Source organism: Gossypium hirsutum, chromosome D11, assembly GCF_007990345.1.
Source record: "Gossypium hirsutum isolate 1008001.06 chromosome D11, Gossypium_hirsutum_v2.1, whole genome shotgun sequence".
NCBI classification, from domain to species: Eukaryota; Viridiplantae; Streptophyta; class Magnoliopsida; order Malvales; family Malvaceae; genus Gossypium; species Gossypium hirsutum.
In genome coordinates, this window is record NC_053447.1 from 20,367,623 (window position 1) to 20,439,711 (window position 72,089).

A 72,089-nucleotide genomic window follows, 5' to 3' on the forward strand; every position below is an offset into this window, starting at 1 on the left:
AAGTCGATGAGACACTGGGTGTAATTTACTTCGATTTAGCCGATTAGACACTGGGTATCAAATTATTACTTCGAATTATCCGATGAGGCACTAGGTGCCAAACTGGTGTGTTTTGGTTAGATCCGTGTATTCTTTTGAGTCCGAGTTGTGTTAATAGGGGTAAATGAATAATAAAATTTTATAATTGATATTGAAACGGTATGGTATGAGAAATGGAAGTGAAATAGTGAATTGAAAATAGAATGTGAAATATGTTCTAAATATATGGAATATATGAGTTATATACTCATGAAATGACTATGGAATGAATATTGCAATTGTACAATGAAATATGAAATGAAATGTGAAAAGCTATTTATATAGCAAGTATGAGAATTGAGATATTTGTGAAACAAATGAAATATGATATGGTTGTTGTAATAATTAAATATTAATATGTGTTTATATTTCAATTGTATATTTATAATTTCTTATCTTTAAATATTCGAATTATAGAAATACCACTAAGTTTATACTCAGCGTACGGTTTTGTTCCCGTGTGCAGGTTAGGTACTTAACTTTTGATTGTTGATTCAGCATCTAACAACGATCCTGAACTCAAACATGGAGATGTTTATCCTTTGTGTCGGCATGTACCTAAGGTGTTTAAATAATAGTTATTTTATAGTTTGATTGTAAATGAGGTTATAAGTTTAATTTTGGTTGGTTTTATACATATAAATATGTGTTTGTTTTTGAACCTATATTATGGCATGGTAAATTGAATTAAATCTATCTAGGTGCATGTGAATTTAATTTTATGTTTAAGTGCTCATGAACTAGGCAAAATTTATTTGGATTTGATATGTTTATAATTTAGATTAAAATGATGCTTTGATGACTTGTTTTGATGATATGAAATGTTTGAAATTTTTGTCTATTTGATCTATAAACCCCAGTAATGCTCCATAACTCGGTTCCGGCGAGGGATACGGGTTGGGGGTGTTATATTTTTCTTTTCAGATATCCTACAAACATGCATAATTTCATCCATGCATCCAACTTCTTTGCATCTTTATCCAGAATGTGGGTCAAACAATTCCATACTATAAAGTGATTTAGAGTGGGTTTCTTTCCATGACACAGTTAATAAAGTGTTTTACAAGCATACTTGGTTGGCACATCATTCAGAATATAGTAAGTCATTTGTATCACATATCCCCAAAAGGAAGTAGGGAGTTGTGAATAGCTTAACATTGAACGAACCATGTTAAGTAAGGTTCAATTCCTTCTCTCAGCTACGTTATTCTGTTGTGGAGTGCCCGGCGCAGTCAACTGGGATAAAATCTCATTCTCTATGAGGTATCCTAAGAACTCGTCGGACAAGTATTCCCCACCTCAGTTAAACCGAAGATTCTTTATAAATAAACCAAATTACTTTTTCACTTTCACATGAAAATCTCAAAATTTATCAAATATTTCACTTTTGTGGTGCATTAGATACAAATATCCATATCGAGAATAGTGACCAATGAAAGTCACGTAATAATCGTACCCTCCTCAGGTACTGATGCTCATGGGACCACATACATCAGTGTACACAAGTTTTAAATGTTGGTCGACCCTTATACCTTTCGCATTAAAAAACCTCTTACTCATTTTACCTTCTAAGCAATATTCACATTATGGAAGACTAACTTCCTTAAGCATACTTAAGGAACCATCTTTCACAATTGTAGTGACTCTTTCTTGGTTAATATGACCAAGTCTTAAGTGCCATAGGTACCCCTCATTAGAGTGAGAAATTTTAAGCTTATTCACCATTTCAGTTTGAAACATTGAGTAGTTATTTGGTTTGATAAAATAGAGATTATTTTCCATCCATTCATTACAGATTAAAGAATGATTTCTGTGAATAGCAATTCATTTATTAAATGTCACGGAATAACCGTCATTAAATAAATATGCTACAGAAATTAAATTCCTCTTAAAACGAGGTACATAAAATACGTTCTTTAAAAAAATCTTTCTAAAATTATCAAAATGTAAAATAATTTCTCCCACTACTTCGGCTAAAACATAGCTCCTATCTTTGATCCCCAACGAGAGACTCCTATCATGCAAATTTCTCATTTCTTTGAACCCTTGTAAAGAAACACACACATGGTTAGTAGCTCCAAAATTAATAACTTAATTGTCAACTGATTCTTCCACTAAGCAAGCTTCAATCACAAAGTGTTTTATACCTTTGCCCTTTCAACTAGACAATCCAAATACTCCTTGCAGTTTGATCTGAAGTGCCCTTTCCGTTGAAAAAAATCTGGGTTGAAAACGGTTTTCTTGCAAAGCGAAAAATAAAAATTTTGAAAATTGGCCCGGTTTGTGATATTTATGGAAATAAATCTTAAACCGAAATTGTATCTGTGTTTTTGGATAAGCAGATTTTTTTATGTTTTCTGACTTTCAACCAAATGATCTTCTCCATTATTCTCGTACCACAAACTACTTCGAATGTGGACTCAAACCTATTGAATCAAAACATAGAATTAAAAAAAATTCCTTTTGGGGTGAAAAAGAAAATTATCTATTCTATAATAAGAATTGGTAAAATTGTTATTCTGGAAAATATATTTTTAAGTTGAGAATAAATTCTTTTTATTTTTTGGTAGAATAATGATCTCTCAAAAGTTGTCTCAATAGCTTTGTTGATGCCATCTATTTATAGGAAGAGAAGGTAGAACCCTTATAGAGTTATAAAAGTTTATTTCCACTAGAAAAACAATATCCTAGTTTATCAGGATATAAGGGGCGGCAACCTTAGTTAATGATACTAGGGTTTTGCAGTCCTAACTCCTTACATTAAGGGTTTTGGGCCCCTCTCATATTAGGTCCAATTACGAGTACTTCATGAGCCATTTTAACCTAATACATTGTAATATGATCCAACCCAATTTAGTTTTTCTATTTCTCAAAATAAACTTTAATATCTACACATTAAATTATTTTCTCACCCCAATTTTACCCCAGTAAAATTTTGACAATTTTACCCTCGGTAAAATTTCATGAAAATTCATTCAATATGTCACAACTCAATATTTTCACTATTACAGAATGATTTATTTTTATTTTTGGGCTTCAAAATAGTCCAAGAACATAAACTCATTCTTCCATCATTTTTTAAGTAAGTAATCTTATATAAGATTATAAGTTTCCATTTTCATTTCCATTTCCTTTTCTAGAAACTTACATTTATTTCCAAATGATTTTGAGAAAACCATAATTATTCTTGAATGTTTCTCATTTCTTTTTTTCTATTCATTTCGTTCATTTCTATTCAAACATGCAATTCATTTCTTGTTTCAACGGGCTAGCGGAGGAACCGATTAGACATATGTGGTTGAGGCTCAAATAATTTATAATTAAGTTTTGACTTTTTCTTATTAATTATAAACTCATTTAGTCACGAAGTCATTCCACTATAGTATCGTGATTAAGCTCTCCTCAACGACATACCATTACAAAAGCAACTACTTAGTGCTCCTCCAGCAACCTTGTCATAAGTGTATTACTCGCATAGGATATCCTTGATCTCTTTTTGATAATATATGGTATCCCAATATAATCCTATTTTATCTTATGGTAACCATTACATATTCTTGTCATGAAAAGTCAATCACTATCAAATATTGATCAAGTCATCCATCACAAAGACGAACGACCCATGGCCACGTTTACTTTTCATCAACCATGTAATGCCAATGAGAGGATATCATTTACCTATGTTTTGGGCTATGAATTTCATTATTTTGAATGACACTACATACTACAGAAGTCGTACACCCAATGCACTAGCTTTTGGTTTCTTATTTATTTGAACTCAGACTTTTACTTACATCAACATGTACAAGTCACGCATACATAGTTCATCATCCACTCACGATTTAGGTATGTTACACTATGAACATCACAAGTGAATAAATCCATAAACGGATTCAAGATCTATTTGGCTTGGGTCCTATCCGATGTATTGTCAGTCCAATCAGTCACATCTATGTTTCTATTTTTTGGGAGTCATCTACTCTGATGCCCAAGATAAGGCATGTAACATCCTAACCCGTCTCCATCGCCGAATTAGGGTTACAGAATATTACAATACAAATAGAAACATTTAACTTCAAATAGAAACAATTATTCAAAAATAATAATAACAAATAAAAACACATTTTATATAAATTAAAAGTACATTTATGGGCCTTAAATCGAGCCTACGGGGCCCTAAAATAGTTTGGAAACGTTTGGGGATTATTTTGAAACAAAATAGTAAATTTTGGAAAAAGTGTAAAATTTTGAAAATAGGGGTCATACGGCTGTGTGGCCAGGGCATGTGACATAGCCTAGGTAATGTGGCTTGGAAACATGGTCTTAGGATTTAGGGCCTTCAATTCAAAGTATGAGACACATAATCGTATCCCCGCCCGTGTTGTGGCATACATTCAGGCCGATGACATCGATAATTTTTTTTGTTTTAAACTTTTCTCATGTAAATCATTATTTAGTTTGTTAACTTTTAATTTATATTATATTAAATTTTCCATCCATAAGGTACTTATTCCAATTTTATCAAAAAAGTTTCTCTATTGTATTTTGCATCAATAATACTTATTTACAATCTACAAAATAAAATTTAAAAATTGTTTGTATTGTATTATATTTATTTTATATCAATAATATATACTTATTTACAATCTATAAAAAAAGTTAAAAAAAGGCTTGTATTGTATTCTATCGTATGTCTTCTTAATAATATACTTATTTACAACCTACGAAAAAAATAAAAAATTGTTTATATTATATTCTACCGTATTTTACATCAATAATATATACTTACTAACAATTTACCAAAAAATGAGAAGCAATGAAAAAATGAACAAATTGTCTGTTTGTTTGTTTTTTGTATGTTTTCCTTCCCACTTAATTTCAACCCTAACCTTAACAGGAAATCTCGTGATAAAATTTTAGAACATGAGAATCCCGGATGGACATGGGCTCCCACATAAATTTTTTAAACTTTTCCCCCGATTGCCTATATCAAAAGGGTTTTTGTTCCCCCTACTCTATCAATTCCTCATCCATTGTCCATTAGAAAAAAAATGTTTTTGTTTTAATTATTTTAAGGAGAAATTGTGATAGTTTAATGTATGTTTGAGTTCACGGATATGCGGAAGCGCTCGAAAACCCATACATTTCATTTCGCATGTGGGGAGTGCACCAGGACCTTAAAAGATGTCACATTGCAACTTGAGCTCCCATTTCACGGTGGTTATACGGCCATGAGTTGAAGTATAACTAGGGCTCCCAGTTAACGGTGGTTATGTGATTATGGGTTCAAGTTTCATTCCAACAGAAGAGGATGCTTTATAAACCCTATAAATAAGTTTGAGATCATAATCATAGAGAGAGAGAAAAGAGAGCTCACCAATATAATTAACTTAATCTTTTTCTCCATCAAAGTAGTATCCTCAACCTCATTGCTCAAAACATGTGTTAGAGGTGACCGCAAAACCACCGCCAACTGGGAGCCCTAGTTATATTTGAATATGTGACTATATAACCACCGTGAATTGGGAGCCTAAGTTGCAATACGACATCTTCTAAGGTGATGGTGCTCTCCCCACACGGGAAATGAAATGTGTAGATCTCCGAGCGCTCCCACATCACCATGAACTCAAACATACATTAAAACTATCACAATTTCTCCTTAGAACACAAACAAACCTTTCTCCCCAAATTTTCAACACCCAACAAAAAAAATAATTTTTGGAAGGATGAAAAAGCGTCCTGTTGAAAGCGTTTTCAGCTTGGGGCGTTTTCAGCCCTCTGGCTGCCACACCAGCTGAAAACGCCTTCTGCAGGATGCGTTTTTTGTTTCTCTCTCCAAAATTGGCTTAGTTCCCTAAATTTAGGAAAAACGGCCTAATTCGCACATTATCTTCTAAAATTGACATTTTTCTTTAATTTAAACTATTATTTGAGTAGAATTTTAAGCATATTAAGTATCACTTAATTAATATTACACCATGTTTGGTTGGGGGGAATCGAATAACATTCCCCCCTTATTCATTGAATGGTAAACCATTCTTTTGTTTGGTTGAAGGTAATACTTATTCTTTTGTTTCATTTGTTTTGTTTGGTGATATGGTTATTTCATACAACATTGAATAACAAAAAAAAAATTTCCAGATTAGTCCTTTAAAACTTGGACTTAGAAAATATAAAAATAAAATATTTGAAATATTTTAATATAATTTAATATAAAATATTTAATTTTAAAATATAATTCAAAATAAAATATTTTAAAATAATTTGATATAAAACTAAAAAATATTTTAATATAATTTAATATAACAATAATTATATTAAAAATGTTATTAAATTATATATTATTTTTATTAAATTATATTAAAATATGTTTAAAGTATTTATTTTTATTTTATTAAATTATTTTTAATAATAATCTTATTAAAATTTAATAACAATAACAATAACCATCTACCTAAAAAAATTCTGCAAGGTACTCTAGTCATTTTAGTTTTTTTCCTTATGCTATTACAACATCTATTCCATTCAATCAAATGTAAGAATATTATTACAGTTCTATTTCATTCCATTCAACCAAACAATTGAATTACTAATTATAGCTCTTTTTCATTACAGTTCTATTCAATTTCAGTAAACCAAACGTGTCGTTAGAGTTAATTACTTTAATTAGTTTTTATTTTGAATAATGTTACTTTACATTAATTACCTAAAGTAAACCTATATTGCATGTTTAACATGTAAAAAATACTTTAATTATTATTTGAAAATATTCTATTATAATATTTGAACTGATAACTTAATATATTTTAACTTTATTCAATAATTCAAGTAAGAAATATTATTTTATGCTAAATGCAACAGTTAGAGGTATAATATTTAAATTTTTTAATTAAATATTAAATACATAAAATCACATTAAAAGCTAATATATATAAAAACACAAATTTAAAGAAACTTTTAAATCAACGAGAATATATTTTTAATATATTACTAAGTTGAGATCTAAAAATAATTAGAATTTTTAATTATCATTTAAATGTTATGATAATTACAAATTTTATTGATATCTAAATATAAATATAAATATAATTCAATTTAAATTTATTGATTGATATTTAAATGTAAAGTAGTATTGATACTTACAAATTGTATTCGGATCTAAATATTATTATAATTTAATTTAGATATATTAATTCGCATTTAAAGCTAATTATAACCTAATTTAGGTACTAGACATAAAGTAGTATTGTAGCTCAATTAAAGATTGATTCACGTAAAATTAAGTTTTAATTTGAATAAAATTCTAAGTGAAAAAATTATCTGCTGTTGAATATTGGGCAAAATATCAAAAAAAGCCACTTTTTTTTTAAATTTACCGAAATGGGCCCGGTATTTTATTATTTACCGGAATGGACCCTTTTCCCCTAAAGCGCATCCACGTCAACGCGAAGTCAGGGGACGTGTCAGTAAATCGCGTCCACGTCAGCGCGCTTTGCTGACGTGCACAGAAATCGCGCTGACGTGGACGCGATTTGCTGACACGTTCCCAAAGCGCGCTGACGTGTACGCGATTTGTTGCCACGTAGCGCGCCCCTGGGGATGCTTTATGAGAGGAATTTGTGAAATCTCGCCCTTGTGGACGCGCTTTTGCTACAGTAGGTCCTGGAAAAAATAATTTCGAGTTGACGTTTCTGAGCACATAGTATAAAAAAACGCTTCAAGCAGGATGCTTTATGATAAGCATTTGTGAAATCGCACCCTCGTGTACGCGCTTTTGCTATAGTAGGTCCTGGAAAAAATAATTTCGAGTTGACGTTTCTGAGCAAATAGTATAAAAACGCTTCAAGCAGGATGCTTTATGAGAAGAATTTGTGAAATCGCGCCCTCGTGGACGCTCATTTGCTACAGTAGGTCTTGAAAAAATAATTTCGAGTTGACATTTCTGAGCAAATAGTATAAAAACGCTTCAAGCAGGATGCTTTATGAGAAGAATTTATGAAATCGCGCCCTCGTGGACGCGCTTTTGCTATAGTAGGTCCTGGAAAAAATAATTTCGAGTTGACGTTTCTGAGCAAATAGTATAAAAACGCTTCAAGCATGATACTTTATCAAAAGAATTTGTGAAATCGCGCCCACGTCGACGCGCTTTTTTTATAGTAGCATGTTTGGGCTGAGGCTATAAATGAGGCAAAAAATGTTCTCAGAATGCATAAGTTACAGCAGAAACAATTTAGAGAAGCTAAGAAGGTTAGAGTTTCAAATATGAGTGAACGTATTAGTGTTGTTATTTACTATGATGGTGAGGTTTGCCACACCGAGAATGGTGTTGTTTTTTTGTCAGAGAATACGGTGCGACTGGTTTTTAACCAGAACATAGATTTGACAGAACTTCGTAAAAGAATTAGGCGTAAAATTTTCGGAACGACGCTAATGAAAGTTCTGTCTATTACGTATCAATTTTGTTTTTCTATTGATCCGGTGACATATGACTCATTCGACATAAAAGGTGTTCATAGCTTGAAGGCAATGGTGCAGACTCATCTTGCTAGTGGAACACCTTATATTGAGTTATATGTACAATTTACATCGTTAAATGATGTACTTGCGATCGGTGTTCGAGATGTATACACGACCCCTGGCCGACACTCGGTTAACGGGTTACAAAACACGAAACAGCCCATGTTTGGTAGCGGTGTGGAATGACATCCCCTGCAAGACACTCTGTCGGTGGATGGGACATGTACGTCGGTGGCTCGATGTTTGATGCTAGAAACACGTACTGGGGAACGACATCAAGTTCTAGTGGTTGGCAATCTATATCAAATTGGGGACGTTATGAAATGCCCAGAAGAAGGGATGATGTACTCCCTACGACGTCCACCGGTAAGGGGACCTCGTGCGTTGCAGATAATTGTGGGTTAGAATATGACTCCAATGTGGATCCACCTTGAGAGCCCAGGTCCGATGGTGCAGAAGTTGGCTTATTTTCTGAACCGGAGCCTATACCAACAGAACCTGAAGATGCTGAAAGGAGTTTAGATGAAGAAGAAAATCCACGATTCAGAGCATACTTACCTCCAGCCCACATGCATAATGTCGATCTGTCTGCAGATGATGCATTGGAGTTTCCAGATATACCACACCGGTTGCGTGATCGTACATGTTCGGGGGCTAGATTTGGGTGAATTTGAAGTTGGTAATCAGTTTACCAATAAGGATAGTTTTATTGGTGCTTTGAAATAACATAGCATCAAAAACGGCGTTAACTACCACGTCGTTAAATCCAAATCTGATAAGTTTGAGGCGAAGTGTGCGGTGCAAAACAGCATATATTCATGGAAAACCTACGCCTCGATAAGGAAAAAGACAGGGTTATGGGAGATTAAAAAGTACAAAGGTCCATATACATATGCTGCAGGTACAGTATTGACGGTTTCTGAATAATACTGTTATTATGTAATGTTGCATTATTTAATGTGCTCCGTTTATAGGTGTTTCACAAGATCATCCCAAGATGGATTCAACTACGTTAGCTAGCTTGATACAACCCACGGTGAAGGCAGATTTTAGAACTTCAGTGTCGGTCTTAATTGCCAATATTCGTAGCCAAATAGGGTACACGCCCTCTTACCGCAAGGCTTGGATAGCTAAGCAGAAGACGTTGGAGAAGATGCATAGTGGGTGGGACGCTTCATATAATGAAATATGGTAGTGGTGTCAAGTGCGAGAGAGATACGTCCCAGGTGCCATCACAGACTTTGAAACGGAACATGCGTACTACAACGGCCGATTGTTACGTGGATGCCAAGTGTTCAAACGCCTGTTTTGGACCTTTAAGCGATGCCGAGACGCTTTTCCATACTACAAGCCATTGGTACAAATTGATGGTACCTTTATGTTTGGTAGGTATACTCATCGGCTATTGCTTGCAGTGGCACAGGATGGCGGTGGGAGAATTCTTCCAATTGCGTTTGCAATAACACTGGGGGAGTCCTCTGATGATTGAAATTTCTTTCTCTCTAGGTTAAGGAGGCATATGTGCCCTAACCTGATATCTGTGTTATTTCAGATCGGGGTACGGGTATACTAGCTGTATTTGATCGACAGGGAAGCTTGTGGCAGCGTACACACCATCGATATTGCCTAAGGCGTGTTGCTTCAAACTACTATAGGCAATATCCATCTAAGAGCGAACGTCGACAAGTGACCAACATGGGTATTTAGTCTCTATCTGTGTTATTTCGTTTTTCAATTTAAATTAGTTGTAAATGAAGAAGTGGTATGTAATATTCGCTATGAACTTATTTTGGCAGGGTATGAAATAAATAAAGACCATTTTCACGAGATGTTGGCAATTTTACGTTCAATTAACGGAGAAGGGACGGATTACCTTTGTAACATACGTTTCGAACAGTGGGCACAAGCATACGACGGCGGCCTACGATATTGTCATATGACTTCAAACTTGGCCGAATGTATAAATTCTGTTCTAAAAAGAACGCGTCATCTACTGATAACATCGGTTGTGCGAGAGACATATTTTTGTTTGGCAGCGCTATTTCCAAAGCGAGCAACGAGTTATGCAGGCCAGATGCAGGGAGGTCATGTATGGTGCAGTAAGGTAGTACAAGAAATTAACAAGGCCAATGCGCGAGCAAACACCATGCATACAGTGTGTCACGATCGAGACAACTTATGGTTTTGCGTGACAGAGTTTGACAAACCGCACCAATGTGTTGTTGGAGGGGCAATATCGTGTACACTTGCGAAACAGGACTTGCGACTGTGGGATGTTTGATGCACTTCGTTATCCATGCGCTCATGTTATTGCAGCTTGTCAGAATCTCCGTCTGGATCTGATGAGCTATGTGGACGAAGTGTATAAATTAGAAAACATGTACGACGTTTGGAGACACGTTTTCCCACCGGTCCCAGATGAACGTTAGTTGCCGCCCGTATCTCTTGCTCCTTTTAAGCTGTTACCGGATAGAGAATTACATCTCAAACCAAAGGGTTGACCTTACTTGACTAGAATACGTAATAATATGGATATTCGAGAAACAGCCAGTCAACAGAAGTTGTGCGGATGATGTAGGAATCCAGGTCATACAAGTCGATCATGCCCTAATCGCAATAGTTGAATGTAATTGTAAACAAATTATATTTTTTTCAATTATTAATTGATAATTGTATTAATTGTTAGTAAAATTATCAAATTATATCAAATTATTAATTGTTAGTACCAGTCAAGGGTTAGGGTTAGGGTTTTTAAGTTAAGGGTTAGGGTTTAGGGTTTAGTGTTAGGGGTTTTAGGTTATGGGGTTTTTAAGTTAAGTTAAGGGTTTAGGGTTTTTAAGTTAAGGGTTTAGGGGTTCTAAGTTAAGGGTTTAGGGTTTGTCAATTAAATTATGCATTTAATTATATTTTATAAATTTTTAATAAATTAGTTTAGGGTTTTTAAGTAATAACTCAAAAAAATTTCTATTTTATTACATCAAATAATATAAAAAATATTCAAAATTTTTGTACAAATATATTAAAATACAAATCAATCTTTGTGCCCGCTGGATTCAGTGCCACATGGTGGCCGTCGACGGTTATGCTCTAGATTCCTCTTTTGTCCAGCTTTCAACGACGGTTGTGGTTCCTCCAGCAGGGATTTTGGTTCCTCCGGTAGGGCATCTGGTTGTCGGAGTTGGGACGATGAGCCACCTTGATAGAATAGTAAATGTGGACGTGTTTGCATCACCAACGGCGACGGCGTTTGAAACCCATACGGTGGTGAGGATTGGTAAAAAGAAGAGCTCCCCAACGGCAACTCTTGCGATCCTTCGTGCCCCGCTGACCTATATATCGGTGGTCCACTCGACGTAATAGAAAATGGAGCTGAACCGGGCCATTGGCTCTAACCTACCATAGGACTCGGAAAAGGAAACATATAAGGGTTAAGATACATAAAAGGGCAAGGAAACGCACCTGGCATCATCTGAAAAGGCTGTGCTGTGGGTATTATCGGTTGAACTGTTGGGTTAGGTGACTATTTTGGTGCTCTCGTTAGGCCTGGTGATTGAATGGCCGCTGATGATGGGCCGGGTGAATGTTTGGGCCTCGTTGATGGGCCAACATCATCGTCCTTTCGTCTTGGATTTAAAGGCCAGCGTCTTTCCTTTTGGACACGTAATTACCGCTGCCTCTCCTCTACCGATAGTAAATACGGCTTGCCATGGATCCTAAACCATGACATGTATTTCGGCACGCACACTAACTCTGGAACGATGATCGGTTCCATAGTAAGTATATACTCATATTGATCTTCCCACATTTCGATGTAGTGGGACCAGAATCTCGGCCAATCCATATGCAGTTGCCGTAGGTCAATTTTGTGGTGATCATCAAACACCTCAGGTGCCACGAGAATCGGTTGTCTACATCTAAATTGCCGTAACACTCTGTCTGACTGGTGCATCTCTACGGTCGCGTAGCTGATCAACGCGACTTTCGGTGCCAAGTGTTTGGATTTTCGAAGAACTCATCCGAAATTACAGCCCGAATTGCCAGACCCTCGTATGGTGTCCATTGAAACTATATGAACATGATAGAAATATTAGTTATATACATAATACTAAATACTAAATACCAATCGACTAGCGAATGATGGAAATATCAATTTTATTTAATACTTACATGTGCTTCCGACTGTTGGTCTAATAGAAGCCGTATATCTTCAAGAGAGGTGGGTAATCGAGCATGACTTGCCGGATGGTTCCACCTAATTAAATAAATTTTTAGCGTACTATTATTTTTAAAAATCTACATAATAATTGTAAAATCTAATATAAAATTTACCTCATTATGAGTGAGAATGTATATGGGTGGTCCACTCGAGGACGTAGAAATGGAAAGCAAAATTGTGCCCATGACTGCAGTAGTGACAGGCAACCTCTGATTTTTGTTTTACTCGGTCGCGTCGCCCCGCACATCTTCCGATATAATGTTGCCAAGACGGCAGACCCCCAACTCAATTCACCAGCTGCTTTAAAATCAACGAGTTTCAGCAGCCATCTTAGATGTACGCGGCTCCGTGACAAGTCCGGCATCAGATAACCTCAAATTATCTGAAGAATGTATGCCTGAGCATATCGGATTCTTTCTACTTCGGTTGAATCATCATCCGGATCCGGGAATGTGTCTCGTAACTAGCCCATCTTGATCCGACCTCCGTCCATTTTCTCCGGAATAGCACCCAAAAGCTCGTAGCACACTGCTCCCCAATTGCTAGATTGGACAGACCCGGTGACTGGTTCCCCGTCCACCGATAATCTCAATTGTAGACTGACATCTTCCAAAGTAATAGTGCACTCTCCACATGGAAGATGGAATTTGTGCGTCTTGGGTCTCTACCTTTCGATCAACGCACTGATAAGTTTCGGGTCCAACTTGCATCCCTGGCCTACCGTCGTCACGTGCCAAAAACCCACTTCCCGCAGGTAGTTCTCTACCAACGGTGATGGAGGAGCATGCATATTCCGGATATAGCATTCTAATATCCGATCTACAGACGTTTATAACAAATAATAAATTAATAATTATCTAAAATGCATAAATAAAAAAATCTTAAATAATATTTAAAAATTAAATTTAACACTACCATTTTCATTTGTTCGACGGATATGTGCTGCTTATCAAGACGAGTCAATTCTCTAACCATTGCTAAAATCGTACAAATTTTTACGATTTAAAAAAATTTAAAAAAAATAATTTTTTTTTTAAAATTATTTAAAAATAAGGATTTAAGAGGAAATTGAGAGCAAATTGAGATTAAACATAGATTTGAGAGAAATTTGGAAGGAATTTGAGAGCAAATTGAGAGGAAATTGAGAAAATAGTTGAGAGAGGATTAGTTTGTGAAAAAAAATAAAGGGTGGGGGTATTTATAGATTTCTTTTTTGACCGTTGGGGGGGCAACGGTCAAAAAAATGGCCGTTGCACTGTTACGCGCGGGGAAATCGCGTCCCTAGGGGCGCGCTATGTGGCATAAGCGCGCTAACGTGGACACAAATCGCTCTTACGTAGACGCGATTTGTTGCCACGTCAGCAAAGCGCGCTGACGTGGACACGATTTTCAGACACGTCCCCTGACTTCACGCTGACGTGGACGCGCTTTAGGGGAAAATGGCCCATTCCGATAAATAATAAAATACCGGGCCCAGTTCGGTAAATTTTAAAAATAAATAGGCTTTTAATGATAAATTGCCCTTGAATATTAGAGTTATATTTCAATTAAAATTTAAGTTTAGCTCTACAGATAGCATCCCGTAGTTAAGTATATTGAATTAAATAGTACCTAAGAAAAAATTGTTGGTAAAAAAATGGAGATAATTAGCAATAATAAGTTAGAAGTATCCTAAAAAGAATGGAGCATTAAATCAATGGTTTTTTGAGGAGGTAATATCGAATCATATTCTAACAATAATGACATAAGATAGAGATGAGAGATTATTTTAGTTGATTACGAGGTAATATAATAGTATGACTATTTTTTTATTATTTCAATTTAATATTATAGCTTTTAATTTTAGTTCCAAGTTTTTATATTAATTTTAATAGTATTATGTATGCATATTATTTTATCTAACTATTTAATATTTTATTATCGATTGTTTATCATTTTTTTTCATAACTTTTGAAATATTTTATTCTCTCAATCATTTATTAAAATTAATAGACTTTTATTATAAGTTATACCAATCATCATTTAATTAGTAAAATATTTTTAAAATTATAAAACCATATTATTTAATGAATTAAAAAAATAAATACATAAAATCACATGCAACTTAAGTGATATTGAAATTAGCTTAGAAAAATATACTAATTTTTCTCTTTCTAAAAAGTGATCCCATTATGTCAAATGAAGGTTTTACTGTGTATGTGACACGTGTTGCACTTTATAACTTTTTAAAAAAAAATGACGTGCCAACTTCTTGTGAAACTACCATGTAAGGAGACGATTTCTTAAATAGTTGACACGTGACAATCTAACTCATTTAAAAAAAAGGTATAAAGTGTGTCACGTGTCACACACACAATAAATCTACCATCTGACATGGCAAGATCACTCTTTGAAAAGAGAAAATCCACAATATTTTTATATAATTTAAAAATCACCATATTTTTTTGAATAATTTTTAAAATACAATATGTCTATAAAGTATAAATAATATGTTCTATAATTATTTAGGGTAAATTATATAAAATGTTACTCAACTATTAGCTTGTTTTTGTTTTGGTTACCCAACTATAAAGTACAAATAGCATGTTTTGTAAATATTTTAGTCACTAGTGTTATCAAAATTTAATATTTTGGTCATTCATCCTTTAAATCACTAATGGAATGTTAATGTGGCATTTTTTATTGACATAATAACAAATTTACCCCTCCAATGATTACATATTCTATCAATTTAGTCCTAAATCTAAAAAAATCAACAAATTTAACTCACAACGTTACACATTTTGTCAATTAATCTTGATTCTTAAAAATTCAAAAAATAAATATTAAAAAATTAAAATAAAAAATATTTAAAAGTTTATTTTTCGATAAAAAATGCATACAAAATTATAAATAAATGAATACTATTTTTTTAACATGATATTTATTTATTAAAATAATAGTTTTATAAATAAAATAATTTTCTTAAAAAACCATAAACAAGTCTTAAAACCAAATTTAAGCTTTTTGAATTTTTAGTTTTATTTTATAAATAAAAATTTATATATTATACACCTAACATTGTTCCTTAGTCCTCACCAATTTGTCAAGTGTTGAGCACCTCCTTCGCCCATAATTAACAACACTAATAATCCTTACTTTGAATTTCTCAATTTTCATATCTTGTGTCGTTGTGCCATTGAACTAGAAATTAGTTGTAAAGCTGCCAGCATGGCCTTCCACCTACTGTGTCTCCAAGACCTCATCCTCACCTATATATTCCCAATCATACTTGCCCTCAAGCACAACCTCATACGCAACAAACTTGCCTTGGACAACAACCTAAAACTTCTATTCTTACCCTTTTTAACCTCAGACTATAGTTTTTAACTCAACCTAAACATGATCTTGAAAATAGAGAGGAAAAAGTTAGATCTACTCAAGTCCTTTTTATGGTTTCTTTTTTTTCCTTAAATTTTTTTATTTACAAAAACTATAATTTTAATAAATAAATTTCACATTAGAAAATAAAAAATAGATATTCATTTATTTATAAATGTTTGTATAAATTTTTTTATGTTTTTTTATAAATTCTTATGTATGTTTATTGAAAAATAAACTTTTAAATAATTTTTATTTTATTATTATATTATAAAATTTTAGGAATAAATATTAAATTGATACAATGTGTAAAGATGAGAGTTAAATTTGTTGAATTTTTTAGAATTATGACCGGATTGATAGAATCTATAAATATTGGATGATTAGATTTGTTAGTATGCCAATAAAAAAGATTGCACCAACATTTCATTAGTGTTTTAACAAACGAGTGATCAACATATTAAATTTAGATAGCATTAGTGATAAAATAGAAAATTTTAAACTTTAGTGACCAAAGAAAAATACGCTAATTATTGAGTTATTATTTATATAGTTTATCCAATTATTTATAAAAATAGCACGATTTTAGTAATGAAGCATACCATCAAAGATAAAAGCACGCCTTGTGATAATTTTTTTTTATTGAGATAATGTCACATTTGGCGCTTGTACTTTTATAAAATGTTTAATATGATATTTATGATTTGAAAATATATAATATGGTACTTGAACTATCAATATGCGTTTTATTATGGTACATGTACTTACATAAAATGTTTAGTGTGATACCTATACTTTGAAAATGTCCAATGTGGTACTTGTGTCACGGACTTAGAGTTTTCCCACACATCCGTGCGGCCTTAGGCAGTTTCTTGGCTTAAAAACGCCTAAGTCAGCCTAACTTGCACCGATAAAGGATTCAACAGAATTCCCTTAAAGTTTCCACAAAGAACAGCAGAAGAACGAATTAAGAACGATCTTTGAAAGATGAACAAAAGCAAGAACGCTTGAGAGAAAAGTTTGAGTAAATGCTCTCAATTCTTATTCACAAAGAATAATGAAACAATTACAGGAGTGAGTACAAATGAGGGGGAGGCTCTCTATTTATAGTTAAGCTCCCCCAAAACCGACGGTCAAGATACAATTACATCGACGGATGAGATTTAACCATACCCCTTAATTTTAGGGATTTACAAGATAAGCCTTATCAAATCTAATCTAATCTTTACAAGATAAGATTCCCACTATCTTCTAAGATCAGTTACCATATTTGCCTAAGTTGCCATCTCTTTATTATCGGGCCAACCAGGCTTCAATCTGACAGACTTGTCCAATATCTCTTTGAATCGGGCCAGTTCTCGTAGGCCAAATGATCCCCATCTGAGCAACAGACCTCCATTAGATGCATTTGGTGCGCTGGTCACGGGCTTTGAACTGCGGCCCGTGACACTTGAACTATCAATATGTGTTTTATTATGATACATGTTGTTAACACTATTAGTGAATTGCTAAACCAACCAATGAAAATTCAACACGTAATTTTTTTCAAAAAAAATAAAAAAAAAACAAAAAAATAAAAAAAAAACTAAACGTATTATTAACAAAAAAAAAAGGAAGTAAATCATGTAGTTTGGTTTGGCACGCATGACCAAAGCTGAGTTGAGGCTATGGGGGGTATTTTGGTACAATGACTAGTTCAAGGTCCAGTTCCTTCCCGGCGGTCATTGATGATCACAAATTGGTTAGTTTAAAAGAAGCAAATCCCATAGCAGCTACCTAACTCAAAATCCCCCCTAAATACTTCAAACCTTATTTTCTACATCAGTCATTATTATTTAACCAAACTCGGTCTAGGTATGGACCAAAATTTCGGTAGAATTAACAGCGATGGCGTCTAAAGATCGTCCCCCCATGTACTTGTAGTGTACATGTTATTAGATGGCGCCTCATGTGGAATGAATGGACCAAGGTTCGACTTCGCCCACAAAAACTATCATTTTCACCAACTCAAAATACATTAAGCAACAGTGCAGTTAATTACTTGGACCAGCTCGTACTATAAATCCTGTTCACATTTAACTTGGGGTTTAACTAGACTGCACTGTTTTTGTTTTCCCAAAGCCCCCACCAAGTTATATATATATATCAAAGTAAACCTCAGCCACAATAAGTGAAAAGTGTGAGTAAATGGGGAGGTCTCCTTGTTGTGAGAAAGGTCACACATACAAAGGATCATGGACTAGAGAAGAAGATGAGCGTTTGATAGCTTACATCCAAGCTCATGGAGAGGGTTGTTGGAGATCCCTTCCGAAAGCTGCTGGCCTTCTCCGTTGTGGTAAGAGTTGCCGGCTTCGATGGATTAACTATCTCCGCCCTGATGTTAAGCGAGGTAATTTTACCGACGAAGAAGATGAACTCATCATCAAGTTACATAGCCTTCTTGGTAACAAGTATGTCTCGCAAAAAAAAAATTATTTTCTTCTGTCATGCCTTAGCTAGCTAGTGTACCATCTCTGTTAAAGTTCTATCTTTTTGTTTCTGCTGTAAAGGTGGTCAATCATAGCAGGGAGACTACCTGGGAGAACAGATAATGAGATCAAGAATCATTGGAATACCCACATAAAGAGGAAGCTAGTGAGCAGAGGTATTGACCCTTTGACACATCGACCGGTCAATGAACAAGCTGCAATTCACACCATATATACAGTCTCATCAACAGCAGTTCTAAGAGAAGATGGGAGACAAAAGAACCAAGAATTGAATCTTGAGTTGCAGATAAGTCCACCATCGTTACATTCACACCCACCGCAGGTATTGCAGAAAAGAAACAGAAAAGTCATTTGCTTCTACTGTAGCTTGGGGATTCGAAACAGCAAGGAGTGCACTTGTGAGGGTAGTAGTCATAGTAGAAGTATACAACATGTGAGCTTTTGCACTTGGCGAAAGGCGTTTCAAAGTGAGAATTGAAGTAGATGAATTTGGTTATGATAACACAGCCGAAAATGGGTTTATTGTATACTTACAGTCTGGTTGTTCGATGGTGAAACACCACAGATTTTATGATAGTTCAACGAAAAGTTATTATATACATATTCTTAAGGATTATAGACTGTTTCTTGGTATAGATTAATGAACAACCTACCGTTATGGAAGTAGTTAACAATGAGGCAAAGGTGTGGTAACCTATCTCAGTCATGCATTAAAGAAAAGAGAGAGAGAGAGCCAGAGAAGCCAGCTTCAATATTCATTGCTAGTTAGTTTTGCTATCAACATACACAGTTCTACCTACCAAACAGCAATTATTGTACCAGCTGCTGATTGCATGCCAAAAGAAAAAACAAAACCGGCTTTTGTAAAAGCTTGTCTATGCTACTTTGTTTGTCTCTCTTATCCAACACTTTCCGTAAAATGTTGACAAAGTAGCCTAACTAGGGTGTTTACCTTTATTAGCTGTTATATGTCCTTCAAAAGACGGGTAATTCAAAGGAAAACAAACGGATGCTGCTACATGTCCATATGTAACGCTAACTAAGGGCTGGGGAAAAAGTTGGCTCCACTGGTTAATAGTCCATGGACCACGATCATCTGTTTTCTTTTAACCAGAACGGGTCAAGAAAACTACCTAATCTTCACGACATATTGATCAGACGAGGAGATCAATGATGAAATAAGACACAAATGAACTTCATTGCATTTTGCCCCACAAGACGATTGATTAATGATGACGGTGGTGATGGTGTCATGACTCCATTTGTATCGTAGAGACCACAATTTTCAAGCATGAAAAGTGTTATGATGGAGCATAAAGAGAAGAAACAATAAAGTAGACCTTTTGGAAGACAATTTGTGAACTCAGAGTTAAGAAATAATAAGTCAGAGTACACAGACACACTTCGTGTATCAAACAAACGAAATAATTTCCTATAATTAACATCTTTGGAATGCCCTAAGTTGCATTAAGCATCTAGTAGAATACGAAGCCTAGTTACATAGAAATTGAAACTTTCATAAAATAAAACGATGCTTCAAGTAAATATCAGAATCGCTCCCAATTCACCTCATTTATCAACTTTATCAGCCTTCTTATCAAGTCTTGCGGTACCTGAGCTTGATGACTCGCCCATTGAATCAGGAGAAGCAGCAGCTTGGGATGAAACTCTCTTAAGAGAAGTTGGGAGCCCTGATATTTCCTAAACAAGGGGAAAAAAAACTATTGTCAATTATCTTGGCAGAAATTTAGCCCTTGATATTGAACCCTTAATTCATCATAAGCATGACAAGCGAGTTCATAATAATAAGCATGGTATGACACGCAGCCATTCTATAATACCATTGCAAATGAACATAATAGAATCGAAAACTGATATCACTTTAACCCTTTTTTCCAACCTACCTTCATCAAATGCAACCTCATGTCACAAGGACGAACTTGGTTTCCTATGCATGCCATTGCAAATTTCGAATATTGAAATAGAACATCAGCAGCAGCTTGTTTCTTTTCTTCAGTCTGGCATACATAAGAAATAGAATTAGGTAGGTCAAAACAGCTTTCTCTTAAGGAGATTTTAAACAAACAAAAATAAAAAACCCGTCAAATCCGACCATTTAGCATAAGTTACTACATAAGAGATCAGAAGCAACTGAAATTATTCCAACATGTAACAAGAAAACATGAAGGAAACCAACAAAATTGCACACTGATTTGTGTTTTCAAATGAATCATCAGGACTAGAATAAGGTATAATCCAGGTTTTATATATCTATAGATGTATTCCTATCTGTTTCACAACTCTGGTCTAGTTGATAGATCATAATAACACTAGGGGTGAGCATTCGATCGGGTCGAGTCAAATTGAGTCAAAAAATTTCGAGTTAGTTGAATTGACAAATCCTATTTTAGCAACCGAACTCAACTTAAAATTTTTTGAATAAAATCGAATCGAGTCAACAAATTTCGAGTCAAGCCGAGTCGAGTTAACGAATCATATTATTTATACTTAATGTTGCGTTTACATTGACCAATTATTTAACTATTAGACGACGTATAAGATTATTTAACTGCATAAACAATATAATGATTTTCCTTTTAACTTAATGGGTAAACATTTATCAAATCGACATAGTTTTGCCTTTTAACTTAATGCTTTTTACTTTTAACATTAAAAAAGATAAATATCGACGAAGTTTCGCCTTTTCTTATTCATATTTTCAGATAACTCGAATTTTTATTCGAGTTAATCAGAAAAAATTGATTTTTTATTCGAGTTAGTCCAAATAACTTGATTAACTCGAATAACTCGAACTATTTAATAATTCAAATTTTGAATTTTTTATTGAGTTTTCCAAATCGAATCGGATTTTACTCACCCATACATAAAGCTGTATTTCGAACACCGTATCCTAGTGAACCACTAAGACTTAAGTAGATGCAGCTATGCTTCTCAAATTAAAGTTATGGAAAGTTGGAAACAAACCCACCAAAAGCAACTTCATAAATCAAACATACTACAATTCCACCAGGGAAAAGAAAATGAAATGAATTTGAAATGCTAAAAATTCCATGATCCACAAAAATATTGAAAAATATGTTACTCCGCAAACTCCTAATTTACTCTGGGCCCCAATCAGAAAAACATCACAGCATAAAGAATTGGTAGTGAATTTTCACCTTCAAAACCAGGAAAACAAATGTCCAGAAGAAGCAATCAAATTAAATACATGGTAACTAATTTCCCATAGATTCAAACGTTGTATAGAGATATATTTACAGGAAAATTTGCAAATTAAACGAAGTTATAAGAAGGAAGAATTGTTACCCAGTTCGACTGACAACAAAACGGGATTCAGAAATCAAAACAGGGAGAAGAAAGGGGATCAGAATCTCGTCATATTAAATGGATACTGAAGTAAAATTTTCTTCAAACCTAGAAGATTTATTAAGGATTAAGGTTTGGTGGTGTGAAAGGAAGAGACTGAACCAAGTAATGACTTTTATTATAATTTATTAAATTAAACGGAAAAAAAACAAAAGGATTTAAACATGTAAAGTACCTCGTAATCTTCTTTCATGCTTCGACCTTGCTTTGCATTTGACTTCTCCGTAGTTTCGATTTGTCCTCGTGCTAAGATCTCGCTTTGCAGGTTTTGTTTTAAACTAACTTTCAGCTCAGTGAAATACTCTATTTATAAATAAATAATTAAATTAGCAATCGGGCCTATTAGCTCAGTTGGTTAGAGCGTCGTGCTAATAACGCGAAGGTCGCAGGTTCGAGACCTGCATGGGCCATACTATTGTTAGGTTTTCCGTTGTTTTCACCTTTTGATAATTGTGGACCATGAAACCCTATGAACCCCAGGATTATTTTGGCCCAAACCGGAGCTGAAGCTTATAGGTTTTTTTTGTATATAATAAAAAAGAAAATTTTACCTTTTATTAATTAATTATGTTTTTATTTTTAAAATTATTTTAATTATATTTTAATTTAATAATAATTAAACAGAGATGTAAAATAACTTAATATTATATTTAAAATGTTAACCGGAGCTGAAGCCCAACTGAAGCTCTTGGGTTTTTTACATTTTATTTAAATAAAAAGAAAAAGATTACCTTTTATTAATCAATTATGTTTTTAATTTTTAAAATTATTTTAATTTAATAATAATTAAATATAGATTTAAAATAAATTATTTATTATATTTATAATGCTAAAATTTTCTTACAAATTGAGTTCATAATAATTCGCTTATAAAGTTGTATGATTGGATGAGTATATCGGAAAAAAATTGACATAAAATACTAATTGTGTCAATAATTGAAATAAGATTTAATTTTCTATTTTTTAAATATATTGATTAAATCTCAAAATAGAGACTATCGAAATATTATGACCTTTTATTTTTAACAAACCTTATTTATTAATCAATTTTCTTAATATTAAATATTTCAAATAATGATAACTAATTGATTTTAAGTGCCTGTATAACTAAATTAAATATCTAATTTGTACTTGAATTCAAATGTATTTTATTTTTATAGCAATTAGTTTTTCATCATTATAATTGAAAATTCAAAAATACGAACATAAATGCATAAAATACACTATTAACAATTAAATAACAGTAAAGTTGTTGTTTTTAATTACTAGGTAAATAGATCTTAGGGAGGCTGTACGTTTCCTAATCAAAACTCAAGAAGTACGTGGGCAATCTTCAACTTATAACTGTAAAAAACTTAGATAAATTTTTTTTTTGGATATTTTAAAAATTCACAAGGTAAAAGAAAATAATTATAAAAAAAGAATGATGAGATTAAAAATAAATAATATAAAATGTGGACATTGTTAAATTTGTAAATAATATAAAACATAAAAACAATATAAATATAAAAATATGGACATTAAATAAAATAATATTTTAAAGCTCAAGTTTATTTTACTTCACAATGAAATAATATATATTACACGGAATAAGATTATGAAGAGAAAACCTCCTCTTTTAATTTTAAGTAAAATTTGAGTTGCTCAAATCCCCTTTTCTAATCATTTATAAATTTGAAATTCTCCATTATTTTTGCTAAATTCTTTTTAACATTAAAGTGTTCGGATAAAAAAATTAAAATTTTGAAGATTTTTAAAATTTTTAAAATTTTAAGTTCCTCATTTCAAAATACTAGTAATTATAATTACATTTTTATAAAATTTGATAAAATAATTACAATAGAAAAATAATAATATTAAAAATAAAAAATTGTAAGGTGGAAGTAATAGATTTGAAAAAATGAACAAATATCTAACATCAAATCAATTATATATCTTGAATGAGTTCAGGAATTTATTAGTTTTTTTAATAAAAAAAAACTAATAATTGCATAAGGAAGAAAATATAATAAATACTGATCTCCTAATAAAAATCAAGGAATTTCAGAATGAGACTCTACCCTAAACTTAAAACAGGGGAACAGAATCATACTGCATAATTTTGGCATCTGAACTGTGTTGACTATTTTGCTTTCATTTTAGCAACAAAACACCTTTAGAAATAGCTTTAACCTCTAGGAAGTATCCCACTTCATGTCTGAAATTAACAAACGAAAATGAGACAGTACCAACGGTAAATAATGAAGCTCCAATGGGTGAATGAAAGTTTGAGGCCGAGTACATCAACTGTCAACTAAAAGAACCCAGACAACAACCCTTTAAAAGAACAAAGGAGAGATAAGTTAAAAGAAGCTCAAACAGATGATGTTTTATTTTTCCTTTGGAGGGGCTTTCTTTGCAGCCTCAGCCGCTTCCTTCTCTGCTTCAATCTCAGCTGCAATGGCATCAATTTCAGCTTCTTCAAGCTGCCGCAGACCATGCTCCTTCGTCATCACAGCAACTTCAATATTCTTTCCCCCACTCTCAACAACCTCCATGCAAGAGACACGCATAAATACAAGCAAATCATTATTTGACATAAAACATGCACTTTCAACATGTTAGTAAGCCTTAAAATCAACAGCATGTGTCATGTTGAAAGGAGAGTTAGCAAAAAGTATACTTTAACCAACTTGGACAACTACATCTCTGAAGCTGTTGTTCAATAATATGGCAACATGTGTATAAATACAACATATAAATCTCTACTGCCATCAAGCATGCTTCCAAGTAGCAATGCAGGCACAAATAATACTTAAAACTTGTTTTTTTCTTAAATGCTAAATAAAACACTAAGTAAATGATTTAGGCATTAACAACCAAGTAGAGAGTCTTTTGCTCCAGTTCTAATTTTGATTTAGGCATTTTCCATTTTTTAGTCGCACAGCTTGATAAGCCATGTTATTTCTACAAGGCTTACAATCCATGCATGATCTTAGAAGACATGATGCATAAGGTACGAAGGGGAATGGCTTCAAGTTAAAGATAGATTCAATTCAAATTTCCATGGCTTAAACAGCTGACAAGCAAGAAGCAGCACAATTCATGTCATCATTCATTAAAAGTAGCCAATGAAACTGACCTCAAGCAAAGCACGAATTGCAAGCTTAATGGTTTCTTGTCCAGAGGTTTCCTTATAGTTCTTCTCTAGGAACTCTCTGATTGAGTTAGAGTTTCTACCAGTGGCATTAGCTTTCCAGGCTGAAAATGTCCCTGATGGATCCGTCTGATATAGTGACGGTACACCGGAGTATGGATCAAAGCCCACAATCAGAGTTGAGAGACCAAACGGCCTAACACCTCCACTTTGAGTGTACTTCTGCTGAAGACCCGCAATGTATCGAGTAATATACTCAACAGTAACTGGATCTTCAACAGTCAGCCTGTGGCTTTGACATTCAATCCGAGCCCTATTTATGAGGACTCGAGCATCGGCTTTGAGGCCAGCACATGCCAGTGCAATGTGATTATCCAAGTTCACAATCTTCTTAACCGATCTACACAAATAGAAGCAGTAAAAGGGTAAAAAAAAAACAGCCCATTTTGAGGAAATTGAAAAAGTAAAGGTTTTCCCTAGTATACAAGTTTTTACCATAAAATTCCTAAAGTTTTTATTTTCGATATCATCAAGATTAACCTTTCGGTTTCCCTACTTGAGCCATAAGATCAAGTATTTTGACATGATAGAGATAAGCTTAAGTTAAATTATGATGTATCCCTTTATTCCTAAATCCAAATCAATAAAACCCTAAACCCTAAATTTATTTTGAATTAGAAGTAATTAGAGAGTCGATATTTAAGAGGGAAAAAATGGAAATATGTAGGTGGAGGAAAGTATAGCAAAGGCAAACCTGGAGTCCTGGAGCTTGGCGGTAGATTTTTTCTCGACGCCGAGGACGACGATGTCAGTGCCGCGGACACCAACGGCGGCGTTACCTTTACGGACGGCTTCGAGGGCATATTCAACTTGGAACAAATGGCCGTCCGGCGAGAACACTGTGATCGCTCTATCGTACCTCGCCATTTTCTTCTATTCCTTGGATTTGCTTTTGTTATTCAGGACTTGGCTGTATAGCCTGGTACTTTTTACTTGAGCGACAAGAAGATCTAAAAAGAAAAAGGGACACTTACGTAATTTTCTTTGGAAAAAAATTATAATAGCATTTCTTTTAATATTTATTTTCTTTTCCTACAAGAAACGAATTTGTAGAAATTAAAAGGATTTAAGTTTTGAGTTATTTATCAATTTAGCCCTTATTTTTTTACCTAAATTTGGCGCTTAATTTAAAAAAAAAAGAGTCAAATAGCTTCTTCTTCTTTTTTAACAAAAATGATTATTAAAACCATAATTTTCAACGATGTTAGTTTGGCAACTCGCATGGCAGTTTATATGCACATCATGCTAACATAATATTATTTGTCTTATATTTCATGTCAACAAATAATTCACAGGTTGCGGTGTTTAAAAATTTAACATTTTAGTTAGTATTCTCATTAAAAAAAATTCATTTCGACTCTTTTTCAAAATGTTGATGGCCAAATTTGATTTTTTTTAAAAGGTTGAGGGTCAAATTGAGCTAAAAAAAGAATAAATGCCAAATTGACAAAAATATAAACGTTAAAAACTTTTTTTTGGTACAAAAAGAATGAAACAAGAAAACTAAATTCGAATTACCCCCTCTCCGCAAGCGTTGCTATGGAGTAAGGGTTTAAGACTTGTCAGCGACGTCTCAAGACGAACCAAACCTCTCTTAATTGTAATAACCTGTTTTTGAGTCTGATCGGAACAGTGGTCTCGGGACCACTTAACCGAGTAAAAATATTTATTATATTATTTTAATAAGTTCTACAGCATGATGGAATTATAGTATAAAAATTTCGTTAAGAAATTTTACCGTTTAAATACTTAATTTGATAAAAAGGACTTAATCGCGTAAATTGTAAAAGTAGCACGCTATAAGTTAAGAGTAATTATTTGCTGATAAGTTGAATGAGTCCTTATTATGTTATTGGACCAATGATAGTGGTGCTGGTCATAAATGACCTTAAAACATGTGAATTATGCTTTTATTTCATTAAGGTTAATTTGGTAAAATGGTTATTAACATTGATTTAAAGTAAAAACAAAACAGAAAGTGGCAGTCATTTTTCCTTCTGCACGATTTTAAAGTTTAGAAAGCCAAAGTCATGGCTTTTACATTCGGCCAAGCTTAGATTTTCAATTAGGGTATGGTTTTTATTCCGTTTTTAATAATTTTTACGTTTTTGAGATCGTTGTTTTGTATTCTAGCTAGTCCGTACCTCAATTTCTGAAAATTTTGATGATTTTGAAATATGCCATTGTTGAATACTAGTATATTTTGAAGTATTATGCTAGATTATTGATGGGTATTGAAATATATACAAGTTTTATAAAGTAAATTTTGACAAAATGAGCTTTAGGGATTTAAAAAAATAGAAATATTATGTTAGAAATGTGAAATAAATGAAAATATGGGCTGATTAGAAGATATATATTATTCGGCTAAGAATACGTATAAAGAAATTTCGTATATTTTGTGTATTTGTGAATTAGGAACTAAAGTGTCAAAATGTGAAAAATATGAAGGCTATTTTGTAAAAATGCCAAAATATATTTATATGGATTGAATTGATTGATTTGGTGAATAAATGAGTTAAATTTGAATTTATATAGATCAAAGATAAACAAATACTGGAACTTGATCGGGGGAAACAAAAGTTAGACGGGTAGACGAAAGTATTCGAGCAAATACGAGGTAAGTTCGTGTAGCTAGAATTGAATTATTAAATATTTGTAATTGTCCAAAAATGAATGTATGTAAGTTGAATGAATGATATACTTGAATTTTAAATTACCGGTATACTATTATATTACTGTTTACATGAATGCAAATGAAATGTTACAAATACTATATATGTTATATAGATTTGGCATGATAGGCATTGAATATGAAATTTTGAGTATTTAAATGTATGTACTTAATAATATTAGATATATATATACATATGAATTGAGAAATTGAGTTATTGATTTTTCATTGCTTAATTGATGAAATTGGATAATACTGAGCCCGTTTGAACTTTAGAAAATTGTCGGATACGAGTGATTTGTCACTAGGATTATCGTTTGGTCGAGCTCCTGCATTTGTTGCGGACTCACCACAGCTCGTATGAGCTTACCGTTTCAGCTCTACGAAGCTTACCGTTTCAGCTCAATAGAGCTTACCGTTTATCAGCTCGGAATGAGCTTACCGATCATGGCTCGAAAGAGCGAAAATGACAACGAATTGACGAATTTCTGATAAATACACTTATAGTGTATCACCCGTGTATCCCTCGATGTTCTAATAGGTTCAACAGGCATAATTAATGTTACTGATTATATGAATAAGCTATGTAATTACATGGATGAATTACCGTTGATATGTATAAGTTACGGATAAATTTCTGTTATTACCGATGAATTGCAGGTTATACGAATAGGAAAGAATTGATACAAATGTTATATGATTTACATGATTTAAAAGTTACATGAAATACATGATTTACATGGATTGTTGTTTTATGAATATATGAATTATAGGGACGACATGATATATTTGGCTATATGACTAACTCTTGGATGGTGATGTGAATAAACTTTGTGGACAAATGAATTGATTTTAATTGTTTTAATGCTTAGATATTAAATTGGAAAATTTTAATTCTATATTATACGGCTTACTAAGCTTAGTGCTTACTTAATTCATTTTCTTATGTTCTATATATTCGAAAGCTAGCTCGATTTTGGACAAGGTCGGAGATTGGCTATCACACTATCAAAACGATTTTTGGTACTTTTGGACCTCATGCAATTAATGTAAATATGGCATGTATAGTTAGTTTTTGGTATGAATTTTTGGGTTTGATCAAGCTATGTGATATGGCTTGAGTTGGAAATGTTTAGTTTAGAATGGAAACATTATGTGTTATGTTCATTTTGGGTGCACTTTGATAAAGGGTATTTTGGTATAATTGAGTATATAAATGCATTGGTTGAAATTTGAAATTTGCAGGGAAGGTTCAATAGTTATAAAGGGGTTATATTCAAATTAAAAAAAAATGAAAATGAAAATGAAGTCAATTAGTAAGAATTTATATGAATTTATGATTATATATGTTTGTTATTTATTAAATTTTTTTTTGTAAATTATCCAAGATATATGATAATGCCTTGTAACCCGATTTCGGCGACGATTTGAGGTTATAGGGTGTTACATTAATGTTTTGAGCTAAATTCGCCAAGTGGTCCTCGCAACTATTTCCTTCACAATGAATGTGTGTAACCTCAGTCACTCATTCTTCATTTATCAAGTTACAACTATCTTTAATCAAAGTACCTAAATGATGACTGTTCTCAAAAGGTCATCAAGGAACTATACCACCAGTAGCGCATCTAACTCCACCACAAGCCGACGAATCCCCAAGGATTTTGTGAGACAAAGACCAACTCGAACCCCCATAACTCTGCCTGTAGGTTGTCTGTTATTTTAATATTCACCATAAATCTTCCAATCCTGTGAGCTTCGCTATCTCGTATAAGACCCCCAGCTGAAGCTAAGCATGAGCAAGATTTTACAGCCCTATATGTGTTGAGTATGTAACTTCCTTGATGCATTTTTGTCCATTTCATCCAATGTAGTCCTCGAACTAACCTTGGCGTAACAACACTCATGGCAGCAAATATGTCCATAGCAAACTTCTGAGCATATTGCAACACTCGCAAACCTGTTGGATTTTTCCCTTGGAAGACAAAATTATTCTACTTTTCCAAAATCCCCATATAATAGGAATAAATAAAACACCTAAGGTGAATTAAACTTTACTTGGCACTTAGTTGTTTCATTGTAGCCAAACATGAAATGAAACAAAGAAGAAATCAGTCTGCCAAGTAGTGACCTAAAGATCCATCCAAGGTTCCTTTGTTGGCAACCATATTTTTAAACACACGAATTTGATTAGTATTAAGGCGATTCAAATTAGCCAACCAAATAAAGAAACAAAGTCATTTTGGACATTGTAACCTCCAAATCCATGCAAAATTAACATTAGCAACTAGAGTAGAAGATGTCGAAACTAGCATGTGATAGGCATAACCTACTGAGAATTGACCATCACTGTCAAGACCCCAACAACAAACATTAGGTTGAATTTCAATAGTAGAAATCGGTAAAGGAACAATAACAATATTTAATAAAGATGGCGAATCAAGGTCATTTTCAACCACGGACAAATCTCATTGTCTATTACTAACAATATACTCCAAGAACTTGTTCGTTCGATGTTCCCACTCATTATTTTGATATTGTCGCGACAAAGGAGCATCGTCTACCCACCAATCACTCCAAAAATGAACCTGTTGACCATCTCCTATTCTCTATTTGTAGCCAGATTTGATAATGGGTCGCATCTTAAAAACCCCACGCCAAGTAGAAAAAGCATTTGACATTTGTTCCACCTTTATAAAGGATGCATCATTCACATATTTATTCCTAAAAACATTACACCACAAGGAATTCTTCTTGTTAAAGAGATTCCAACTAGCCTTTAATAACATGGCTAGATTATTCTATCGAGCTTGTCGCAACCTTAAACCACCTTTCTCCTTTAAGCAACAAACTTGCAACCAACTCACCAAGTGATTCCGTAAGGTTTCGACAGAACCTCGTAATAAAAAAAATTATTTGTACAATCTAATTGATTACACACTAAGATAGGTAGGAGAGCCGATTGCATTATATATAATGGAATAACACTCGTTGTAAATTGTATAAATATTCTCCTTCCAACAGGTGAAAATTTTTTACCTTTCCAATCTTCGAGCTTTTTCATTACCCGATCAATAATGTAAAAGTACATCTCCTTGGAGGCTCTTTTATGAATAAGGGCACCCCTAGATATTTGCCTAAGTCATCGGTTAGACGAATGCCGCATATTTGACTTAAATGGGAAGTGATTGTTGCATGGATATCAGGCAAGATAAAGAGCTTAGACTTCTCCAAATTAACAATTAGACCCGACACTAAGCTAAACTCTTGAAGACAATCTTTTACCACTAGCACCTGTGTCTCTTTTGCCTTTGCAAAAAGTAGCAAGTTGTCGGCAAAGAAAACATTGGACAAAGTCAATCCTTGCCTAAAAATTTTGAAAGGTTGTCCAAGAACAATTGACTTCTCATTTCAATATCATATGGGACAACTTTTCTATTGCAAGGATAAATAAATATGACGAAAGAGGGTTTCCTTTATGCAAACCCCTCATAAGTTGAAATTCATCCAATCATTAACCATTACAAATAGATGATATTTTACTCGAGCATACACAAAACATTATGAGTTCTACAATACCCCTAAGCACTCGGAAATCCACCAAAGTCTCTTGTAAAAAACAACCTAACTCACACTATCATATACTTTGTGTAAATCAATTTTGAATATCATAGCCCCCTGTTGTCTTTGCAAACACATCATCGAATGAACCACTTCTTAAGTAATCAAGATATTATCCAGAGTACTTCGTCCTGCCAAAAAACTTTTCTGGAAGGTTCCAATAACACGTTTCAAAATAGGACGTATTCTGTTAACCAATACTTTAGAAAGCACCTTATAAGAACTGTTAAACAGACTGATAGGGAAAAACAGATTCATGTTATCAGCATCAATAACCTTAAGGATAAGGACAAGAAATACCTTCAAAATTTTTTCATCGAACTTACTTGTAGAAAAGGCCTCCCGCACAAATTGAAAGAGAATATCTTTAATTGTATCTCATGATGCTATAAAAAAATAGTTGGATGCCATTCGGTCCCGGGGCTTTAAGGGCTTTCATAAAAAAACAACATTGATTTAACTTCCTTCATACTAACTTTTGCGGTCAAATTCTTACACTCTTCGACAGTAAATTAGGAACAATACAAGGAATAATTATCATGCAAAAGACTCACCCTCATGCCCCTAAAGAGGTACTTAAAGAAATCCACAATGTGCTCATGGATGGTCTTAGAATTGGACACCCATTGTCCCTTAATCAAAAGACCTCTTGTTCTACTTCGATTTCGACAAATAATGGTAGAAAAATGGAAGAACTCAATATTTCTTTCGCAATGAACTATCCAATCAAGCCTAGATTTTTGGAACTATAATAAATTTTCTTGAATTAACACTTGCTGATATTCCTTATTCAGTTCTTTTTCTAACTCTTGAAGAGCCAGAAAAAACAAATAAAGTGAAGAGTTTTGAATACCATTCAACCGTTTAATTAAGGTCTTCTTCCTTCGAAAAATATTCCTAAAATTAGTCTCTTTCTATTCTTTAATCATCCTCATAGCACCCTTAACATCTTCTATCATCGAACCAGCATCTTCTCGCCACCATTGATAAAAAAAACTATCAGGAGTTTATCATGAGTTAACCATGCAACTTCAAATCTAGAAAGATGTTTATCTTTTGGTGGGATGCCCCTTACATCAGTATTGAGAAGTATTGGATGATGGTCAAAAAATAACCGAGAAAGATTAAAAACATATAACTCATGAAAGCATTGAGCTAGAACAATATTAATAAGAACCCTATCAAGACGTTCTTGTAAAATAATTTGTTGAAAATGGCCACCCATGCTGTTGTTATATTCTTGGTTAAGTGCATGCAGCTTGTAAACATGCTACAACATGTTGCTTGCTGCAACAACAAGGTTGTTTAGTTACTTTGTTAAGTTACTTAGTTGAAAATGAACTAAGTTGGTATTGTTTTGATGTTTTTAGGTGCTGATTGACATAATCAGCTTGTGTGCAAGTTAATTTTTACTTGTTTCAAAGTATAATTAGTGGTAGTAGGTAGTATTTGGTGATCTATTTTGATTATAAATGTATTGTTTTCTTATTGAATGAGTAAGCAAAAATGAGATATCAGCCATAAGTTCCATTGCTACTAGATTGTGAGCAAGTAAAAATATATCATGCATCTTGCTTCCTTGTTCTATGTCCTAATGACCCTAACAAATGGTATCATGAGCCCAAGTCTTTGAGGGCTTGTTTTTGCTTCTGTTGCTTGTTAAGAAAGACAAAAAGCTGTTAAAGCCTGTCATCTTCGAGGGCTGCTTGTAAAAAAGACAACAACAACTCACCTTGTGAGACTCCCAAACAAGCTTGGGATAAGCTGAAGGAGAAGTTGATGGAGTATGTGCATGAAGACACTCCACAGTAGGAGGGAGTATGTGCAAGAAGAAACAGGACTGTAATGAACAAAAAAACAATGCAAGATGTGTTTGAAGGTAAGTTGCCAACCAAGGCTGTGAAGGAGGAGAAAACCCCATTTGATGAACAAATTTTTGGCACAAAAGACTGGGATAGTCAAGTGTGTAAGTCAGATTTGGTTTAGAATGAAGCCAAGGTTGAAAATAAATTGCTTTAGCAGAGTTAGATTGAAACAAAGCATCTAAGGATTGCCAAGTTCAAAAAACTTGGTGAATGATTGGTATTTGCAGCATGGAGTCTAAGGAGGAGTGTTGAAAATGGCCAACCATGCTGCTTTTATTTTTTTGGTTAAGTGCATGCAGCTTGTAAACATGCTATAGCACGTATGCTTACTGTAACAGCAAGGTTCTTTAGTTACTTTGTTAAGTTACCTAGTTGAAAATGAACTAAGTTGGTATTGTTTTGATGTTTTTAGGTGTTGATTGACATAATCAGCTTGTGTGCAAGTTAAGTTTTACTTGTTTTAAAGTATGATTAGTGGTAGTAGATAGTATTTGGTGATGTATTTTGATTATAAATGTATTGTTTTCTTATTGAATGAGTAAGCAAAAATGAGCTATCAGCCATAAGATCCATTGCTACACATTTGTGAGTAAGTAAATTTTTTTTCTTGTATCTTGCTACCTTGTCTTGTGTCCTATTTTTCTTCTTTTGTTCTTACAAAGCCCCAACATAATTCTCCTATGCAACTTACGAACCCACGTAAACTTTGAATCAGAAAAGTCAGCATCTAAAAGGTTACATTCACTCCACTGATCCCTAAATTGCAGCATGCGCTTAAAACAATCACCTAGCCCTCCACAGCGTTCATCTAAGGAAGTAAAATAGTTAAAATCACCTGAAACCACCTAATGAGAGGAACAAGTGGCTTGCAAAGGAACGTAAATGTTCCCAAAAGAAATTTTTTGCCTCAAAAGAAGGTTGTAGATAAGCAAATGATGAAACCACACATTATAACCCTCCTTAACCTCGCAACGAATAACCTATTCCATAGAGTTCTTGACCACTAAATCCAATCTATTTTTATGCTAAAGAATAATTAATCCACCACGAAAAACCAATCTTGGTACCTCGAAGAAGCCATTGAAACCCAACTTCCTTGCTAAACGCGATCCCGATCTTGAACTATCTTTCGTCTCAAGTAAAGAAAGAACATTCAATGTTTCACGGAACACCAAATCTTTATAATTATGTAAAAAGGGACTGTTACCCACCCCTCTACAACTCCAGGTTATAGATATCATTAAACAATAAAATTTGAAGAATCATTCACCCATAGAACGAGCCCCCCCTTTCTGCGCTAACAAAGCTAATTGACCATCTTGTATTTCTGCTTGTTTAAATTTTACCATGGTCGAGTCTGGTAGATCACTTGTATGTTCAACCATTATCTCCGTTGACACTCCTAATGTAGTCGACTGTAAAACCAAAGCCTGGCCAACATCTGCTTCCATTGGGTCTTTTCTGACCTCGGTTCCGCCTTTGAAGATTTACCAATTAATTTTTAAATTAATTTTTTAATTTTTTTTTGAATTTTTATAAAAAAACATATATTTTTTTAAATCTTTAAAGTTATATAAATTGAATTTTTTATTTAAATTTTCCTAAAGTTTAACTCTCTTTTTTCAAATTTTTTTATAATTTTTATATGTTTTTGAAGTTTTAGAATTTGTTAGAAGTTAATATATTTAGTTTTTGAATTTGTTAGAAGTTAATATATTTTAAATTTGGTTTAATATATCAAAAAGCTCATACAAAATAATTTAATAATTAATTGAGTATTCAATCGAAAACAACACTCAATTGAGTGCTTAATCGAATATAAGCAATCAATTAAGCTCTCGAATGCCAAATTTTCATGTAAGCCCTTGATATTCATTAACTTCGTCAAGTGGCACGCCGAAGTTTTTTCACATGGCAAAAATGGATAATTTCCTTTAAAATTGCCTAAAAAAACATAAAAGATATATTAAAAAATTTTCTTTTAAATTTTCTACAATTATAAAAATTTATATTTTTCAAAAAAAATAAAAATAGAATTTCTAAAAGTTATAAAAAAATTTACAAAAATATAAAAAATTTAAAAAAAATAGAAAATAGAATTTTAAAAAATTATAATAATTAAAAATATAAAAAAATTAAGCTTAATATATCAAAAAGCTTCTATAAAAAAATCAATAATCAATTGAGCTCTCAATTGAAAACAACACTTAATTGAACTCTTAATTGAATATAAACAATTAATTAGCCCTCGAAAAACCAATTTTCAGGTGAACCTCTAACATCTGTTAACTTCACCATGTGGCACACTATGGCTGTGCCATGTGGCAAAATTTGGTAATTTCCCTTAAAATTTTTAAAAACATAAAATTTAAAAAATATATATAATTATTAAAATAAATTAGAATTTTGGAAAATTAAAATAAAGAGATTTTTTAAAAATTATAAAAAATATAAAAATACTAGAAAATTATTAAAAATGACAAATATAGAATTTTAGAAAATTATAAAAAATTATAAAAAATTATATGAAATATAACAAATTATATTTTTTATGGATTTATGTTTTAGATTAATCAACTTTTCAATATCATCAATATCAATATGAGCATCAACGTCATGTTACACAGTGTCGTCACTAGGGAACCTAAACCTTTTCACTTCAATAAATTATTTATACGGCACATTAGTGAACTATGCAAACTCTTTTACATAATTTTTAATAATTTTATAATTTTTATATTTTTTTTACAATTTATAATTTTTTTTTGTAATTTATAATTTTTTTCAATTTTTATATTGAAAAAGTCTTTGATTTGTACGCGTTCAAAATAATTTCTTTCAATCTTCTGTTGGAATAGAAGTTGGGACAAAATAAATTTTTAACAAGGTAAAACAAATAGTAAGGAAAGGGGGGAATCAAACACCGATATTTGTTAAGGCAGTTTACATCAATAATCTTACAAATGATCTTATAATTTTATTCAACAATCCAACTGAATACCTATTGGCTAAAGCTTAAAGCGCAACTTATTCTTACAATAATTGATATTTGTAACTCCAACAATGGCTCAGATTGTTACAAATAACTTTCCTAAATACATTAGTTTACAATCAATATAAACTCTCTAAACAATACTTAAAAGAATGTAGCAACAAGAAAACTTAACAAAGCAGTCAAAAAGACACTTCAAAATTAAAAGAACTCTGCTTTACTAGCACGATTTTCTCTACTTTACTAGCATGACTAGGGTTTTGTTTTGAGATTTATTTTTGTGTTTCTTGACAGCGACGGTAGTTTTCGACAGGCTCATCGTTGGTTTTTTTGGGGTTTTTGTCTGATATGGAACATGAGTTGGCAGATTTATCGTTGGATGATAGGGAGGAAGAGGGTTTGGGGGTACCCACGGAGGTTGGTTTACAATCGATGGTGTCTGAATTTAGCGTTGTCGGCTATTTTCTGACAGCAAGTATAGTTCACTTTTCGGCTATGAAGAGCACCATCGTGAATGTTTGGCATCTTGTTAAAGGCGTTCAGATTTCGGATCTAGGAGACAAACATTTTTTGTTTAAGTTCTTTCATAGGATAGATCTGGAACGAGTGATTAATGGGGCTCACTGGACTTTTAATAACCATTTGTTGGTGTTTCATAGGCTAGAGATGAGGGAGGACTCGGTGAAGGTTCCTTTGTTATATGTGAGTTTTTGGGTTCAGGTGTATGATCTACCTATGGGATTATTCTTAGAAGTTATGGCGTGATAGTTTAGAAATTTTATGAGTAATTTTTTGGAGTATGATTCGAAGAGTTTAAGTCGAGGGATGCGTAATTATCTTAGACTTAGGGTCTAATTGGATGTCAGGAGACCAATGAAAATGAAGAAGAAAATTATATTCGCGTCAAGTAGCCACACTTATGTTTACTTTAGGTATGAAAAATTGACTTTGTTCTGTTTCTTTTGCGCTCATTTGGGGCATAATGATTCTTTCTGTCAACTCTGTATGTCAAGAAAGGAGGAGTCTGTTGAGCTGGGGTGGGATTTATCAGTTTGAGCGCAATTGAGAAGAGCTGCAGCAATGAGTAGTGTATGGTTGGTGGAAAATAGTGATAAGAGGGGGCTGATCCTAGTGGAGGGAAAATGGATTTTGTTTTACGAGTCTGGGATAAATGGTCGATGGGATACTGGAATTAAGAGGGATCCTATGTTGGGGATTAATTTGGAACGGTCAGGGGGAAATATTCTAAGGGTTGATGGTTGTGGGGATTAGTTGCGGGAGCATTTGGACATGGAGCATGATAGGGGAGGAGATACCTGTTGAGAATGTTGGTGGCAAGAAGAGACTTCGGAATGAGATGGGGGATTATAACACTAGGGGATGGAGAATTCAATAATAGTTCACGAGTAACGACCAGTGGGGAGAGCCCATTTTATATCGGCGATTGCCAAGAGGCAAGACGACCAGACACAATGAAAATACTAAGCTGGAATATCCTTGGTTTGGGGCAACTGCAGACTGTTAGACGTCTTAAGAACAAATTGAGGCAAGTTTAGCCCCAACTTCAGTACGAGAAGGATGGAACAGATACGACGAAAATGCGGGTTCATAAATGGTATTGATATGGATGCGATAGGAACGAATGGGGGTTTATCTTTGGGTTGGGTGGAAGGCTTGATTATTATACTACGAATTTTTTCTAGTTCTTATATTGATGTGGAGGTAGAGGAGGAAGCGGGAGAGGCAAAATGGAGGTTTACGAGATTTTATGGTTCCCTAGTGGAACAAAACTGAAAGGAGTCGTGGAGGTTGTTGGGACATTTGAAACAAGAGTCAAGTTTGTTGTGGTTGATGTTGGGGGATTTTAATGAGGTCTGTTATTCCTTTGAAGAACAAGGTGGACGACTTAGGGAGGAGTGACAAATGATTGTTTTTAGGGAGGTTCTGGATGATTGTGCTTCAAACGATCTTGGTTTCTCAAGTCAGTGATTCACATGAGAGAGAGGGCGCCTACAAGATAATAATATAAGTGATTGGATAGAAGGGTAGCTGATCTTGTTTGGTGGGAGCGTTTTTCAGAGATTTCTGTTAGCCACCTACATCATAGTTTTTCAGATCATTGCCTGGTGCTTGTGGATACAAGACGCGATAGGAGGGTTGAGTCTGGGTTGAGGAATGAGGTTTTTCGATTCAATGCCAATTGGGTTTTGGAGAAAGGTTTTGAAGATAATCTTAAAAGATGGTGGAGTTTGACTGATAGAGAGATTCTGGAAAAGCTTGAGGAGTTAGGAATAGAATTGAACAATTGAGCTAAAAAGGTGAAAGTTGACAGACATAGGCGAATGAAGGATTTGAGTAGTAGACTCAATGAATTGTATACTGAAGATCATTATGATGTGGTATTAGTTGAGATTACTGATGTGAAGTTAGCCTTAAACTTGGAAGCCGATATAGAAGAGTTATTTTGGGAGTAAAGAGTTAGGGCGAACTGGATTCAGTTAGGGGATCGCAATACTTCTTTTTTCCATAGTTTTGCTTCGAGTCAAAAGAAGATAAAGAAGATTAAAGGTTTAGAGAATGGGAATAGGGGATGGTAAGTAGCCATGATGAGATGATAAGGTTTGCTACGAATTATTTTAAGGATTTATTTTCCACTAGGCCTGTAGATGATTGTGAGCGTTTGCTTTCGGGTATTCATGTGTGTGTTTCGGTGGTTTAAAATGAGGAGTTAATGGCTGAGTTTAAAACAGATGAAGTGGTTGAGGCGGTTAGAACTATGGCTCCCTTGAAGGGATCAGGAAAGGACGGTTTCCCTACATTTTTATCAAAAATTCTAGTACGTGGTAGGGGCCAATGTTGAGGATTTTTGCCTGGCAGTATTGAATGGTCAACGTGATGTTGAAGAAATTAATGGTAGGAGCATTGTTTTTATTCCGAAGACAACATCACCAAAGAATATGGGACAATTTAAGCCCATTAGCATGTGTAATGTTATTTATAAAGTGGTTTCAAAAGTAATTATGAACAGATTTAGAAGGGTTATGAATGATTGTATTGATGAAACGCCATGGGCCTTTATGTCTGTAAGGCAAATTAGATAATATTTCGTAGCTTATGAGATTCTACATTCGATTAAGAAGAAGAAGAAGAAGAAGAGGGGATCGACATGATCTTTTGCTTTAAAACTGGGTATGAGTAAAGCCTATGATAGGGTCGAATGGAACTTTTTGGAAAAACTAATGAGTGCAATGGGTTTTTGTAATGTGTATATCTTTTTGATTATGACATGCGTTTCAAAGTGTGTCGTATTCGGTGGTGGCGAATGGGGTTCAAGGAGGGCATTTTTGACCTTCTAGAGGATAAAGGCAAGGGGACCCCCTTAGCCTTTACCTGTTAGTCACCTCTTTTTTGCTGATGATAGCATTTTGTTCAGGGAAGCCTCAATCGAAAAGGCAGATTTCATGAAGTCAGTGGTGGCTGAATATGAGGGGATCTCGAGTCAGTTAGTCAATTTTGATAAGTTTTTTTATTTTCTTTTGCAGTAATGTTGACAATAAGGTGAGGGAGCAAATAGGTCGAATTTTGGGTGTGCGAATTTCAGGTAATCCAAAAAGATATCTGGGATTGCCAGCAATGGTAGGGAGAAGGAAAAAGCAAACTTTTGTGGAGCTTAAGGAGAAAGTTGTACAGAAAATCAAGAGTTGGAGCGCATGTTACTTATCGATGAGAGGAAATAAATTGTTTATTAAGGCCATTTTGCAAGCCATTCCGGTGTATGCTATGCAATGTTTCTTGTTCCCTGTTACTCTTTGCCGAGAGTTAGAAAATTTAATGTGCATATTTTGGTGGCAAAATGCCAAAACTGGTAAGGGTATACATTTGGTGCAGGTGGAGTATGTTATGTAGTCCAAAAGCACAGGGTGGGTTGGGTTTTAGAGAGCTTAATCTGTTTAATAAAGCCTTGCTAGCGAAGTAGGGGTGGAAGCTAACTACTCAGCCTAATAGTTTATTTTCACGTGTTTTAAAAGCCAAGTATTTCCCTCGGGGGGACTTTATGAGTGCACATTTGGGAACGTACCCATCGTATATCTGGCGGAGTATTTGGGGAGCATGCAATCTTATCGAGGCAGGGACGGGCTGGAGGATCGATAATAGGTTGATTGTAAACATCTGGAATGATGTGAGGGTACGAGGTCCTGGTGATTCCAGACTTAAATTTCAGAACATTGATATCCGGTACACTACTGTTTCAGATTTAATTGATGTAGATACAGCTACTTGGAAAAATGATGTTATTAAGGAACTGTTTGGTACTGACCAGTTGAAGAGAATTCTATCGATCCGTTTAGCGAGTAGTGCACATATGGATGAGAGGGTATGGAGGAGGGATAGAACAGGGGAGTACACGGCCCATAGTGGTTACAAATGGCTAGTTATAAAGGGTTATGAAATAATGGGAACAAATATTACACCACAAAATGAGAATCTAACTAATTTTTACATGAGACTATGGAATTTAAGTATTTCTAGTAAAATTTGCATACATTTTTGGAGAGTTATCAATGATTTTGTCCCAACAAGAGGGGTGCTGAAGTCCCGCAAGCTCGCAGTAAATTCACTGTGCCTGGTTTGTGAATTGGAGAAAAAGTTGGTGGTTCATCTTTTCCGCGATTGTGGTTTTTCTAAGCAAGTTCTGGAGGGAGTCGGTGTGGATCGCTCGACAGATAATATATGCAAAACAGTCGGAAACAGTGGTTAGTCGAAAAGTTCATGAAAGCCAGCATATTGGAGTGTAGGAAGTTAGCCATCTCATTCTGGGCGCTGTGGTACAACTGCAATAAAATTTACCATGAGGGCGTTAGGGATAGAGTGCAGGATGTTGTGAGGTTTATAAATGCATATTTAATGGAAATTGATCAGTTGAACAACTTATCACAATCTGTTTTTACTCCTGAACAAACAGCTTGGGAGCCACCGGAGGGGGATGCTATTAAATTTAATTTTGATGCATCCTTTAGTTAGCAGTCCTAGACGTCATATTCGAGGGTCATAGTACGAAATAGAGAAGGTTTGGTCATGGCTTCATGTACATACCAATGGAAGAACATTCCAGATCCGACTACGGCTGAGGCGAGGGCGTGTTTTAAAAAAGAGCTGGGTTTTAGAGATGTGTGTGTTGAGGGGGACGCTCTTACGGTAATTCGAAAGCTAAAATCCGCAGAAAAGGATAGATCTACTGTGGTACCATCATCCAAGACATAAAATAGAGAACAGGTCAGTTTAGGAGTTTTCAGGCTAGATTTGTACCTCGGGGGGCAAATGCGGCAGCCCATGGGCTGGCGATGGAGGGTAGGAAGTATACTTGGCCTATGTATTGGATTGAGGAGGTTTCAAGGGCGGTGGAATGGCTTGTTGATAAGGATCAGAGGGAGTAGGGCAAATGATCGTTTATAAAGGCTGAGTCCGGATTGAGGGCCTGATTTGTCTGATAAAGTCATGAGTCTGGCTTGGGGTTGTCTAGTCGTGTTGTTAATGGAGTTTAATTTCTTATGGTTACCCCCTTTGTGCTGGCGTTTAGGAGCGTGAATGGGTTTTGGAGAAGAGGACTCTGTTCGGGGATCGTTTCATTTCTTCTTTTGATTTGTTTTTGTTTTTGCTGGTTTTCATTTGTTGTTTGTGGGCGCGATCAATTAGCCAATGTGTGGGTAACACGTGCGGGGTGCTGTAACTGCTTTTGTTACCCTTGTCATTTCTTGATAAAAAAGAAAAGACACTTCACCTCAAGAACGCAACCTACTGCCAATTTATAGGCTCATTCAATTGTTCATCCAATCGATCTTGGTAAGCATTTATCATCAAGTTGAATGCTTGTTTCATCTTGAATAATTGTCTCATAACAACTTTAAAATTCTCTTAAGGAGTAAGAATAATGATAAGTATGCTCAACATTTTAAACTTCTTCCTCCATCCTCCAAGCTAGTCGGTTGAAAGATGATGATCATAACATGTATTAGCACGAAATTACATCTTTATTTTGTTTAAATCATAAGCCATATCATTAAAAAAGTTTCAAAAGCTTTAATTATACCAAGATTATTATTTTATTTGTTGTTCGAACATGAAATAGAACAAGAGAAACAATCAAAGTTCCTACATATATTATTAATACGATATCATAGCACACCCACCATATGATTTAAAAAATGATGTAAAAATATATTTATAAAAAATAGTTAAAAGGTTTAAGTTTTTAACTGTAAAGAACCTCTTATTTATTTTTTATATTTTGTATAATCACACGTCTCATTTGTTTTACTATTTCAGTATAGTTGTATTCTAGCTGATATTTGAACCAGATCCATATGCAAGACAGCTTAAAATCATAAACCTAATGCTTTTTAACACCTTTGATAGAATCCGTTTGAAAGGGAGATGGCTAACGAATTCAGACAGGTCCCCCTTCGAAATATTTTGTTTCTTTTGTTTTCCATCAACCACAAAGGTCAAGGTTCAATGCAATGTATTTCATCTTCAACATCAAAACGGTCATCGTTATTATCGGCATTGGTACCATCAGAATTAGGGCTGCATTCCTCAAAGGAAAAGTTAAGTTGTGGGGACTTCAACTTCAACTTGCCTTTATGTGAAGATGATGATGATGGTGATGGTTCTTGCATTGCAGCAGAGCCCTCTTGCTGCTGAGATGGTGATGCTGCATCTTTATCTGTTGGGCCTCTTTTGCCATGGCTGTGGCCTTTGTTTATGTCGGTTGCTATGGAGTCCAACGATGAGGTTGACAGTGATTCCCTCAGGAAGGGACCATGCTTTTCCCTCACTCTTCTTTTCCACTTGGACAGTGAATGCCTCACATTTTCAGAAATGATTGCACTTCGGAACTTGGAACCCATCTACCCGACCATGAAAATTATAACCCGATGAAAATAGATTGAGAGCTGAAGATTTTTATAATTATAAACATCAATGGCCTAACCTGTGTAACTATAACATAGAGTGGGAATGTTATAAAGCTACACCAGCACTGAGAGATTATACTGCATAAACCAACCAGCCAGCAAGTTTAAAATAAAACACTATGCATGAGACTGAAATGAATATTTTATTTTATTTTTTTATAATTACCCAAATGCCAAACGAGTTGCAAGGAAGGCACGGTTCTCCATGAAGCAAGAAGGATCCTTAATTTCCCACTGAAAGCATGCCATAAAATGGCACAAAAACATTACATATAATTCTACCACAGATTATCGGTTTTGTCATTATAAAAGTCTTACCAGTGACCAAAGGAATGAAGCCATCTCAAATGCATTCTGCAACCAAAGTTCATGTTAATGAACAAAAAGAATAAAGAATAAAAAATTGTTGTACGATTTAAGGGCACATAAAATGTCCTCAGTATCACTTAAGACTTACTTGAAATGAAATAAGCTGTATCAAACGTAAGAGGAACCTGGGCCTTCCAAACCAAAAGAGTTCATCCCTCAGGTTAAATTTATGGAAACCCTCCGACGGATCGTTCTCCCTGATTTCAACAGCTAATTTTACAACCACACGGTGCAGTTTCGTTCCGATTAGCAGTATCAGCTTTTACATACATCAACAATGGGAAGAAAAATCAGGAACACGTAAGTTGTGACTCGTTTAGTTGCTATAACATTAGAAGCGCAATGCAACGATGAAGACGTACGATGGCAGGAAGGAACGAAAGCCAAAAGTAAAGATTGGTTCCTGACAACAAGAATAGATTTGATTAATGCAAGAAATAGTATGAATGATTAATGCAAAAGGGAAGCATTGCTGCGTGAACAATAAGCAGCCAATTACAGGTAGTTGTTAACAGAGGAAAATGGTGGAAATCGCATAAAGTTTCATTTAGTTGAGACCTCAAAGAGAAGCTAAAATGGTGTCTTAGCCTACTTGAATTACCATGGAAATCAAGAAAGACGCATAATATGCAATAAATCCAGAAGGGCACGCTGCAAGAGAAATCCAAATATAGCCAAATCAAATAACCAATACAAATCATGCATCTATGTTCCTATACCTGTCATAAAGACTGTATTTTAATTACTTGACCTGAGATTGATTTCATGAATTCCAAGTGGTTACAAATGTGCATAGCAGAGTAGATATAGTACCTAATGCCAACGATATCCCGAAACTCTTCTTCCATGCTTCGGACCATATAATTATGGAAATCATACGTAAAAGGAAGTTCATGAGTCTAAGAAGAATAAAGTAAAAATGAAATTAGTATTTAACTGTCCAAATCTAATCACATCCTAATCTCTTTCACACTCATTTGGCAAAGTAAATACTTTGGGACGCAAAAAAACTAGTAGTTTCTTTTCCTGAGAGTTATAATGAGCCTAATGGACATACTGTAATGAACCCCAACCGCAAAGCCGTGTAGTCAGAATAGTTTATAGAACTCCAGAACTGGCGGGTGAAGCAAAGCTGCAAAATGATATATATATATATATATATTGAGTTCAAAATCTCTTCAAAGTAAATGGTATAGAATGTTCCAGGAATTACAAGAAAACAAAATAGAGGAAAAGAACATTCTTTGAAGCTATATTTAGTTAGAGCCTTAGAGGTAAGCTGAAGAGATGATATACAAGTGCGCAGAACTGTTGGCAAAATCGATGAGATGGGGCACGGTCATCAACCAATGTCTAAAAGGTATGAAGATGAAAATGTATGGTAAAAGCGGCAGGCTAAGGAAGATTTCAAGAAGGTATACCAGCCAAACAAAAACTCTGCTTTGGCTCCATGGATGAGAACCATGGTGAGAAATGAAAGTTGTCAGTCGCTTCATTCTTGGACCGACTTCACCTGGTGAGGATTCTATATTTGAAAAAGTTAATAAAATAGGGATGAGATTGATGTCCATCAGAATACGAGTAACTAATGAAGAAACAGAATTAGAAGTTTAACATCGACTCGAAAGGTCGCACCTTGTAAATATTGATCAGCCACTGCCTTGGCATGATTCTCCCATGTTCTCCAGCTATAAATCTGCAAAAACATGAACTGTAAACTTGGTGCGTATTAGGATTTGTATCACTAAGAATAAGGAGATACATATACCTTAATCATAGCCAATGCGATGGCAATAAAGCTGTAAGAAACATGGGTGATACCGAGCACGAATACGAAATGGTGAAGCTGCTCAAGGCTTTCATGTGAAGCAAAAGAATCTTTACCCTGGTTGCAAATGCCAAGTGAGAAATTAAAAGCATCAAAGTGGGAAAGCATCTAGAGATCAAAAGAAAAAATGGGCTACCTCAGGACAATAACCATGGTGCACAGTAACAAGCTTCTTCCCTCTGAAAACCGTGCTATTGGTGTTCAACTTCACGGCGTGCTCGGAATTTTTATGACTGGACTTGGCACAAGGATAGAATCGGCTATCCAAGGCCGATGATTTTATGCAAATTTTAGCAAAAAATGAAATCCAATGGCCCATCAACAACGACAGAACCCCAAAAAGCATCAGTTCTGCTCATAGATAATAATAACAACACTGATATAACGAGACAAAAAAGGATCATGCTTGTGACATCACATATATATCAATCTCAGACAAAAAGGTTTACCCTCTTTGATCTTCTCCAAGGCTGCTAACAGAGATTTCCTCTTAGTCCTTTCCAACCACTATAAAACAAGAAGATGGAGATGCAAATACATTACACAAACAATCAAATATGAGATTGATGAGAGATGAAAGAACATGGGTTTTTGACCTGCCCAAAATTTTTCAAAGCGTGATGAACCAAGAAACCAAAACAAATCATAACAGTGATCACAGTAGCAACAGCCCAAGTTGGGGTTTCTTCCAAGGATTTCCCTTCTCTAACTACAGCCTCTCCTTCCTCCATTTCTTTTTTCTTTTTTCTATCCTCAGAAGGTGAACACTAGAGCATTGAATATATTGAGGAATGAACAAAGATGGAATGGGCTTCTGTTCAATTAATGGGGAGAGGTTTGATGGCGGGGTTTATGTTGTGGCATGAAATAGAGACCGTTCCAGCTGAAGTGAAATTAAGAACACATGCATGGGTCGTTGAACTGGTTTACAAGATTGTTCAGAGGGCAGGGCCCCAGCAACCGAGATCTTCTTCACCACTTGGGATACATTTGGAAAGTGCAACGTGACTTTGTCTTTCAATTTGCAACATTTTCTGAGGGGAGAGGCTTTAGGTTTTGGTCGTTTCAATGCGTATATGATGATATGATAAAAAGAGAAGAAAATGGAAATCGGAATTTGGACCGGATTTTATGCACAGATGCAACATAATATTCACTTGTTTTTACGTTTTTGATGGGGCTTTTATTTTCCGATTGAAAAATCCATTAAACTAGAAAATTAAGCATCATGATTCATATACTTGGCATATATATAGGGAGAGAATATTTTGTTTTAAAACATTGGTTGAGTTGGGCGGCTTTTTTTGCATAATGATTACTGATAACAAGGCTTTTTTGTATTAGTTTACTTATAAATGATTTGAATGTGTATTTATTTTATAACTAGTTATTTATTTGTTTTTGGGGGTTGCATTTCAGCATTTGTTTCCATAACTGACAGCAATCTTTTATTTAAACAATACAATTAAAAGAAAAACAATTTAATTTGTAGCTATTTCTCTCTTTGTTTTTATTTTTTAATAAAAATTGTGTATTATTATATTCCTATATGAATTAGGACACGTGATAAGATGGAAGGCCCCCTAAACAATAAATCTATCAATAGTCAGCCAGAAGATCACCCTCAAGTTTCATCTCCCGTCCTAACCATCTGAACAAACAGAAACCATTCGCTACTCCAGGCCTTTAACTTTCTGTTTAGAATGTGATATTCGTTGGCCACCAGACCCCACATGGGCTCAATTGTTCCATAATGCCAAGTCAGAATGAATGACAGAATCTATCTTGACATAAACATCCTCGTCCCATCAAAGACATCCCCCCACTCATCCGATGATAATGATTAAATGACAAGTTCAACACGTTAACACCATCTTACACGAGACCCTGACTTACAAATACCCTCAAGAGCGATGAAGAAAGGATCTACTCTCCAAGCATACAAGCCTATACTCTGTCAACCCACCTCCAACACTTAGCTTTCGTACTCTCTCCACTCTCACTCTCTATAACCTCCGGCTCTTCGCCCCAACTAGGTGAACCGGCCTCCATGACAACCACCATATCCTTCTCCATACCCAGTGGTGGATCTTGGGACTAATTTTTTTGGGGGGAGGGGGGCTAGTAAAATTTTCAAAAATTTGAAGAGTTCAATGAGAAATATTTTTTTTGAAAAAAGAAATGGGTCGAATTAAAATTTTTATGAGATGAATGAGATTTTTCAAAAATTTTAAGAGAGCTTAATTAAAAATTTCAATAAAATAAAATAAAAGGTGTAATGAGAATTTTCAAAAACTTGAAGGAGCCTAATTTAAAATTTCTAAATATTTCAAGAGAGAAAAACCAAAATTTCCCAAAATTTTGAGGGCCAAGACCCCCTAAACCTCCGTAAGGATCTCCCCTACGTACCTTCTCTTTGTTGTACCACTATATCAATAAAACTAATATAAAAAAAATTGGTTTCTAATTAGTAAAAGTAAGATGAACACATATAATCGACCTATATCTATCTAATCTATCAAATTACTTGTCATTAAAAAAATTAGGTAAAGCTCCCGTGCTTTTATTTAGGGGTGAGCGTTCGGTCGAATCGAATGAAAAAAATTAAGTAATTGAGTTAGGGTTCTACTCAATTCGATTTTACTTGAATTTTATTTCACTCGACTCGATTCAAAAAATTTTCAGATTGAGTTAGGATGATAAATTAGGACTCGTGAACTCAATTAACTCAATTTTTTTTTACTTTAACCCCTAATGTAGTGGCCAAAGAAAGCTGGAAAACAATATGTTTGATTCATCGGAATGGAATAAACAAAGAATGGAATAGTCATTCGGTGGTAATGGAATAAAGATGTAATAGATATTACTTAGTTTGGTTGATTGAATGGAATCAAGAGGTAATAGTATTAAAATTGTTTGGTTAGATGGTATGATGTTGAAAATTTTGTAAAGAATAAGTGTAAAACCATATTAGTTATACCCTCAAATTAAATAAATGATATTTTAATTATTGTTATATTTTTTTTGAATAATTATTTTTATATTAAACATTTATATAAATAATTAATTATAATTCATAAAAATATAAAAATAAATTAATAAAGAAATGGAAACTAGTATAAGTACAAAAGTTTAATATTATAATTAAAATAGTATTCATTAATATATTTTTATATTATGCAAATAATAGTATTCATTAATATTTTGATGCTTTTTCTAATCTAACCACTATTGTGACCAATGAGGATAATGCCACTTTGTTAGCTCCTGAACTGTTCATGGAATGCATCTTGATAAGTCACTAGAATCGGATGGTATGAATTCAACATTTTATCAGAAATGTTGGTCGATAGTGGGGCTGGATGTAGTGGTTCAGTGCTCTGAGTGGCTGGAACAGTTCCCTCACTCTTAATGATACAACTATTGTTCTCATTCCCAAAAAGGATAAACCTAATTGTAAGAAGGATTTATGTCTGATTCACTTTGTAACGTCCTATACAAGATAACTATTAAAGTTCTTACTAACTAGTTGAAGGTTCTTTTGCCTCGTATTATATCACTTATGAAATCGACTTTTATACTTGGTCGCTTGATCACTATTAAGAAAGATTTAATACTACAGAAACTAACAACACAATATTTCTGGAAAGATTATTTCTTCATTGATATTTCAGAATGCAAACCCTACTATTTATAATACAAGTATTAACTACTGTAACAACCCCCTTAACAACCACATTAACTACTAACCGTCATAACTACCTGCACACCTTAATATGCCACCAACTTCCTCAGCTTCTGCTAAGAACATCTTCTAAGCAGAATGTTTTTGAACTATTCTAAGCAGAATGTTTTTGAACTATCTTAAGATGGGACCTGAACTTAGTAAACAGAGATGCTGACAAAGGTTTAGTAAATATATCAGCAACTTGTTCGTGTGCTGGAATGTGCCCTACAACCAGTTTACCATCTAAGACTTTCTCTCGAACAAAGAAAAGGTCCAATTCCACATGTTTAAATTTTGAGTGTAGAACGGGATTTGCAGACACAGCAACAGCCCCTGAGCTATCACACCATATAGTGGGTTTTCGCAAGGGTACAACATGCAGTTCTGACAGAAGCGATTCTAGCCAAACAACTTCTGTAACCGTGTGAGCCAGCCCCAGAATTCTGCCTCCGCTGTAGACCTGGAGACAGTTGACAGCTTCTTTGACCCCCAAGCAACCGGATTACCACCAAGAAAGACACAAAAGCCTGTAGTAGACCTCCGATCATCAACATCAGACCCCCAATTTGCGTCTGAATAGCCAACCACATCTAAAGCATGAGTCTTTTTTAATTTAAGACCATAGTCAATAGTACCTTGAAGATACCGAAGAATACGTTTGACTGCTTGAAAGTGTTGATCCAGAGGGCGATGCATAAATTGACACACTTTGTTTACGGCAAAAGTAATATCTGGCCTGGTTATCACCACATATTGAAATGCTCCTACAATACTTCGATAATCAGCTGCATTCTCAATAGCACAACCGCTGGATTGAGACAACTTTGAAGTGGAAACCGTTGGAGTGGGAGAACTATTTGCTTGATCCATCTTAGCTTTCTTCAGTAAGTCAAGAATATACTTTAACTGACATAAAAATAAACCATCAGGAGTAGAAGTTACCTCAACACCAAGGAAGTAACCAAGAAACCCCAGATCTTTTAAAGCAAATTGAGCATTTAATGTTTCCACAAAGCTATCGATACTTTTTTGATGGTTCCCAGTAATTATTATATCATCGACATACACGAGCACATACACTAGCACTCCATCCATCTTCTTCACAAAAAGGGAAGCATCAAACTTAGTAGGGACAAATTGTGAGGCAAGAAAAAACTCACGTAGCTTAGAAAACCATGCTCTTGGAGCCTGCTTGAGGCCGTATAGAGCTTTCTTTAACTTGCATACTAATACTGCACCATCACTACGGGTCTGCTCAAAACCAGGTGGTTGTGTCATATAAATCTCTTCAGCCAAATCCCAATTGAGAAATGCGTTGTTGACATCAACTTGTCGAAGTTGCCATCCACATGCAATAGCCAATGTCAACACAACCCGAATAGTAGTCGGCTTAACAACAGGACTGAAGGTATCTTGAAAATCAATTCCTGCCTCTTGAAGGTAGCCTTTGACAACTAGACGACCTTTGTAACGGGCGATGGTCCCATCTGATTTTCTTTTCAGTTTGAAGATCCACTTGCAACCTACAGCCTTTCTGTCAGCAGGTAAAGTAACTAAATCCCACGTGTTATTTTTCAACAATGTGTCATATTCCTGTTGAGCTGCAAGAGTCTATTCTTTGCTAGTAAAAGCTTGTTCTATTGTAGCAGGTTCTATTTCTGTTAACTCTGCTGAAAAGACTCTGGGTCTAAAAATCTCGCTCTTAGATCGCGTCTGCATAGGATGAGAGTTTACTATAGAAGCTCGAGTAGCCTCATCAGGCAGAAATCGAGTATGGTCATGACCAAAAGAAGAGCTGGATGATGTTGTGGATTGACATGGAACATCTGAAGAAGAACTGTTCGAACCCTCTTGCATGGGAGAACAACTCACACGTGGGCTGACTTGTAAACCATTACATCTTGGCATACTAGAAGAATTTCTCTGAGTGGATAAAACCTCACCTGAAGATGAGCATCTTGCTGGTCCTGAGAAGGGTGCTATGACAGAAACCACAGATTGTTGATGTTGAAAAGTATTGGAGTTATGGACAGTCAACGAAACTCCTGCAAAGTCAGAATTAGTTTTAAAAGGAAAACATCTTTCATAAAAAACCACATGTCTGGAAACAAACATTCTCTGATTTTTATCAAGGCACTTGTAGCTTTTATGAGCCATACTGTAGCCAAGGAAAACACATGGCTGAGACCGGAATTGTAGCTTGTGAGCATGAAACGGCCTGAGATAAGGATAGCATCGACATCTAAAAACCTTTAGATGCTGGTAACTAGGAACGGTTTTATGCAAAACTTCATACGGTGACCGTCCATTGAGAACTGGTGTGGGGAGTCTATTTATGAGGTATACTACACTAACAAAAGTATGAGACCAAAAAGATATTGGCATATTCGCTTGAGCTAGTAACGACAAGCCAGTGTCAACAACATGACGATGTTTCCTCTCCACCAACCCATTCTGTTCTGAAGTATGCGGACAAGAAAGCCTGTGTTGAATCCCAAGTTGACACAACAACTTCTGGAACAGACGATACTCTCCTCCCCAGTCAGTTTGGAGAGCTCGTATATTGCCACCAAATTGGACCTCAACAAGTTTTTGAAACTGAAGAAACTTGTTCAAAGCTTCAGACTTATTCTTGATCAAATACAACCAGGTGTACCGAGTGAGCATCAACAAAGGAGATGTAATAGAGACTGCCGTCAGAGATCGCAGGAGCAGGTCCCCAGAGATTCGAAACAACAAGTTGAAAAGGAGCTGAATACACCGTGTGTGAGGGAGAAAATGGAAATTTATGTAACTTTCCAAGTTGACAAGCAGAACAAAACGAGCTCAGTTTACATTTCTTTGAGTCAATATTACAAGTTTGAAGAACTTTAGCAACTATCCTATGACAAGGATGCCCAAGGCGCCTATGCCATAGCTCAAACATTTCATCACCAGAGGAAGAGACTTCTGACTGTGCTGTATATGCCGCAGCCATGTTACCAACAGTATCGACATTCTTTGATGTGCCAGGATGTTGAGTGTCTGAAAGGTTAAATTGATATAACCCATTATGTATGCGCCCCACCAGTAATATTGCCCCTGTCTTGATGTCCTTCACAAAACAATGACAAGGATGAAATTCAAAATACACAGAGCTGTCAGTAGAAAATTGAGCAACAGATATTAAATTCTTGCATATTTGAGGGACATGAAGAATATTTTTCAAGTGAAACACTCGGTTGGAACTAACAAAAGAGGAGGACCCAGTGTTAGCAACTGGAACAGATAAACCGTTTCCCATAAACAATTTTTGTTTACCTGTATATGGTGCTACTTCACATAAACCATCTAGATCATTAGTTATGTGATTTGTGGCCCCTGAATCGGGAAACCAAACATTGTTGTTGGATACCAACTTCCCAGTGTTGGAAGCCATATTAGTCTGCAGGCCACCAGGAGTTACTGTAGAGCCCTTATGATTACAACAATGACAAGTCGTATTGGACAGATCAGAAGACTTCTGGAGCTGATGACAATGCACTTGCATAGATTTTTGAGACACACCCTCAAAGGATTCATCAAACTGATAGTAGCACTTGTGCACAGTGTGTCCAATCTGGCCACAGAGTTGACACTGAGGCTTAGTATGTGTAAATCTCCTTCCTCGACCTCTGCTTTGAAACTCTCTAGAGCCACCTCTTCTAGAAGAGGACAGAGAATTGTTGTCAAATTGTTTAACACGACTACCACCAGATTCAGTATGCTGAGCAACATTAGCCTGTAAAGACATATTAGAGACAAGATCTTGCTGTCTAGCCTTACAGTCAGTCAACATTTCAGTGAGATAATCAAGGGAAAAATTCATTGCTGAAGCAACGACATGGATGGAGTCATATTCGACTGGAAAACCAACAAGAATAACAGTAATCTGTTCTTGCTCAGATATACTACTACCAGCAGCAAGCAGAATATCACACTGACTTTGAACCTTTGCAAGATACTCCTGAATAGTCAGCTGTCCATTCTTTTGAGAGTATAAAGTATGCCGTAAACTTGAAACCGTCAAAGAAGATTTAGAAGCAAACCTCTTGATGACTGCATTCCATATATCAAAGCTTGTGCCCGCACCAGTAAGACGAACCAAAATAGTATCAGAAATGGTAGACAAGAGCCAAGAAGCCAATAACTTGTCTTGTTGCTTATAAAAAACAAACTCAGGATTAGTAACCGGAACACCATTACTATCAAGAACAGATTGTGGAGGAACCTGAATCGTTCCAAGAACAAACTCATGCAGTCCATAACCTTCAAGAATTAGCAAGATTTGATGCTTCCGTAACAGAAAATTATGAGCATTGAGTTTCTGTTGAAAGCTGGACTGCAATGCAACATGGAGCCGGAAGCATGCTACTATCGAGACCAGCAGCTATCGAGCTCAGCTCATTTTGCTTGGTATGCACGAATGGTTTTCAGACCAAATGAAGCAACTGATATTGCTGTTTTGTTTTGATGTAACTTAGTTTAGTTTGATTGTAACTAGCTTTAATAGTTAGTTGGATTAAGTTTGTGATTGGATTGATGATGTAAAAGCTGATATGTCAGCTTATTTTGTATTTGACTTAAGCTTGTATTAGTTTAGTTTAAGTGGGAGTAGTTATGTCATTAGGTATCTGTCAAATGAACCAAAATTTGTAGCTCTTTTATATATTCAAATCTTGAATGAAAAATGTAATGTTTAGTTACAACTTTGCTGAGTATTCAATTGTGTTCATTGCTTTGCTTTTTCTTTGCTTCGATTCTTCTTGCTTCAGTCTTACAAATACAGATTTGAAACTCTGTTTGATGCTTGCTGCTGCCATTGTTCCTACAAATGGTATCAGAGCCCGAGTCTTTGAGGGGCCTTTGTATGCAATCTGTTGTGTTCGAATCAAAACCAACAGCAAGTTTAAAATTTGGTAAGATCAAAGCATTTGGATTCAGTCTAGCAGAATGAGTTTCACTCCACCACCTCCACCAGTGTTCACTGGAGAAAACTATCACATTTGGATAGTTAAAATGAAGACTTATCTCTAGGCACATGATCTTTGGAGTGTGATCAAGAATGATGCTGAACCACCTCCATTGAGAGCCAATCCCACCATTGCACAGATGAGGCAACATACTGAGGAGCGAGCCAAGAAGCATAAGGCTATAGCCTGCTTGCAAAATGGAGTCTCTGATGTGATATTTACTCGCATCATGGCCTGTGACTCACCAAAGCAGGCTTGGGAGAAGCTGAAGGAGGAGTTCATGGGGACTGATAAGACAAGGCAACAGCAAGTGATCAACCTCAGGAGAGACTTTGAAAATTTGAGGGTGAAGGAGTCTGAGACCATCAAGCAGTACTCAGACAGGATAATGGCCATTGTCAACAGCATTAGGCTCTTGGGAGTGGACTTCACAGAGAGCAGAGTTGTTGAAAAGGTTATTACAACTCTCCCTGAGAAATTTGAGTCTAAAATCTCTTCACTTGAGGACTCGAGGGACTTATCAGCCATTTCTTTGTCTGAGCTGATAAACTCCCTGTATGCTCTTGAGCAAAGGAGGGCAAATAGGCAGGAGGAGAATCCTGAAGCTGCTTTCCAGGCTAAAGCCAGTGAAGGCTCGAGTGTGAGTGCAAAAGGCAAGAAGCCTTGGCACAATAGAAGAGTCAAGTCAGGAAGAGATGAAGCAAAAAGGGTGTTCCCACCATGTGTTCATTGCAAGAAGACAACACATTCAGAAAAGTATTGCTAGTTTAGGCCAGATATTCAGTGTAGAAAATGCAAGCAGTTTGGCCATGTGGAGAAGGTGTGCAAGGGCAAACCAAGGGAGGCTGCTCTGCAACAAGCTAGACCTGCTGAGGACATTCAAGCTCAGGAGGAGCAAGTGTTCACAGCAACTTGTTTTGTTGGCACAACCAAGGCCAGCAATGATTGGCTACTAGACAGTGGCTGCTCACACCATATGGCAACAGATGAGAAGCTGTTCAAAAGCCTAGACAGAAGCTTCCACTCGAGGATTAGAATTGGAGATGGTAGGCTGATTGAGGCTAAAGGCAAGGGCAGTGTGTTGATTAGCACTGGTTCAGGTAACAAGCTGATCTCAGATGTGTTTTTTGTACCTGACTTAGACCAGAATTTGCTTAGTGTAGGCCAATTAGTTGAAAAGGGCTATACATTGGTTTTTAAGGATGGTTGCTGTATTGTTCAAGACATGAATGGTCTGGAGTTAGTCACAGTCTCTATGACTGATAGGTGCTTCATGCTGGATGTTAGCCAAATAGAAAGAAAGGCATACACCAGCCTTGTTGAAAGCACTGACTTATGGCATAGGAGACTAGGCCATGCAAATTTTAGATCCATCGATCTGTTACATAGGCTGAATTTGGTTGATGACATTACAAAATTTGAAGTTAGTGGGAATGTTTGTGAAGTTTGTCAGCTTGGTAAGCAGGCTAGACTGCCTTTTCCTGCTGACAGTGCTTGGAGAGCTCAAGACAAGCTCGAATTGGTGCACTCTGATGTTTGTGGCCCTATGAGAACACCTTCAATCAGTGAGAACAGGTACTTTGCCCTGTTTATAGATGATTTAACAAGGTTGTGCTGGGTCTACTTCTTGAAGCAAAAGTCAGAAGTGTTTGAAGCCTTCTGCAAATTCAAGGCTTATGCTGAAAATCAGTCAGGCTGCAAAATTAGAGCCTTGAGGACTGATAATGGCTCTGAATATGTGTCTGAGAGATTTCAGAAGCTTTGTGACAGTGCTGGGATTCACCATCAGCTCACAACAGTCTATACTCCTCAACAGAATGGAGTCAAACCTGTGGTAACACACTTAAAAGTGTTTGGCTGTGTATGTTATGCACTTATTCCAGTAGAGAAAAGGACCAAGCTTGAGAGCAGAGCAACTCTAGGAATCTTTGTTGGCTACAGCAGCAACAAGAAGGGCTATAGAGTGTATGATTCTACAGCAAAGAAGGTTTTAGTCAGCAGGGATGTAAAGTTTGATGAGGAAAAGGTGTGGAATTGGAATGGTGTTGAGGCTGACTTGTCTGAATTGAACCAGTTAGACTTGGTTGCTGAACCTGCAGAAGAAGGACCAAGTAATGATGCTGTCGATGATATACCAGTGAGGGGCACCAGAACTTTGGCTGATGTCTATCAGAGGTGCAATGTTGCTGTGATTGAGCCCTCAGACTTTGAAGAGGCTGCTAAGAACAGAAGCTGGATGAAAGCTATGGAAGCTGAGCTGGAAATGATCAACAAAAATCAGACTTGGGAGTTGGTGAGCAGACCAGAACACAAGAGGGTCATAGGAGTTAAATAGGTGTACCGGGCCAAGTACAATGCTGATGGCTCACTGAACAAGCACAAGGCCAGGCTTGTGGTGAAGGGCTACAGTCAGCAGTATGGTGTTGACTACCTAGAAACTTTTGCTCCAGTGGCAAGACTGGATACAATTAAGCTGCTGTTTGCTTTAGCAGCTCAGAAGCAGTGGAGAGTTCACCAATTGGATGTCAAATCAGCATTCCTGAATGGTTTTCTCAAGGAGGAGATCTTTATCGAACAACCTGAAGGTTTTGAAGTTGTTGGACATGAAGACAAAGTGTATAAGTTGAGAAAGGCCCTCTATGGCCTGAAACAGGCACCAAGGGCCTGGTATGACAGAGTTGATGCTTACCTGACCAAACTTGGATTTGTAAAGAGCCTTAGTGAGCCTACTCTGTATGTTAAAAGGTCAGAACATGAAACCTTGCTGATTGTCTCCTTGTATGTGGATGATTTGCTTGTGACAGGGAGCAAAATTGAGCTCATTGATGAGTTCAAAGTCCAAATGCAGCAAATGTTTGAAATGACAGACTTGGGGATCATGACTTACTTCCTTGGCATGGAAGTTCACCAGTCTGATCGAGGTGTCTTCATCAGCCAACACTCATTTGCTTTGAAGATCCTAGACAAATTCTGCATACATAATTGTAAAGCAGTCAGCACACCTGTGGCCCAAGGAGAAAAGCTGACTAGCAGTGGTGATCAGCAGAGGGTTGATGAGAGGCACTATCGAAGCCTAGTTGGTTGTCTGTTGTATCTAACAGCAACCAGGCCAGACATCATGTTTGGTGTCAGTCTGTTATCGAGATTTATGCATTGTTGCAATGAGGCACATTTGAAGGCAGCAAAGAGGGTCCTTAGATACATCAAGGGCACTGCTAGTTTTGGTGTAATGTTTGAAAGTGGGAACCAACTGAAACTAGAAGGCTACTCTGATAGTGACTGGGCAGGATCCCTCGATGACATGAAGAGTACCTCAGGACACTTCTTTACACTTGGATCGGGGATGTTTTGCTGGAGTTCAAAAAAGCAGCAAACTGTTGCTCAGTCCACAGCTGAAGCAGAATACATTGCTGCAGCAGGAGCAGTTAATCAGGCCATTTGGCTAAGGAAGCTGCTTCATGACCTTAATGAAACTCAAGATGAAGCAACTGAAATTTGGGTGGATAATCAGTCTGCAGTTGCAATAGCCAAGAACCCTGTGTTCCATGGTAAGACAAAGCATTTTAAAATCAAGCTGCATTTTGTTAGAGAGGCTAAACAAGCAAAGGAAGTCAGCCTTGTGCATTGCAGCTCAGGGGCACAATTGGCTGACATAATGACCAAGTCCTTGGGGGCTGCTCGATTTGAATCTTTGAGAAGTGCAATTGGAATGTGTTGCATACAGTCCAAGGAGGAGTGTTGAAAGCTGGACTGCAATGCAACATGGAGCCGGAAGCATGCTACTATCGAGACCAGCAGCTATCGAGCTCAGCACATTTTGCTTGGTATGCACGAATGGTTTTCAGACCAAATGAAGCAACTGATATTGCTATTTTGTTTTGATGTAACTTAGTTTAGTTTGATTGTAACTAGCTTTAATAGTTAGTTGGATTAAGTTTGTGATTGGATTGATGATGTAAAAGCTGATATGTCAGCTTATTTTGTATTTGACTTAAGCTTGTATTAGTTTAGTTTAAGTGGGAGTAGTTATGTCATTAGGTATCTGTCAAATGAACCAAAATTTGTAGCTCTTTTATATATTCAAATCTTGAATGAAAAATGTAATGTTCAGTTACAACTTTGCTGAGTATTCAATTGTGTTCATTGCTTTGCTTTTTCTTTGCTTCGATTCTTCTTGCTTCAGTCTTACAAATACAGATTTGAAACTCTGTTTGATGCTTGCTGCTGCCATTGTTCCTACAGTTTCACCATGTCATGTTTAGGAAAGTAATGAATTTTGCGCGAAGAAGCATAACCAGGATCAGGATCAGGAGGAGAAGGAGCTACTGGTATTGCCGTGTGAACTGACGGATGACCACCATCGTTACCGAAAACTGCATCTGCATCCATAGGAAAAGAAAAGAAAATTATGGCTGTGATACCATATTAAGAAAGACTTAATACTACAGAAACTAACAACACAATATTTCTGGAAAGATTATTTCTTCATTGATATTTCAAAACGCAAACCCTACTATTTATAATACAAGTATTAACTACTGTAACAACCCTCTTAACAACCACATTAACTATTAACCGTCATAACTACCTGCACACCTTAATAATCACTGATAATTTTACGGTTGCCTTCAAGGTTATCCATCATATGCATAACAAAGGGCGGGGTAAAAAGGGTGAAGTTGCTATGAAGATTGACATTAGTAAAGCCTATGACAGAGTCAATTTGCATTTTCTACTGTATATGATGCTTAAACTCGGCTTCGACGCTAAGTGGGTTCAGTTGATTTATGATTTGCGTCTCTACAGTGAAATATTCAATTATTTTGAATAATGAGTAGGTTGGCCCGATTATTCCTAAGAGAGGTTTGCGGCAGGGTAACCTACTGTCTCCTTACCTTTTTATCATATTTGTGGAAAGTCTCGGTCATCTCTTGCATATAGCGGAATCTATGGGAAATTTACGTAGTATTTCCATTTGTCGAGGTTAGTATCAGTGTCTCTCATTTGTTTTTTTCTTTTTCCAATGATAGGTTTTTCCTTTTTTTGTGTTGCAGCTTTAGAGTGTTAGGTTATTAAGAACATTTTGGCTTCGTACAAGGCTGCATCGAGACAAGCCATAAATTTCAAAAATTCTGGCATCATGTTTAGTGCCAATACTAGTCTTTTTGATAAGCGGTTGGCAATTGCTATTTTGGGGTTGTCTTCTATTAATCAAGGGCGATATTTATTCTTACCATCGCTTGTGGGCAAAAATAAAAAGCAAGTTTTCTCATTCATTTGTAATCTTTTAGGTAAACGAATTTTTAGCTAGAAGAACAAGTTCCTTTCTAAAGTTGCTAAGGAAGTGGTTCTTAAAACAATGGCTCAGGATCTAATTTCGGTGTATTATATGAGGGGTTTTTTTTATCAAAATATTACAAAAAAAATAAAATAATATCAAAATAATATATAAAAAAGTTTATTTACCAAAATAATACAAAAAAAAGACGGCTGAATAGAGGGCCTGCCACAAGGGGCACCAATGGTGCCACTGCCACAGGCGGCACCCCCGTTTGTTTGTATTTCAGCCATTTGTTCGTATTTTTTTCCCAGATTTTATTACTTTTTAAAAAATATACTATTTTCTAATTTATTATTTTATATTATTTTAGTATATTATGCTTGAAATGTATTCATTTAGTGTGTGTTTTATTGAAAGTAATAAAACCCGGGAAAAAATACGAACAAAGGGCCAAAATAAGGGTTTTTTTAAATTTATTTAAAAAATACACTAAATGAATACATTTCAAACATAATGTACTAAAAAATGTAAAATAATAAAATTAGAAAATAATATATTTTTTGAAAGTAATAAAATTCGAGAAAAAAATACGAACAAATGGCTGAAATACGAACATGTTGGTGTCGCCTCTCATGTTGTTAATTTGAGGATAAATTTTCAATTTTGTTTATATTTTAGTTTTTCAAATATGCTTAGAGTCCTAGAGATACGTGCTATTGTATTACTCTATTATATATAGCCTCATTTTTCACCAATAATTTAAAATAATTACAAGTTTCTTTTATCATTAATATTCATTTTACAATTTATATTCAAAATTCATAATTATCTCTCTTAACCATATTATCTTCAATATTTCAATGCTGTCTCTCGGAAATGCAATTTACTTCAACTAATGTCACTGAATATTTACTATTACTTCAGCTAAAGGCTTGAACAAAAGTTAAGTCATAATCAACACGTACTGGCATTTCTTTAAAAAAAATTTTGTTTTATCACATCAATTTTGAGTTGTTTTTGATAAATGAATAGGATAAATCATTTAGTTGGTCACCGATTTTTTGAATGTTTTTATTTTGATCACCTAAATAATTACAGCTACCACATTATTCTTCTTCCTTTGCTCTCTAGTTCCAGCTACTACATCCTTTACTGTTTTTTAAATAAATTTAAAAAAAAACCCTTATTTCGGCCATTTGTTCGTATTTTCTCCCTGAATTTTATTACTTTAAAAAATATACTATTTTCTAATTTTATTATTTTACATTATTTTAGTACATTATGTTTGAAATGTATTCATTTAGTGTGTTTTTTAAATAAATTAAACCCTTATTTCGGACCTTTGTTCGTATTTTTTTTCAAATTTTATTACTTTCAATAAAAAAACACACTAAATGAATACATTTCAAGCATGATGTACTAAAATAATATAAAATAATAAATTAGAAAATAGTATATTTTTTAAAAGTAATAAAATTCAAGGAAAAAAATACGAACAAAGGGCTTAAATACAAACAAATGTGGGTGCCGCCTCTGGCAGTGGCACCATTGGTGCCGCCTCTGGCAGGCCCTCCATTCAGCCGTCTTTTTTTTGTATTATTTTGTTAAATAAACTTTTTTATCTATTATTTTGGTATTTTTTATTTTTTATTTTTTGTAATATTTTAGTAAAAAACCCATTATATGAGTGTTTTTTTCTAAAGTTGCTAAGGAAGTGGTTCTTAAAATAATGGCTCACGATCTAATTTCGGTGTATTATATGAGTGTTTTTCTGCTGCCGTTAGCGACTCGTGAGGCTTTGCAACAGATGATAAACTCCTTTAGGTGGGTTTCATGATCTGTGTAAGGAGGCATTTGGTGGGCTTCGTGGGATAAATTATGCATGGCGAAGAAGTTTGGCAGAATGGAATTTCATAATCTTCACTATTTTAATTTAGCTATGCTTTGTAAGCAAGGTTGGAGTTTTATTTCAATCTCGAGTCTCTTCCTAGTAGAATTTTTAAAGCTAGATATTTTCTGTGTTGTGGCTTTTTTAAAGCGCAAAGGGTAATAACCCTTCGTTTATATGGAAGAGTATTTTTTCTGCTAAGCATCTGCTCTTTATAGTGTTGGATCCGATGCCCTAAGTGTAGTATATTCATTTATACACTTATAATTTTTTCCAACAAATTAATTAATAAAATTATTCATGAATTACATTAATATTCTTTATATAATGTTCTCATGTGATTTTTTCATGTAAAGCAAAATAAAAGCAAATATTAGCTCATTGGTTGTCTAATGTTTAACTAATACTAAGCAATATTACGTGGTTGGATAGTAATGCTAAAAGACAATTTATATTAGTAGACGGGCCTAAACATGTCATTAGTCTAATCAGAAATGAGCAAACCAATTGAAAGACTAATATGTTGTCTATCAAGTCCAATTGGAGAGATGCTTTGTCTTAGGCATCGGAGCGGATGCTCCTAGAAGATAGAGACATAGATGTGACTGACTGAATTGATAGCACATCAAATTGGACCCAAGTAGAATATACAGTAATTCTGTTAATGGATTTATTCACTTGTGATGTTCATAGTGTGGCATACTTTAATCTTGAGTGGATGATGGACTAGGTATGTGTGACTCGTATACTTTGATGTAAGTAAAAGCCTGAGTTCAAATAGATAAGGAACTGAAAGCTGGTGCATTGGGTATATGACTTCTGAAGTATGTAACATCATTCACAATAGTGGAATTTATAACTCATGACATGGGTAAATGATATCCTCTAATTGACATTACATGATAGATGAAAAGTAAATGTGGTCACTAGTCGTTTGTCTTTGTGATGAATGACTTAATTACTATTTGATAGTAATTGGCTTTTCATGAAGGAATATGTAATGGGTATCATGAGATAAAATAGGATTATATTGAGAGAACAGATTTATTTCAAAGAGATTAAAGATATCATATGAGGGTAACACACTTATGACAAGGTCATTGGACAAGCATTGGTCGATTTACTTTTATAATGGTATGTCATTAGGGAGGGCTCAATCACGATACTATAGTGGAATGACTTTGTGACTAAATGAATTTATAATTAATAGGTGAAAATATGGAACTTAATTATAAATCATTTGAGCCCTAATCACATATGTCCAATTAGTCTGTCCGCTAGCTTGTTAAAACCAAAATGAATTGCATGTTGAATCAAATGAACATAAATAGATAGAAATGATAAAGTTAAAGAAATGGGTAACATTTGAAAATGAATGTGGTTTTCTCACTAAGCATGGAGATGACCTGAGAATTAATTTCTGATTTTTCTAATTATTAATTAATTAATTAATTAATTAATTGAAGTTTAAAAATAGAATTAAATTATTTGGTCATTGTAAATCCGTTGAATGTAGAAAAAATAAATATATTTTTTCATGGATTATTTTAAGATAAAGTTGTAATGATTTTAATGGAATAAAAATCGGGTTGAGAAAATTATTTAATTAGAAATTTAATTTATTTAAATTAATTTTTAATATTTATTTTGGGAAATAGAAAAACGTGTATTAAGTTGGATTAAATTATAAAGTATTTGGTTAAAAGTCTAAAAAACACTTATAATTTGCCCCGATATAGTAGAGGCATAAAGCCTCTCATATTGAATAGAAGGGGATGACAAACCCTATTGTTTTAGCTAGGGCTGCTGCCCCTCTCTCTCCTTATTCAACTAGGGATTGTTTTTCTATTAAATAAGCATTAAATGAATTTTATTAATTCAACTAGGGTTTCATTTACTTTCCCTATAAATAGATGGCATCGATAGGGCTAAACATATAAAAAGTTATATACAAATTTGAGATATTGTTATTTTGCCCGAAAATAGTGAAAATTTATTTCTAAGTATCAATTATATTTTTCAAGAATAATAATTCTATAGATTTCCATAAAAGAGAGATCTATTTTCCTACTAAAATTAAAGAAAATATTTATGATTTTGTATTTGATTCGAAAGTGTTCGGGCCCACACTCGAAGCAGTTCATGATACGAGAATAGAGGAGAAGGTCGTTCAGTTGAAAGTCGAAAACGACAACCATTCGTATAGCCTAAAACACAGGTGTGATTTTAAGAAAAAGTTTATTACTATAAATATCACAAACCGACTCAATTTTTAAATTTTTTTTTTCACTGTGCAAGATAATTGTTTTCAAATTGAATTTTTTGAACATAGGGAAGTCTGTTGGAGGTTGGGTGATGGACGTCAAATTTGTGTTTTTAAAGACTCATGGATTCCTGATAGTAATAATTTTTTTGTTGAACCAGAGCCTTTACTGGATATGAATGATTTAAAAGTGTGGGATTTACTAACGGAGGATGGTAAGGCATGGAATGTTCCACTTGTCAATGACTTTGTTAAAACCTTATGATACATCTGTTGGATCTGGTGCCCTAAGTGTAGTATTTTCGTCTAAGTACACTTGTAATTTTTCGAACAGATTGGTTAATAAAACTACTCATGAATTACATTAATACTTTGTATATTGTCCTCACATGATTTTTGCATGCAAAGTAAAATGGAAGCAAATGTTGCTCACTGGTTGTCTATTGTTTAAATAATATTTAGCGGTATTAAGTGGTCGAGTCATAATACAGAAAGACAGCTTGTATTAGTAGACGAATCTAAATATGTCTTTAATTTAATCAGAAATGAGCAAAGTAATTGAAAGATTAATATGTCGTCTATTAAGTCCAATTGGGGAGATGCTTTGTCTTAGGCATCGGAGCAAATGACTTCCAAAAGATAGAGAAATAGATGTGACTGACTGGGCTGACAGTACATCGGACTAGACCCAAGTAGAATAGATCCTGAATCTATTTATGGATCTATTCACTTGTGACGTTCATAGTGTGACATACCTAAATCCTGAGTGGATGGCAGACTATGTATGCGTGACTCGTGCACTTTGATATAAGTAAAAGCCTAAGTTCTAATAGATAAGGAATCAAAAGCTGGTGCGTCAATTGTACAACTTCTGCAGTATGTAGTGTTATTCACAATAGTGGAATTCATAGCCTGGACATGGATATTCTCAGAGGCTTTACATGGTTGATGAAAAGTAAACGCGACTAAGGGTTGTTCGTCTTTTTATGAATGACTTGATCACTATTTGATCACCATGAGATAAAATAGGATCATATTGGAAGAACTAATATTATCCCAAAGAGATCAAGGATATACTATGAGGGTAACACACATATGACAAGGTCACTAGACGAGCATAAAATAATTTATTTCATAATGGTATGTTGTTAGAGAGAGCTCATTCATGATACTATAGTAGAATGACTTCATAACTAAATGAGTTTATAATTAATACGAGAAAATTTAGAACTTAATTATAAATCATTTGAGCCCTAATTACATATGTCTAATCGGTCTTTCCGCTAGCTCGTTGTAACCAGAAATGAATTGCGTGTTTGAATCAAAATGAACAGAATGAATAGAAACAAAAAAATGAAAAACATTCAGAAATGATTATGGTTTTCTCCGAAATGGAGAAATGAAACTATTTGGAAATGAATATGGGTTTCTCAAAAAAAAAAAGAAATGAAAATGAAAATGAAAATGAGAAATGAGAAATGATCCATTTACAAATATATATGGATTACTCAGAAATGATCGGAAGAATGAATTTATGTTTTTAGCAATTTTAAAGCCTGAAAATAAAAATAAACCATTTGGTCATAGTGAACAAGTTGAGTTGTGAAATATTGAATATTTTTTCTTGGAAATTTTACCAAGGATAAAATCGTTATAATTTTACCATGGGTAAAATTGGAATGAGAAAATTATTTAATTAAAATAATTAATGTTTATTTTAGAAAATAGAAAAATATGTATAGGATTGAATTAAATTATAAAGTGTTAAGTTAAAATTACATAAAACACTTATAATTTGGCCCAATATAATGAGAGGTTTGAATCCCCATCATAATACATATGAGGGGAAGCACACCCTATTAGCCCCTCTCTCTCTCCTAGTTGGACCAGGAAGTTGTTTTTTTCTATTTGAGATAAACTCTACAATTCAACAAGGGTTCTACCTTCTCTTTCTATAAATAGATGGCAGTGATAGTGCTACTTATATAACTTGTAGAGATTGTTACTTTGTCGAAAAATAGAAAGAATTTATTCTCAACTATTAAATATATTTTTCCAAAATAAAAATTCTACCATTTTTTATTAAAGAAGATAGAATTTTCGTTTTCACCCCAAAAATAAAAGAAATTTTTTTCTAGTTTTGTGTTTTGATTCAAGCCTACACTTGAAGCAGTTCATGGTACGAGAATAGCGAAGATCAGTTTGTTGAAAGCCAAAAAATATTAATGATTCGTTTATCCGAAAACACAAGTATGGTTTCAGTGTAAGGTTTATTGCTATAAATATTACAAACCGAGTCGATTTTCAAATTTTTAATTTTCTATTGTGTAAGAAAACTATTTTCAAACTGGATTTTTTTTCAACAACATTCGAGGTTCTCAAAATTCTTATCAGTTTCTACAATCAACATTATAAGAAAACTTGGCATTTTAGTAAAAATAGGTTGTTTGATGTCAAATTTTGTTATACCCTTGCTTTAGTATCTTAATGATCTCTTTCAGCATAATATGGGTTTTTCTTAGCTTAAACTTTGGACCTTTAAGTTGCCACCGTAGGTGTTGGATTTTCTGTAGTAGTGTATCTATAATTTTGTTCCTTGCAAAGGTCGTTTGAAAGACAAAAGCTGTATTGCTAATGATAGTTGTATAAGGTGTTGAGGAAGTGAAGCTCTTAAACATGTACTGCTTTGGTGTCAAACTAATGAATGATACTAGTTGTATAATTGTATTGCTGATGTTAGTTGTATAAGGTTCGTTGGATAGCTGGATGGTTGAAATGTAATTATTCATAATGAAGTAGGTAAGTTTGTACAAGCTTTTTTGGGTCATGTTTCGATTGTTTATAATCCTCGTTTGGCTGAGATTTTCCTTATAAGGGAAGTACTCTCTTGGCTGAAAGCTCAAAATTTTGATAGGATAATTATTGAATCAAATTACCTTGACATTGTTAATGCATTGACCTATTCTGCTGTTAATAATTTTGAGTTTTGTTATAACGACCCGATTTTCAGTTGTGTTAGAAAATGCAGTTTCAGGACCTCATTTTCGTAAATATTAAATAGAGATATTTACGGAGTTAGTGTATAGATGAATTGAAATTAGATTAAGTAATTTAGCCGAAATTGTGATTAATTAAGTCCTAGAGACTAAATTGTAAAAGTCCAATTGCTATATATTTTTAATTAGGAAATGACTTAGGGGCTTAGATCGCAATTATCCAAAGGGCCAAAATTATAATTAAACCTAATAAACTAAGATTAATTAAATAAAATACTTAGTATAAATAGCTTAGTAGATAGAAAGATGAACATTAATTCATCTTTTTCCACCGTTGAAACAAAAGAAAAAGAAAAGAAGAAAGCCTTAAGTTTTTTCAAGCTTTCAACCACAAATTGGTAAGTGCAATCAAGTCATTTTCTTGTAATTTTTGTAGATTTGAGGTCATGAGAGCTTGATTTAGCTAGCCCATGTACTAATTTGTAAAACTATTAAAGTTTTTGAAAATTATCATTATTGAGAATTGAATGAATTTGGTGTGAAATTGTTAGAAATTAAGCTTAGTATATAAAAAGGACTAAATTGTAAAGCTTAATTGTTAGTTTCGTAAGTTAGGGACCAATTGAAAAAATGAAAAATTGTCATGAATTGTTAGTAAAGATATGAAATAGAAGGTTCCTAATGAGTTATGGTGAAATTAGATTCTAACCTGAGGGCCTAAATTGAAATTTATGCTTGTCCTAGTTTTAGGGACTAAATTGAATAAATTGTAACATATTTTTAATTTTTTATTTGATTCTGATTTGGCTAGAAATTGATTGTATGATATGTTTTATGATTATTTGTAATTAACGACAACACGAATAGCTAAGAGGGAAAGGAAAAGCAAAAATCATCGACGACTGACTCACGAAATCTTGATTTGTACTTTTATAATTCATGATAGAAATATTTAATTTTATATGCATGTTTATTGATTTTTGAATCATTGAGGTGATTCTATTATGATAATATGAAATGTTTTGATTAAATTTGATATAGAACATCATGATAGATGACTAAAATGAATAAAATGGGAAATGATATGAAATACTTAAATTATGATATGTGATATGAAAATTATATCAAAATATATCTTATAATATGAAATATGTGTGTTTCATAATGAAATGGGGTTGTGATTGTGAATTTGACCAAGAAACTATATATGTACTACATTGCAAAATATTTGATACGCGATAGAACAGTGTACAGAGTACGAAAATGCATATGTGACTGCATACAAGGTATGAATATGCCAATAAGATGATTACAGGCATAGAATTGCTTATATATATAATTGATGCTCATGTAAACTTAATAAAAGGTTAGGATACGATTGGTATGCCAATAGGGTTTTATGCGCTCTTGTACAAGATATGTGATTATACGGAGATCATTACAGATTATATCAGGATCCAACATTTATTGTGGATCATCGAGTATTATGTCCCTACGGGTGCCTTGGTGTGGTAGATGGATGTATATGTATATGAGAATGCATTTGATTTCTATGAGCTTTGCACTTCGGTGCTCTGGTGTGGTGTAGTTAAAGCTCTTACGAGCTATCTAGTGTGGTGTAGATACTTGTGTATCCGAATCTGTTTTACCAGGCTTTCATTGGGCATAACATTATATATGAAATTTGAAAACTTAAAAAGGTAATGAAATAGATTAATAATAGAATATATTACCGAAATGAATATGAATGAGTCAATAGACTCCAAAAAGAGGTTTAAAAGATTTGTTAAACGAAATTTGATATGGAATGAACTTGATATTGAATGTCATAATGAATGAATTATGAATGTTTAAATTGTGAAGTGGTATTGATAGCTAAAGTCCTTAAGATAGGTTTTGGCATATGTTATTGGATTTGATCATTCTTTTTCCATGATAGTTGAATTAGTTTGCCTTGATAATTGTATACCTTTATATGTAATTGATAATATACTTATGTTACCATATAGAATATATATTAATAGGCATTAAGATTATAAGTATCATAGCATATTATAAATATTATTTTATGCTATATTATCTTAAATCATGAAAGTACCACTAAGCTTTATCACTCAACGTACAGTTGTTTACTTCGAGCATAAGTGCAAGTATTTCTCGAAGCCTCAGGAATTGAAGCCAGCATCCAGATCATTATTTTCGACTCAACGTACGATTGTTTATTTCATGGACATGTGCAGGTATTTCTCGAAGCCTCGGGAATTGAAGCCTGTATTCAGATTATTGTTTTGAACTCAACAAAGTTTGTATAGTTCGTTCGTTTTGGTTTTGTGGCATATACCTAGGGACTTTTAGTTAAATATTTCAAATGGTTAAGTTGTACATGTCATGATCTTATACAAATTTTTAGAAATTATTTTTGGATACGTTCATATTGTTAGTTTGGAGTCTTAAGGTTAAAGATTATGCATTTGAATGAGCTTTTGATTAGTTTTTGGAGTATAAATTATTGAAGTTAATATTGATAGGTGATGTTTTTGTAGTCTACCATTTTGACACCATTTTGTAAGTTGATGTTTTTGTTGCATGAGACCAAATATATATGTGTTTTCAGGTCACCTAAACTTGTAACAAGTTTATTTTCAAAGGAAAAGGCTGTCACGTCGCGACAACAAACCCTTGACATCGCAATAAGAAACAAAATAGGGTTCACGTTGCGATGACGTAGCCCAGAGTCACTACAAACCTTAGTCAAAGAGTCATGTCGCGACCTCAATTCAAAGTTTTTAATCTTTTCAATTTGATCCATTTCAACCTTGGATTAACATAAAAGCTTTCGTAAACTCATATAAAACTCAAAAATGATAATGCAATCATTAAAGTACATGATTTACTTGTATTTAATTGTATAATGACATTGGATTGTATATTGTTTATTGTAGTTGCTCTGGCAATAAATGTGACACTTATAGCTTGGATCTGGCAATCAGGTCAAGTATTGAGGTGTTGCATTGGTATTATGGTTAGTGATTGGTTGCTTTTGAAGGACTCATTTCAACATTTGTCCTTCCATTGAACGAGCTTATTATGGTTTGGACATTCACCCTTTGGTCTCAAATCAACCTTTGGCCATTTAGAAAGCTTTTGTAAGCTTGAGTTAAGCTCAGAATAGTGCGTAAATCTTATTTTTAGTGTGTTATGAGTTTGATAACTTGAATAAAATGCTTAAAATTTTTTTTGAGAGATTGAAGTTGCCTCAGAAATGAATGTAACATCTTGGTATCTTGACCCGATGATTGGGTCAAGGGTGTTACAGTTGTGGAATGATGCTCCATACTGCAAAAGTCGTATACCCAACGTACTAGCTTTCGGTTCCTAATTTATTTGAACTTAGGCTTTCATTTACATCAAAGTATATGAGTCACGCATGCATAGCCCATCATCCACTCAGGATTAATGTATGTCACACTAAGATTGTCAGAAGTGAATAAATCCATAAACGGATGGAGGATCTATTCTACTTTGGCCCTATTTGATGTACTGTTAGTCTTGTATCCTCTCCAACCTGGCCTAATACGATCAGAGTTCATAAACCAGTCAATTTAAAACATTTGTTCATTTTAAAAGAAAATTTAGTCTATTTTCATAAAAGCTAGTGAGTTATAGAAAAAATTCTAGATTAACCTCCTTAAGTAACGGTGACTTCTTTAAGAAAAACTTAGTTAATTTTCCATTTATTTATTACTCATAATTTTTAATTTTTAATCTGGAAATGGAAAAGTGATTTTTACTTGGTTTTAATAAAATTATATGCCATGCCTTAATTAAAATAAAAACCATATTTTAAAATTAAGTTAAAGGTTATGCATGTTAAATCAACTCTAAATATGAGTCTCATGCCACAAAATAAATAAAACCATATAGTTCTAAAATGATAGAAATTATGAAAATAAGCCTAATAATATTTTCCCAAAAATAAAATGTTTTTGAGCCCTCGGCATACCCGTTCGCGTCCTAACTTGGTGATATAAAAAGGGAAGTGAGATATGAAGCTTAGTGCGAGTTTCGTTACAAGGGAACCAATGCAAACAACAGAGAAGTCAAGCAAAATATCAACTCATGGAAAAATCACAAGTAATTAGCAATACATAATATCGATAATTCAGAGAAACTAATCAACATAATATTTCATTTTTTTGTAGCCATGTAATTGCTTATGAATGTAGTGCGAGTTTGGTTTAACAGTAAAAAGGTCCTACCCCACCACTACACACCACAATAGGATCCTCTACCTTTACACCACATTGTGGATAAACCACTGATCATTGTAGATGAACTTTTAATGATAAATATATTAGTGGATTAACCATCTATCTGTGTAGATAAAAGGAGCTAAAATACATTATGGATATACCACTGGTCTAGTAGGTGACTGTCAACTAGAATTCTAGTGGATGAACCATCCATTTATATAGATAAAACCTGCTAATATGTCATGGATAAACCACTGGTTAAGCAAATGATTATCAACTAAGATACGTTGTGGATAAACCAGTGATTGAACAGGTGACTGTCGACAAAAATACATTGTGGATAAACTACTGGTCGAGCAGATAATCTGCCGACTACTTCCTCCGCTCAAATTGTCCCATTCCATACAATGCAATATGTCATGCTCAAAATGGTTTAATACGGTACTGCTTAATTATGCTTTTAATAAAACAATACAGTAGGAAATATATGCTTGTAAAGTATCAACTCAATAGCAAAAGTCATGCTTATTAAGTGTTTGGTTTAATGGTAATATAAGGCATGCTTATAACATATTACAACAAAAATAGATAACGTACTTATAACGTATCAAATATGGCAGCAATAATTAAGCTCTCAACTAATCGATTCAGTAGCCTAAAACATACGTTTTTCAACGATCCAACTTAGCGGTATCATAAAACATGTTATACGAACAATCACAAGTACGAATACATTAAAGATATTTATTCACAATTCATGCAAATATAAATAAATATAATATTATTTCAGTTATTTAGATAATGGATTCTAGCATTATTCATATTATTAGGGGCTTAATTGAATAAATTAAACACTAAAAATAGTTTGGGAACCAATTAGTGGCTAATCTGAATAAATCATAAAATTATGGATAAAACTGTAAATTTAGATAATTAGGGGACACACAGCCGTGTTACCGGACCATGTGGAAAGCCTTAGATCGTGTGGAAGGGGTACACGACCATGTGACAGACTGTGTTCATGTGAAAATTGCAAAATCACCTACAGGAGAGACACGGTTGTATGGCCAGGCCGTGTGGTTCACGAACTACACTAGGGTTTCCAAGGCACATGGTCGTGTGGTAGG

At 34.4% G+C, this 72,089-nt stretch overlaps 4 protein-coding genes, 3 long non-coding RNA genes and 1 other non-coding gene across 8 annotated transcripts in view; 4 read left to right on the top strand and 4 right to left on the bottom strand.

Annotated features, from left to right (window-relative positions):
- LOC107911319 (uncharacterized) overlaps window positions 1–799 on the top strand; it is a 3,823-nt gene extending 3,024 nt beyond the window's left edge. Inside the window, exon 3 of the long non-coding RNA XR_001687840.2 lies at window positions 545–799. This is a non-coding gene — a long non-coding RNA (uncharacterized lncRNA). The remainder of the gene's footprint in view (window positions 1–544) is intronic.
- Window positions 800–17,303: 16,504 nt separating this feature from the next.
- Window positions 17,304–19,257, top strand: LOC107912827 (myb-related protein 308). Its single transcript, XM_016841167.2, has 2 exons — window positions 17,304–18,621; window positions 18,721–19,257. The coding sequence occupies exons 1-2, from the start codon at window positions 18,359–18,361 to the stop codon at window positions 19,136–19,138; spliced, it is 681 nt and encodes a 226-aa protein (XP_016696656.2). The 5' UTR covers window positions 17,304–18,358; the 3' UTR covers window positions 19,139–19,257.
- Window positions 19,258–20,001: 744 nt separating this feature from the next.
- On the bottom strand, window positions 20,002–22,355 carry LOC107912828 (uncharacterized). Its single transcript, XM_016841168.2, has 3 exons — window positions 22,223–22,355; window positions 20,565–20,678; window positions 20,002–20,361 (listed from the first exon to the last, which is right to left on the bottom strand). The coding sequence occupies exons 1-3, from the start codon at window positions 22,238–22,240 to the stop codon at window positions 20,230–20,232; spliced, it is 264 nt and encodes an 87-aa protein (XP_016696657.1). The 5' UTR covers window positions 22,241–22,355; the 3' UTR covers window positions 20,002–20,229.
- A 28-nt stretch (window positions 22,356–22,383) lies between these two features.
- On the top strand, window positions 22,384–22,457 carry TRNAF-AAA (transfer RNA phenylalanine (anticodon AAA)). The gene has a single exon. It is a non-coding gene; the product is annotated as a tRNA-Ile (tRNA).
- Window positions 22,458–24,209: 1,752 nt separating this feature from the next.
- LOC107912826 (proteasome subunit alpha type-7) lies at window positions 24,210–26,269 on the bottom strand. Its single transcript, XM_016841165.2, has 3 exons — window positions 25,938–26,269; window positions 25,169–25,583; window positions 24,210–24,578 (listed from the first exon to the last, which is right to left on the bottom strand). Exons 1-3 carry the CDS (start codon window positions 26,108–26,110, stop codon window positions 24,417–24,419), a joined length of 750 nt encoding a protein of 249 aa, XP_016696654.2. The 5' UTR covers window positions 26,111–26,269; the 3' UTR covers window positions 24,210–24,416.
- A 976-nt stretch (window positions 26,270–27,245) lies between these two features.
- LOC121223816 (uncharacterized) lies at window positions 27,246–29,137 on the top strand. The gene is made up of 3 exons (XR_005921230.1): window positions 27,246–27,313; window positions 27,782–27,863; window positions 28,883–29,137. It is a non-coding gene; the product is annotated as an uncharacterized lncRNA (long non-coding RNA).
- An 11,530-nt stretch (window positions 29,138–40,667) lies between these two features.
- On the bottom strand, window positions 40,668–42,429 carry LOC107912825 (uncharacterized). The gene is made up of 2 exons (XR_001688302.2): window positions 41,487–42,429; window positions 40,668–41,224 (listed from the first exon to the last, which is right to left on the bottom strand). It is a non-coding gene; the product is annotated as an uncharacterized lncRNA (long non-coding RNA).
- Window positions 42,430–42,639: 210 nt separating this feature from the next.
- Window positions 42,640–46,753, bottom strand: LOC107912824 (MLO-like protein 4). Its single transcript, XM_016841164.2, has 15 exons — window positions 46,160–46,753; window positions 46,013–46,070; window positions 45,700–45,914; window positions 45,504–45,620; window positions 45,371–45,431; window positions 45,157–45,260; window positions 44,793–44,867; window positions 44,549–44,634; window positions 44,337–44,386; window positions 44,098–44,138; window positions 43,824–43,994; window positions 43,685–43,720; window positions 43,533–43,600; window positions 43,384–43,444; window positions 42,640–43,300 (listed from the first exon to the last, which is right to left on the bottom strand). Exons 1-15 carry the CDS (start codon window positions 46,292–46,294, stop codon window positions 42,896–42,898), a joined length of 1,683 nt encoding a protein of 560 aa, XP_016696653.2. The 5' UTR covers window positions 46,295–46,753; the 3' UTR covers window positions 42,640–42,895.
- Window positions 46,754–72,089: the final 25,336 nt, after the last annotated feature.

Excerpts from the sequence above, each read along its gene's own strand:
- LOC107912828 (XM_016841168.2), bottom strand. Across the intron at positions 20,362-20,564 it reads TGAGGTTGCATTTGATGAAG|GAAATATCAGGGCTCCCAAC; the intron begins GTAGGTTGGAAA and ends CCCCTTGTTTAG.
- LOC107912827 (XM_016841167.2), top strand. The coding sequence starts at position 18,359 with ATGGGGAGGTCTCCTTGTTGTGAGAAAGGTCACACATACAAAGGATCA. Across the intron at positions 18,622-18,720 it reads CATAGCCTTCTTGGTAACAA|GTGGTCAATCATAGCAGGGA; the intron begins GTATGTCTCGCA and ends TCTGCTGTAAAG.
- LOC107912824 (XM_016841164.2), bottom strand. The coding sequence starts at position 46,294 with ATGGAGGAAGGAGAGGCTGTAGTTAGAGAAGGGAAATCCTTGGAAGAA. Across the intron at positions 45,621-45,699 it reads ACCATGGTTATTGTCCTGAG|GGTAAAGATTCTTTTGCTTC; the intron begins GTAGCCCATTTT and ends ATTTGCAACCAG. Across the intron at positions 43,445-43,532 it reads GCAACTCGTTTGGCATTTGG|TATAATCTCTCAGTGCTGGT; the intron begins GTAATTATAAAA and ends TGGTTTATGCAG.
- LOC107912826 (XM_016841165.2), bottom strand. The coding sequence starts at position 26,110 with ATGGCGAGGTACGATAGAGCGATCACAGTGTTCTCGCCGGACGGCCAT. Across the intron at positions 25,584-25,937 it reads GCCAAGCTCCAGGACTCCAG|ATCGGTTAAGAAGATTGTGA; the intron begins GTTTGCCTTTGC and ends CTATTTGTGTAG. Across the intron at positions 24,579-25,168 it reads CAATTCGTGCTTTGCTTGAG|GTTGTTGAGAGTGGGGGAAA; the intron begins GTCAGTTTCATT and ends TCTTGCATGGAG.